The sequence below is a fragment of the Drosophila willistoni genome, unplaced genomic scaffold (genome assembly GCF_018902025.1).
Source record: "Drosophila willistoni isolate 14030-0811.24 unplaced genomic scaffold, UCI_dwil_1.1 Seg504, whole genome shotgun sequence".
Taxonomy (NCBI): Eukaryota; Metazoa; Arthropoda; class Insecta; order Diptera; family Drosophilidae; genus Drosophila; species Drosophila willistoni.
In genome coordinates, this window is record NW_025814435.1 from 132702 (window position 1) to 204790 (window position 72089).

At 39.6% G+C, this 72089-nt stretch overlaps 1 protein-coding gene across 1 annotated transcript; it reads right to left on the reverse strand.

Moving 5' to 3' along the window:
* Window positions 1-41018: 41018 nt before the first annotated feature.
* LOC124461499 (uncharacterized protein K02A2.6-like) lies at window positions 41019-42431 on the reverse strand. Its single transcript, XM_047013008.1, has one exon. It carries the CDS (start codon window positions 42429-42431, stop codon window positions 41019-41021), a length of 1413 nt encoding a protein of 470 aa, XP_046868964.1.
* Window positions 42432-72089: the final 29658 nt, after the last annotated feature.

Below are 72089 nucleotides of genomic sequence, written 5' to 3' on the forward strand. Positions count from 1 at the left end.
TAACTAATCAACATCGCTTAAAAGTATAAACTCATTGGTAAACCATGGCAACAAAAGACTTATCAAGTGGAATATATCATTGCAAGAAATGCATGCAGGAAGACAATGACCGCATGGTGCAATGCAATCGATGCTGTTCCTGGTATCATTTCGACTGCGTTGGAGTAATAGACGAGAAATCTGAGAACAGCTGGAACTGCGCCTGCGTCAACGTGTCATCGGAAGTCATCACAACCATATTGAGCAACGCCCTGCAGAACCTCGGAAATACCACACGAGCAGGCGAACCTCAGGCTACTTCGTCACCAGCAAAACCAACGGCGCCGCTACCAGAACCGGATCGGGACTTTGGACTATGCCCGCCAAAAATATTCCCGGACACAGCTACGACGGCTGTTCCTATTTTTACTTCTGCCAAACAAAAAGCGATGGTCACACACTCAGCTGTGCGTGACACGTGGCATTACGATCACGAGGCACCGCAGCTGCCGTTCCTAACCTCAAACAACACGCGTGCTACGACACGCGAACAACCGCACCTAAGTGCTACGCCGATGGCTCCCTGGAATTTCACAAATACTCAAACCAGGGCTGCATCGTACTATCCAGAAAGTAAAGTGCGAATGGACATAGACCTAAACACAGCCATACCAAGCGCGGCACAACTTGCAGCCCGTCAAGCGATACCGAAAGAGCTTCCAACATTTGATGGCAATCCTCAGAACTGGCCTCTATTCTACAGTAGTTTTCAGACAAGTACGGAAATCGCTGGGTATACGAATGCAGAAAATCTTATGCGGCTGCAAGCTAGCCTAAAGGGAAAAGCACGTGAGTTAGTTCAATCCAAACTCCTTTTACTTGCTGGTAAGCAATGGTCCCTGAAATCATACAAACATTACGTATGTGTTTCGGTCGGCCAGAGCATATTTTGCACAACTTACTGGAAAAAACGCGGCAACTACCCGCAATAAAAGATAAGCTTGAACCACTTATCGAATACGCACTGTGTGTACGAAACATCTACTCAACGATGGAAGCATGTGGACTCACAGGTTACATGCAAAACCCAATGCTCGTACAAGAGCTACTAGAGAAAACTCCCCACACAATTGAAGCTGCAGTGGGCAATGTTTCCCAAAGACACTAAGGTACCATCAATGGAATCTTTTAGCAAATGGATCTACGACATAGCTGAAGCAGCAAGCCAGGTAACATCGCCGCTTTACCATAAGAAGAGCGGAAGCCTAAATCATCACACAGAGGCACCTAAAGAGCAGGTCAAGGAAATTACGTGCGTCGTATGTAACGAACCTGGGCACAAAATACACAGCTGCCCATCGTTCAAAGCCACGCCACATCAACGAAAGATGTCTTTTCTGAAAAATCACAAGCTCTGCCAACAATGCCTAAACCGTCATCACCAAAAGTGCCAACGTGAAAAGGTTTGCGGCATACTAGGCTGCCGAAGCAAACATCACCCATTGATCCATGAGATGCAGCCGATGCCAGAGGCTGCGAAATCCAGCAGCCCAAACAGACCGGCTATGGTCACCAACGTGCATACGCCGGAGGGCAAGCACACCCAACGATCCAGAGAGTCTGGCTCAACATATTTCCGTGTCATTCCAATACAAATCATCAATAAAACGAAAGTCACTAACACTTTTGCATTTCTAGATGAGGGATCGGCACTAACGCTCATCGACAACAAGGTCTTTAAGCAACTCGGCTTAAAAGGCGTTCCAGATCCACTGTGCCTAAAATGGACCAACGATACAACACGCGAAGAAAATGCATCGGAACGTGTCACGCTTACGGTTGCCAATCCACATAATGGCAATCAATTCTACTTGGAAGAGGTTCACAGTGTAGATACCCTGGATCTACCTGTACAGTCTATCGACATAAGGGCTCTCGCCAAAGAATTCCCCCACCTAGCGGGACTACCGATAGCATCATACACCAACGCACGCCCAAGCATCCTAATCGGCACAAATAACTGGAACCTCGCCGTACCCCTTAAAATCAAAGAGAGGGCATGGCACCAACCAATAGCGTCAAAGACGCGACTGGGATGGGCCCTACAAAGCTCCACGCCATCAAGGGCCACTAGAGCTAATGTCAGCGTTCACATGTGTGGATGCCGAGACGCAGACGCCAAGCTGCATGAGATCATCAAACAAGCGTTCTCATTAGACGCTACCACAGCAAAACCGCTATCATCACCAGAAGAAACTCAAGCTCTAACCAGACTTGAATCTACTACCGCCTTGAAGAATGGCAGGTACGAGGTCGGTCTAATGTGGAAAGACCCTGAAGTTTTATTACCTGATAGCTACGCAAACGCACTAAAACGGCTTAAATGCCTACAAAAGCAATTTTCCCGACAACCACAGTTGAAGGAGCAAATCACCAAGCAAATCGAAAACCTCGTCGAAAAGGGCTATGCTCGCATGCTGACGCCGGAGGAAATAGCTGCACCAAACAGACGGACATGGTATCTACCAACCTTCATAACTAAAAATCCAAAAAACCAGAGAAGGTCCGGCTTGTATGGGATGCAGCCGCCCAATCCGGCGGCAAGGCCCTGAATGACTACATCTGGAGTGGTCCAGATCTCCTAAACTCCCTGTTTGACCTCTTACTCTCATTCCGAGTGGGACGAGTGGCGATCTGTGGCGATATCGCCGAGATGTTCCACCAGATCCGAGTGAGACCAGCAGACACCCATGCGCAAAGGTTTCTGTGGTTCGACAGCAAATCCGAGAGGCAAGAGCCTAACGTCTATGTTATGGAAGCGCTTACTTTCGGAATCAATTGCGCACCCTGCATTGCACACTTTATTCGTGACAAAAATGCAGATCGTGGATGATTTTATACGTGGATAATTTTATATACAGCGGCGACAACTACGTGGAAGTCGGAAACATCGCAACTCAAGTCAGAGACATCCATGCAGCAGGTGGTTTCCACATACGCAATTGGTCTTCGAACTCAAAGGAGGTCCTACGAATACTAAAGAGCGATTCGCTACTCCCCGAAGCTGTCGAAATTACCGCAACAGAAAAGGTACTCGGCTTATATTGGATGCCGAACTCCGACGTATTCACATTCATCTGCAAGTTCGCCAGGCTGAAGCGCAACGTTTTAGACAGTGACAAAACACCAACCAAACGCGAGCTCTTGCAAGTACTTATGTCAATGTACGACCCACTCGGCTTCATCTCATGCTTTACAATAGAGCTGAAAATCCTACTGCAAGAAGTCTGGAGAAGCGGCATTGGTTGGGATACTGGTTTGCCCGACGCATTGTTACCCAAATGGATACGATGGAAACGGATCCTTACAACAATCGCCGGATTGACCATCCCGAGATGTTATTTCAACAGCAGCGATCAAATCCATGATGTCCAGTTACACACGTTCGTTGACGCCAGCGAATTGGCATACGCAGCAGTCTGCTACCTTCGGATACGCCAGGGGGAGAGAACCTACCTCAGCTTCGTGGCCTCCAAGGCGAAAGTGGCACCGTTGAGTCCACTATCTATACCAAGGATGGAACTGCAGGCCGCAGTTATCGGAGCAAAGCTGAGTAACCGAATCCAACGCAATCCAAGTTTGTCAATTAACTCGAGTTGTTATTGGTCCGACTCAAAGACTGTTCTCAAATGGCTTCGTATGGATCCACGAAAGTTTCAGCAATTCGTCATGCACCGCTTGGGCAAAATACTGGAATTCACAAACGTTAGCCAATGGAACTGGGTTCCAACCAACCTTAACCCTGCAGATCTTGCTACTAAAACAAACAACGCCATTAAATATAAAACTTGGCTACACGGTCCAGACTATTTGCTGCAGGATCAACACGAGTGGCCAAAATGCGATGATTTGGGGCCACCAAACAATGCTGAAGTCAGGCATAACATACTCTTCATCGACAATTCGCCGATGGAGCTAAAACTTAACGCGGAATATTTTTCCGACTGGCGCAGGCTATATCGAGCTTTAGCGCGCTTCATTCTCTACATTGAGAAACTGAAAGCGAAACAAAAGAAGGCATCGCCACCTACAGAGGTGTCTTACGAGATGATTCAGCAGGCACGCACACTCCTACTGCGGCTTGCGCAGTCATCTGAATTCAACCCAGAAATTCGCAACTTAACGAGAGGTAAACCTTTAAAAACAAACCTTTACGTACCCGAGGGCGAGCAGAAAACCTAAACGGCCAAAACCAAATACTGCTCCCATATGGGCACCACATTACTCGGCTCATAGTGAACTGGTATCATCAGGAAATGCACCACACATCCCATGAGACGTGTATTAACAGGATTCGGGGCATGTTTTACATACCACGTCTACGAGTCTTATACAAAGGCATGCGGAAGTCTTGCCAACGCTGTAAAAATGAGAGCGCCATGCCTGTTCCACCGCAAATGGCTCCCTTGCCCATCGCCAGGCTGGCTGCCTACCAACGTCCCTTCACTTACGTCGGTATCGACTACTTCGGGCCCTTCTTGGTTGCTGTAGGACGGCGAAGCGAAAAAAGATGGGGCGTTATTTTCACCTGCTTAACCATACGGGCAGTGCATATAGAACTGGCGTGCTCTTTGGACACTGCATCGTGCATAATGTGCATTCGAAACTTCATCAATCGGCGCGGGACCCCGAGAGAAATTTACAGCGACAATGGCACTAACTTCAAAGCTGCTGAAAAGATTATCTGTGACAAAGCGCAGACGATCAACTTCAACGCCGTGCAACCGGCGTTCGATGACATCAAATGGAAATTTAATCCACCAGCCGCTCCTCATATGGGGGGAGCATGGGAGCGACTTGTTCGTTCCGTCAAGACTGTACTCTACGCAATCTGCCCAGCGAGAAAATTCACCAGCGAGGGCCTACAAAGCGCACTCTGGGAAGTGGAATTCATCCTAAATTCCAGACCGCTTACTTTTGTCTCTCTGGACAGCAAAGACGACGAGGCTATCACCCCTAACCATCTACTACTAGGATCAGCAAGCGGCTATAAACCAGTCTTCGAAACTACACATACCGTACAGCACATGTGGCAAGCTGTACAAGAATTCGCCGATCAATTCTGGCGACGATGGGTACGCGAATACGTTCCAGATTTAGCCAGGCGAGGAAAATGGTTTACGAAGAGACCACCAATAGCAGCTGGAGACGTCGTTGTAATATTGGACGAGACTCTGCCCCGAAATAGATGGCCAAAAGGTATAGTCGAGCAAACAATCCTGGCCAAAGACAACCAGGTGCGTCGAGTGATCATCAGAACTGCCAACGGGACTCTTCAACGGCCCGTGGCTAAAGTAGCTGTATTAGACGTCGGCTGTTTTGGAGCAAAGCAACCCCCTGAAGAGAGCAGCTTTACTGGGGGGGAATGTTGCCGCCGAAATTCGCTAACTGCCCAGCAGACCCGACGCAGCCACCAATGGGTTAACCCATATCACTCATTCTCTTTCATTTTCATACTTATTCTTAAGCGCCAGCCTACGTGCTTCGCATCAATTTGGTCAATATCGGCCACCGGTCTGGTTTCGTCGTACAAGCGAAGTAACTCACACTCAAGACAATATTTAAACAGCTCACCCAACTATAGTCGTCCTGCTCTATGGAACCACTCAATATCGCTGTAGTAACTCACTCAGATGTTCAGTTAGCTCTCTGTTGCCACTCGCTCTGCTGTCGCTACTCACTCGGCTGTTTTCCACTCGTTCTCTTGGTCTCTCTTTGTCTGCTTCCACACCAATTGTCTCAACTTTGTGTCTGCTGGCTTCTCGTTTGGACTTGTCGTCGTCGTCTGCTTCTTGTAACGATTTGTGTTGTCCGCTCTCTTTTGGTTTTCCGCTTCCACAGTGAACACCAGTTATCATCAACTTTGTGCTCTCTGTCTGCTCTCTCCGTCTGTCTGCTTGCACAGTGAACACTGGTTATCATCAACTTCGTGTCCGCTGTCTGCTTCCACAGTAAACACTGGTTATCATCAACTTCGTGTCTGCTGTCTGCTCTCTCTTTTCCTCTCAAGTCACCACCGTTCTCGTGCCACTCTCAACTTCAGTCGCCGACTTTTTGCCTAAACGGCGCCAAAATTCTTCGTGACGCTCTACTTGCGTCGTCCGACCGCTCACCGTCTCACCGTCCACTCGTCGCCTCTCGTACAGTCACACCAACTTCCACTATTTTTTGAACTTGTAGTGGTTGCTTCTTGTGAAATTCGTTTGCCACAACAACCTTGAGTTTGTATATGTATTACACGTTAATACATGCAATTTTAACAATTTTCTGTTCACTTGCGAACTTCACACACACACACACACAAATTTCACTAATTGTCTTGGGACAGAAATCTCGGTTGAGCCCCAGTTTGTGGAATTTTACTTTATCCCGGTTTATTTATTACAATATTATTAAAGGATGTGATTTCCTTATTTAGTCTTTTATTATTAATAATGTTTCTTTGTGTTAAGAATACATATATTTTATATTATTTAAATGGCCTTAGTGATAATTTGGGTGCGCGATGTGATCGAGGCGAGAGTACGATTGCGAGTGCTTTTTGAATCAACGCTTCTCTTTTTTTTCCAATGAGTGAGTCGACCAGATAGGTACGGCCGCTGCGTGTCGTTCTGTCTCGCTCACTAGCTACTGCCCGATTGCCATGATTATGCCCGCCTGACACTTCATTTCCTACAATCGGCTGTCCTGACAAGTCATTCGACCCAAATGATCCTAGCCAAGGCTTCATAAACTTAGCCACTGTTGAGGTCTTACAAGGTCCTTCACCATCGCCAACTTTCTCAACGTCGTATCGACCGTGCCTATTCACCTTCGTGACTTTATATGGTCCTAAGTATTTACCTCTCAACTTTAGACCTGTCCCATACTGCGTACGTTTAATCGCCACTAACTCGTTTAAATTGTATTTTTTTTCCCATTTCCTGTTCTTTTCAAACGTCCTTTTCATTTCCTGCTGTATTTCATTAATATTCTTTCGAGCCTCCGCTCTAATCTCATCACGACCACAGTCTAATTCTTCTATTAACGAATCGGTTATCAGCTTTCTTATTTCGGGATCATCAGGACTACGCATCTCTATTCCTGTCAAAATCTTAAAAGGTGTAACTCTTGTACTTCGTGGAGCAGTATTATTAACAAGTTGCTGCACACGGCCAACATACTTGTACCAGTTTCCCTCATTCTCTTGGCTTAACTTTGAAATCATTGGAACTATTATCTTATGCATCCTTTCTACTTGGCCGTTGCCGCGGGGTACACCTGTTGCTATCAGTAAATGCTGTATATCCTGTCTGATACAATATTCCTTAAGCGCATTGGATGTGAAAGCTGCTCCCCTGTCAGAAATTATTCTCACCGGGTTACCAAAAATTATCGCCTGCTTTTCAAGACAACTAAGTACTTCATCGACTCCTGTTCCACGAGTCGGATACAACCATACAAACTTAGAGAACCCATCAACTATAACAAGTATATGATTGTAACGTTTTGTTGTGACCTCCATCGGGCCAACGTGATCAATGTGATATGTCATCAATGGCTGATCTCCTTTGCTTATTGGCATCAAATATCCTTCCTTTTTACCGGTTTTGGCATTACACGGGCTACCTTTTCTTTTAATTTTGGAATATAATACGATTTTTCAACGATATCCTTAGTCTTTCTAGCTCCAAAATGTCCTTGTTTGTGTGCAATCTGTATTATTTTTTTTTTCCATCTGCGAGGGAACGACAATAAGTTCTTGATTGGGGTCCTTTAACAATATTTCATTTTCAATGTAAAAATCTTCATATCCCTTCTCCTGAAGCAGAAAACAAGATAAACGGCTCAAAGCATCCACATGCCGCATCTTTGAACCTGAACAATGTTCAATCTGATAATCGAAATCTTGTAGGTACATTGCCCAACGTGCTACACGTAACGGAACCTCTTTCTTTTTCATTGTCATCGTGAACGCATTACAATCTGTAACAATCTTCACTTTATTAATGCTCCAATAACTGCTAAAACCTCAAGTTCATACGAATCATACTTCTCTTCGCAAGGTTTAGTTTTCCGACTCATATATTGTACCGGATGAAATAAACCATCTTCTGAATCTTCTGTAAAAGCGCAGCTCCGAAACCGTGTTTCGAAGCATTAGTGTGAATTTCAGTCTCTAGCTTAGGATTGTATAACTTTAAATCGGGACCTTTGATCAATGCTAACTTCAATTGTTCGAACGCTACCATTTGCAATTCTTTAAACTCAAACTTGTTGTCTTTTCGCAAAATGTCAGTCAAGGGCTTAGCTGTTACTGCGTATCCTTCGATAAATCTACGGAAATGCGATGTTAACCCCAAAAATCGTTGAACTGACTTCTTGTCATGTGGGATCGGGAATCTTGAAACAGCATCAGTCTTCTCCTTACTTGGCTTAATACTTCCATTTTCAATTATATAGCCCAAAAAATTTACTTTACTCTGCAGTATCTGACATTTTTCCCAGTTTATTCTCAACCCATTTTCCGCAGCTATCTTTAACACTCTTTTAAGTTTAATTAGACCATCACTTTGAACGCACTTTGAAGTTTTTCTAATACGGTATCCATCTGTGGCATAGGAAAATTATCTAGGACCACTTTCTCATTTAGCTTTCTGTAATCGCAGCACAAACGCTTTTTCCCATTCTTCTTTGTTACAAGTACAACAGGCGAAGCATATTCGGAAAAACTTGGCCTTATTATCTTCTCCTCCAACCATTCTTGTACTGTATTATCAACAATTTTCTGATTAGACTCTGCTAGACGCCTTGGATGCTGATAAACTGGCAACTCATCTGTTAGTACAATCTTCATTTCGATAGGAGTGTTTGTATTTCTAATAGGTTTGTAACTTTTAATCAACTTCTTGACTTCACTAGCATTTTCTGCACTGATATGTGACAAGTCACTCTTGATTTCCACTTTATTCTGTTCTGCACTGTGCATACAAATACTTTCAAATTCCTTAAACAAGTCAGCACAAGATTTATTCGCGTTACACAGTGATTCTTTTCTCTTGGTACTCACAATCTTTGTACCTTTCTTTGTAACAACCAAATCGACGTCAATCAAATGCCATATCTTCATCAGTAACGATATGAAACTCGACTTCCATTTCAATGCCATCTATCTTGACAATTATGCTAAAACTACCAAAGGTCATCACATGACTTCCACCAATACCTGTAAGGCTCTTCGAATATCCTGTTAATGATTTAATTCCAAGTTCGACAAACACGCATTTACGTATGAGACTCAAATTTGCTCCTGTATCAATTAGACCGTTGAACTTAATCGACTTATAAGTTACTTCTTTCAACTCCAAACCCGAATCAGTAAATTTACCTGATGCTTTTACTAATTTATCATCTACTTTCAACTTTGGTGGTATATTTTCCCTTACAGTCTCTAATCATGTGTGAAGGATCACCACACTTAAAACATTGGCGATCACCTTTTGTTATCGAACTTTTCTCTCTATTATCTCTACCTTGCTTGTGAAAAGATGACTCCAATGTTGTTTTCTTTGACGACTTCCTAGGATCATAGGATTTTAAGTATGTCTCTATTTGAACTTTCAACGCATCCACTGTTCTGGCTTGATACAATAATGCCTTATTTGCTCTCAGGTCTGGTATACCTTCTACGAAATACTCGATTAAACTTTCGTCATCCAAATCGATCGGCTTTGCGATTTCCATTAACGAATACAAAAACTCATACAAATTCTCACCTCTCTTCAACTGACGATTGCTTAGTCTTCTATGAACTTCGGCTGATGAAACCTTCACTTTGAATTCGTTTTTCAAAGCTACTTTCAGGGACTCCCAACTACAAATATCTCTCTTACTACGTATAAACGACAATGCAGCTCCCTTTAACAATTGTTTTGCATACACGAAAAGCTGTAACTGACTCCACTGTACGGTTAAAGCGCATTCTTCTAGCTCCCTAGTCCATTGTACAACATCAATCGAACCTAAACCGCAAAACTCGGAAACGCTTCCCTCCACATCTTTTAGTGTGAACCATGACCTTTGCCCATCTGTGTTCGGGACTTCTCGAATTGTTCTAGCCGAGGCGAAATCTGCCTCCTGCCCGGCATTCTCAGTTTCTATTATATCGTAATGAGCGAGTAGACGCGATTGCAGCTCAGCTTTAAGGCCTGTAGTCTCTAGCCCTAACTCTCTCAATTTAATGCGCAACTCTTCAATACGCAAAGTTAGAATATCACCTCGATTTCACACAATTACAGGTATAATGCTTAACAAGTTTGCTATTTTAATGTGTATAGTTAGTATCAATCAATCAAATTTGTCACGACTTAGCAAAATTTACACACTATGTTAATGTAGGTCAAATTGTGGTAGGTTATGGTTAAATTCAGACGATTCTTAGAAATGTGCTCTCTGCAGCTCCCATCAATTTGGTCAATATTTCTGCCACCGGTCTGGTTTCGTCGTGCAAGCGAAGTAACTCACACTCAAGACAATATTTAAACAGCTCACCCAACTATAGTCGTCCTGCTCTATGGAACCACTCAATATCGCTGTAGTAACTCACTCAGATGTTCAGTTAGCTCTCTGTTGCCACTCGCTCTGCTGTCGCTACTCACTCGGCTGTTTTCCACTCGTTCTCTTGGTCTCTCTTTGTCTGCTTCCACACCAATTGTCTCAACTTTGTGTCTGCTGGCTTCTCGTTTGGACTTGTCGTCGTCGTCTGCTACTTGTAACGATTTGTGTTGTCCGCTCTCTTTTGGTTTTCCGCTTCCACAGTGAACACCAGTTATCATCAACTTTGTGCTCTCTGTCTGCTCTCTCCGTCAGTCTGCTTCCACAGTGAACACTGGTTATCATCAACTTCGTGTCCGCTGTCTGCTTCCACAGTAAACACTGGTTATCATCAACTTCGTGTCTGCTGTCTGCTCTCTCTTTTCCTCTCAAGTCACCACCGTTCTCGTGCCACTCTCAACTTCAGTCGCCGACTTTTTGCCTAAACGGCGCCAAAATTCTTCGTGACGCTCTACTTGCGTCGTCCGACCACTCACCGTCTCACCGTCCACTCGTCGCCTCTCGTACAGTCACACCAACTTCCACTATTTTTTGAACTTGTAGTGGTTGCTTCTTGTGAAATTCGTTTGTATATGTATTACACGTTAATACATGCAATTTTAACAATTTTCTGTTCACTTGCGAACTTCACACACACACACACACAAATTTCACTAATTGTCTTGGGACAGAAATCTCGGTTGAGCCCCCAGTTTGTGGAATTTTACTTTATCCCGGTTTATTTATTACAATATTATTAAAGGATGTGATTTCCTTATTTAGTCTTTTATTATTAATAATGTTTCTTTGTGTTAAGAATACATATATTTTATATTATTTAAATGGCCTTAGTGATAATTTGGGTGCGCGATGTGATCGAGGCGAGAGTACGATTGCGAGTGCTTTTTGAATCAACGCTTCTCTTTTTTTCCAATGAGTGAGTCGACCAGATAGGTACGGCCGCTGCGTGTCGTTCTGTCTCGCTCACTAGCTACTGCCCGATTGCCATGATTATGCCCGCCTGACACTTCATTTCCTACATTAATACTCTCCTGTTTTTCTTCAAAATGGCGGTAGGTATGGTGTCCTTCACTGCACAATGAACAGACCATTTTATTAGTGCATCCTTTATTGCTTGAATGGTTCAAGCATCTTGTACAAAGCTGTTCTTTTTTGGCCATTTCAAACCTTTCAATAGGTGTTAAACCTAGAAACTTTTAGCACTTATACGCTTTATGCCCGGCAATTTTGCAAATCGGACATTTAGCTTTGATTTCCGCATAATTTAAAACAGTTTGTAGCGGTTTCTTCTCTTCTTTGCTCATGGCACTTAACGAGCAATATCTTTGCTCCAAGTATTCCATGACATCAGATATCTTTTGAATTTCCCTTGTTTTTCTAATTTGGAAAATACCCTCCGATTATTTTCATATCGCTTGGTTAAGAGTTCCCAAGCGGCACTATAATTGTCAGCTGAAAATGACAGTAAATGAGCTACCATGCTCCTTGCTTCGCCCTTTAAGGCGGATTTTAAATAATTGAACTTAAGAGCAAGACTTAAATCCTCTCTATCCTCAATTAATTCTGCAAATAACTCTACAAACAGGTCCCATTCTCTAGGTTCTCCAGAAAATGTGGGTACCTGTATTTTTGGCAACACCGGTAAATCGCCTCTCACGGTTACATTCTCAATCTTACAATTTTTCTTATTGCTCATTTTCGTTCCTAGCATTGACAATGAGTTTTGGACATCGAATTCTAAATCCTCCATAGTATTAAATTTTGCATCCCTTGTTGTCACTGGGAATGCCCGTCCTTCTCCCATAAATAAATTTTTTTATTAATATATATTATCCATGTCCCATTGCCTGTTGACTTCAACTCTACTACCTCCAAATATTCCTGAAGCTGTCGGACTCTATCCATAAATATCTCCTGGTTAACCTTAGCGTTTTCATTACTGTAGGTCGCATTCCCGCGCCACTCTCCTATGCTATCATCAACTATCTCTGACATGTTTGCGTCTGCTTCAACGCACACCGACTTACTAGTGCCTTGTTTTTCTGACTCTCCTGTGGCTATAATTTTGGCAACTATCTTTAACACTTCTTCATGTATTTTATCTCTGAAATACTGATGATCGATCCCCTGCTGTAGCAATTCGTTATGGTTCGGTATCCACCGATTCCTTTTCTCTTTTACTTCCTCGATCACCTTGCTAGGTTTCTAGTTTCTAAGGCTTCTAACTGCTTTAACCTTGTATGCAACTCTAACTGCTTCCCTAACAATCTATGCATTCAAATTTAGCTTTCTAAAAATCCAAGTGCTTATCTGAGTGTTCATAATAAAAAACATTTTATTAGAAAAATTTATCTGTTTAAATTATGTTTTTGCAATAATTTAAATTTTAATTTTTCAATATTGGTGAGTACTCAATAAAAGTCCAGCAAAAGCCGGTCGGGTCTTCTGGTACTTATTACATAGTAGATCCAATAGTTTGTTTTCGGTGATCAGAATATAGATTGTGCATAATTTTCAGTTTCTTATTGTAATGGTTGAAGAAACAAACAGAGTACCTTTTATTTCGCAAAAGATAGCATTTTTCAAAAATCATAATTTTTATGATTATTTAATTTTAGTATACAACTGGACACATTTTCCTGGCTACAGGTATCGATTTCTAAAATATCACTCCATGACATGTTGCCTTTTTTCAGTATGCTATTATAGAAAAGCAGAAGGAGGTCTTGGACGTACCAGGATAGCATCTCTAAAAAATCATAATTGAAACGCTTTCAAAAAATTTATTCCCAACATTATCCTTTTCTGATGGATGGTAAGATGAATAACTTTATCGAAAAAAAATGTGTGTTATGTATGTTGCTAATAGCCTCACAAATTCCAATCTCTCTGGATATTTTTATCTATAAATGTCCATTGACAATATATTAAGGGCTAATGCTCACCCGAATGAATTCATTTAATCACATAAATTTATACAAAGAATTCAAGGAAAATTGGTTTTTGATACACTTACAGCTTGTAAATTTTTCCCAGAGATAAAGCATCTAGTTACATTGTAAATTTACATGCATACTCAAATTCTGAAAAATGAAAATTATTCACTAACGTAAAAACATACGCTGCAATTGAATTCCATTTTTTTTTAATTGAATCATTTAGCCAACAAACAAAAAAAAAAAGAAATTCAAAGTAAACTTAAACTAAAATTAATTCCAAACTACTTTTACATAAACTACTGTGCAGCCTTATGCTGATGTTGACAATTGTAAATGTCTCAGAGTATGTAAATGTCATTGCAGAGATCCCATACAGATTTGCAAATAGCTAGAAATGTAAAACTTGAGAGAACAGTTGATGAAATAGTTAAGGAGAAAAATTATAAGAATAGAAGAATCACGAAAGATTTGTTAAGGCGAAGAAATTCATAGAGAGATTGTAAGCGAAACAGAGAATATAGATATAAGCAAAATGGTTACGAAAAGTAGGAATGAAGCTGTTATTGAGTTCAATGAAAAAGTTAGATCTGATACAAAATGTGAAGAAAGAAAAGAAACTGATGATGTCCAATCTCTAAGCGAAGTAGAATTTGAATTATTAAAAATCGAGTGTTTAAACACTGGAGTTGATTGCAAAATAGGTGAAAGATTAGATTTTTGTTTGAAATCTCATATTTGGTAGCCAAAGGCCTGAATTGCCTTATGTGAATTGTGAAATGAAGCTCAACTTAAAGGTGTCGAAGGCATAGAAGGAAACATTCATTTTGAACAGTTATCAAAGATTTGAACTTGTGCCAAAGTTACTAGCAACAATACTTCGTTGCATGCTACTTTGAACACTTTTTTTGTTCTTACTCGCTGCTTTTATCAAGAATTTTTATTATTAGGAAAAATAGTTTTTTTTCTCTTGTTTAATCGTATTTTTAAAAGATATTAAGAAAAATCCAAATAATACAGTGTTCTGGATGTGATTATACAAAAGCCTTTTACCTTATGAATCTTTGATTCATAACGCTTGGAATACGAAAATAAAAAATTATAAGATCGTTCTAAAATTCAAGTTAAAAAACGAAGATTTTTTATTGCCTAAGGCATTTAATTGGTACACTTTTGCTTAAAATTTTTGACGTATATACGCCGACAATGCACAATTTTAGTGACAAAAATGGAAGCCAATGTACAATAAATAGATATGCTGACCAATTGAAGGAAGTCAGAAAATATACCTTAAGCTATGCAATAGATACTCAATCTGGTCCAAACGGAAAGTTTATTGTAACCAATGATAAGAAAGTCAATTGTGCTCTTTTTTCCGAAGCCGATTCAAAGACCTCATTGGTTTGCGATAAAGAATAGTGTCGAAGATATTGGCAGAAACACTAATTTTAAAGGACGAAATGTCCCGAGAATAAGAAAATTTAAACTTCTCCACCGCAATATTCGAGACATTAACTTTCTTCCGAATATAGGCTATTACATCATCAGATGTGACAACAGGGTCTAGCCTAGAAACAAATATATGTTTCTTTGGTGGTATGCCAACGAGAGGCCGCGGTCCCGAAGCGTCAGCCGCAGCAGTAACGTTGGACAAGTCACCCACTGCAGCAGTCAACTTATTTACGGGGCCCTCGATACTTTTAGAACTATCGGCAATTTCCATTGGAATGGGTAATTGCCCAGACACATCGGACATTACAATAGGCATCGTTTTTAAGAGATCATTCCCAGGTGATACCGGTAATTCATTACTAATAGCATTCACAACCGGGCTCTTAAACGATATCAATTACTGTACATTAGGAGTGGACGGTGCATGAGACCGGTCGGGGACGATAAGAGACGCTGGCGGATCTACAGATACAGAAACACCCCAAGGACTGGTCCTTTTACGTTTCGGAGACTCATTCATAAGCGATAAACTTCTGAACTGAGTCTCCACCGCAGTAAACTCCGCTTGGAGTTTATTAAAACCTGCCCTTAAAGTGTCAAAACTATCTCTAGTCCGCCTCATGAAAGAGCGCATCTCATTCTCGACCTCCCGGCAAGCATCACATCCATATTTTAAGCCACCACCTTTAGCAATAGACTCCTTGATTCTGCCTGTGTAACCTGTACACTTAACGTGCACCGCATTGTCACACAACCAACAAAGAATATAATCATGGGAGTCAACCGCATTAGTGGCAACTATGCAATTATTTTTTGAGCAGACAACCATTTTATCAAAAGTTTAATTTAATTACAACGGTAAAAAGGTCAAAAATCTGTGTATAAGAATATACTGACCAGTTCTGACACAAGGTTTAATGTGCAGAGTAAGCCTTCACAACTAAAGAATAAAAAGAAATGAAAACACAAAAACAAAAACACGTATCACAGAGTCGCGGGTAGGCAAAAGACGAGAGCGCAAATCAATCAAGAATAGGAAAGAGCGGGAGAGCGCGTCAAATTGAACACATGCAACAACAATTTGTACGCAAGAGCGCGAGAGTTAGTTAAAACGGTAAAGACACAAAAGCAAAAGAGATAAACAAAACAACAACACTGCTAATGCAAGTATTGTTGTAAGTTTTGATTTTATTTAAATTTAAACAAAAGCGACAGCAAGAATTCGCGAAATGAAAATAAAATTCGGATGTTGTAATTATTATTAATTAAACCGATAATTTAAGAGTTATGTAAAAGTATTTAATCGCGAGAAAAAATAAAAGTTGATAAGCGCAAAAAAAACACGTCCGTCCTCTGCAACGAGTGAAAGTTTTTTTTTGATGGATGATGGATGGATGGTAAGATGAATAACTTTATCGAAAAAAAAATGTGTGTTATGTATGTTGCTAATAGCCTCACAAATTCCAATCTCTCTGGATATTTTTATCTATAAATGTCCATTGACAATATATTAAAGGCTAATGCTCACCCGAATGAATTCATTTAATCACATAAATTTATACAAAGAATTCAAGGAAAATTGGTTTTTGATACACTTACAGCTTGTAAATTTTTCCCAGAGATAAAGCATCTAGTTACATTGTAAATTTACATGCATACTCAAATTCTGAAAAATGAAAATTATTAACTAAATGAAAATTTATACACTGCAATTGAAATTGAAATTTCATATTTGGTAGCCAAAGGCCTGAATTGCCTTATGTGAAATGTGAAATGAAGCTCAACTACTTTGAACACTTTTTTTGTTCTTACTCGCTGCTTTTATCAAAAATTTTTATTATTAGGAAAAATAGTTTTTTTTCTCTTGTTTAATCGTATTTTTAAAAGATATTAAGAAAAATCCAAATAATTCTGTGTTCTGGATGTGATTATACAAAAGCCTTTTACCTTATGAATCTTTGATTCATAACGCTTGGAATACGAAAATAAAAATTATAAGATCGTTCTAAAATTCAAGTTAAAAAACGAAGATTTTTTATTGCCTAAGGCATTTAATTGGTACACTTTTGCTTAAAATTTTTGACGTATATACGCCGACAATGCACAATTTTAGTGACAACCAGAGGGCCGGGGCTAACTTCGACCGCGTCAAAGTTTGTATACCCTTGCAATTATTTTGGTAACTCTTTCCTTACCTATAGCCATCAAAGTGGAAAAACGTTTAAGCTAAAAAGGCTAATGTTTCCGAAAGAACGGCCTACATAGGAAATAACGAAGATATTGATCAAAGTCACTGTTTTCCACCGATTGTTCCTATATGATATAGTTACCCGATCCTTATTAAATTTGGCACAGTCATTAACAGATATATTAAACTAACAAATGTTTAATTTGTAAGCAATCGCGGCAAAATTAACGAAGTTATTGACAAAAGTCACTGTTTTCAAAAGATCGTTCCTATGGGAGCTATATGATATAGTCATTCGATCTTGATCAAATTTGGCGCAGTCGTTTATATGTGAAATTAACTTACCAATATTAAATTTCACGACAATAGCTCAAAAAATAACGAAGTTATTAAGAAAAGTCACTGTTCGTGACTTTGCCATTTGTATGGGAGCTATATGATCTAGGGATCCGATCCGGCTGAATCCGAGATATACAACGCCTGCAGTATATACAAGCCTACATGCAAAATTTCAGCTCTGTAGCTCTTACGGTCTAGGAGGAGTTTGCGTTGATCCAGACGGACGGACGGACATGGCTATTTGAACTCGTCTCGTCGTGCTGATCAAGAATATATATACTTTATATGGTCGGAGATGCTTCCTTCTATGCGTTGCACACTTTTGACCAAAATTAATATACCCTTTTTGCAAGGGTATAAAAATGGAAGTCAATGTACAACAAATAGATATGCTGACCAATTGAAGGAAGTCAGAAAATATACCTTAAGCTATGCAATAGATACTCAATCTGGTCCAAACGGAAAGTTTATTGTAACCAAGGATAAGAAAGTCAACTCAAATGATCTTGTGGGTTTTACGGATTGTGCGCCGCCGTTCCGGGCGGACGGACATGGCTATTTGAACTCGTCTCGTTTTGCTGATCAAGAATATATATACTTTATATGGTCGGAAATGCTTCCTTCTATGCGTTGCACACTTCTGACCAAAATTAATATACCCTTGTTGCAAATAAATGACCAATGCTTACGCAAGGGATATGATTAAAAGATATCTTTACGGTAAGAAAACTGTACTGTATTTTCATAAGGAACAAGATTATCCCGTATTTCAACAAGCCTTTATTGAAATAATACGATCGAACGTAAACACAAAACCCTCGAAACAAAGCATTAAGTTAGAGGATCTTCAAACGTTTGCAAATTCAAGGAAATAATCCTAAAACAACACAGAATTATTACATCCAGGAATCGAAAAAACGATTAATTTGTTTAAAGAAAAATGTAGTATTTGTACTTGTAGAAGCAAAGTCCAGAGATGGTTAGAAGCCAAGAGAGTAATTATGAAAGTCTTCACTGAAATGGGCAAACCAATAGAAATAAAATCAGACAAAGATTTAGCATTGCTGTGTAGAAGAAGAATATGTAAAGTTAGAAATTACAACAAGTAAAAACGGCATTTCAGACGTAAAAAGATTCCATAAAACAGTAAATGAAAAACTCAGAATTATAAATAGTGAAAATGACATTGAAGATAAATTAATTAAATTTGAAAAAATTCTCTCATATACGAGACATAAAACAACTAACCGAACACCAGCATACATTTTTATCTATGCAGGATCACGCGACTATAATACCCAAACGAATAAAAGATACTAGATTTAAACAAGCAAAATTAGTAAAGTCACAAACAACAAATCCATTCAAAAAGACAGGAGAAATAAATCAAAAGAAAAAGAAAGCTAATAAAAGCAAATACGACAATTGATTAATGTCTTTGAGATACTTATCCAGATGAGAATAAAAATATTTTGACAGAAAATTCATACGATTGTAAACATTAGGAATATTTTAAATAAGCACGCTCCTCGTCTCACTGTATTTCCCGATAACCGAATGTGGTCACACTAAAAGGGTAGAATACACTAAGGCGGGGTACGGGCACACTCTCTCGAAATATAGTGAATAAGAACACATGTGCAGATTTTTTGAAAGGAAATAAAAATCCGAAAATATAAAGACAATCCCAAGGGATTAATAACTGAAAAATAGAGTTTACAAATCAGGTGTGGGGTTTGCCCTAAAGAAAGTAGAAATACACCGAGATCTTTAAATTAAACAAAACCGCATTGTTTGAGTTGCTAGCGGCCAAGGAAGTACCTTGCTATAGAGAAGCGTCAATTTACCAATTGCGAGCATTGGTAAAAGCAGTCATGGCACAGAATCAGTCTGGAGAGAGCAGGCAGTCAGCCCAGCAGTGTCTGCAAATGTGCTCGCCGGACAACTTGTGGATGTTGGTCCGGAGCCTCTTATTCAGTAGCGGGGCTTGGGAAACATTGAGCAGCCAATTACACCGGATCAAGTGGGTGCTAACCAGTTGCCGACGATGTCTCGTGAGACCTCTGTAGGGCCAGACGCGAACGTGCATGTTCGTAAAAGCGCACAAGCGAGCGAAACCGACGAATTGGCTTCGATTCTTAGTAGCATCGAATTGTGTACAGCACGTAAAAACCTAATGGAGCTAAAAACACGTGTTATGGAGCTGGAGGAGAACTTAAGCAGACCGGAATATAATTGCCCCATGAACTTGAAGGATGTCGAAACTTCCGTCCAAAAACTACGTTCCTTATGCTCGTCAGACTTCAGACCGTGCGCAGGCCATTACGCCTGCTGAAAAGGAGAAGAGATGTTTCAATTGCCGCCAGATTGGTCACTTAATGTTTGACTGTCCACGCCCGGAGAGGCCAAAAGGATGTTGCTATCGGGCCATCAGTACCGGAATTGATAATAAGTCATTTATTCAATTAGTAAGTTTAAGAATATCTTGTAAAGGGGGATGCACTGATGTTAATAATATTTTTGCCCTATTAGATTCCGGAAGCCCAGTAAGTTTTGCCAGTAGAGCGTTGATGCCGCATTTGCATTGCCAAAAATTAGTTAAAAGTTCTTTTCATGGGCTGAACGGTAGCTCTATTCTGACTTTTGGAACAGTCAAATCCTTCTGTGCATCCCTGTTTACTAAATATCCTAAGCATAATACCATTAGTAATAACACCACTGATCTAGATAATAATTGTAATAACCCTAATGTAAACACGAATGCATCCCCGTTTCGAGAATGGCTAACAGAGTTGCAAACCGTTTGTGCAACGCTGTCAGATACCGGGAATACTACTGTTGGCAGTGAATTTGATTTAGGCGCGATGCGTGAGTGCCGAGACATTGTGCATGAGCATTACATTGACCGGTTTTCAATTAAGTACTTCTTGCCTAAATATATGATGAGAATATGTCTGACAGATACAACACCATTTCATTGTAGTCCTAGAAGGTTATCATATTATGAAAGAGGAATCGTTTCTAAAACAGTTAGTGAGTTGTTAGCCAATATCCATCATCCTAGTGCGAAAAAAGGATGGCAATATAAGAATAATCTTAAGTCTAATTGTAAGTATTACAAAAAGTATAAAGTCAGGGTCTATCATCGGATCTTTCTCGTTACTTGGTTGCTAAATCGAAATTTATTGTTTTTAATTCTAAATGCTATAATAATTACTTACAACGTTGCAAGTTGCAATTCTCCGAAAATCCTAAAGAGTTCTATAGTTTCGTTAACTTAAAACGAATTCTTTGTATTTTTTAATAATGTTTCGGCCTCTTCTGATCAATCTATTTCTAATTTATTAGCTAACTTCTTCTAGACTACGTACATATCTACTAAGTACAACTCTAGTCAGATAGATCCATATCCTATAACGAAATCCAACTGCATTCTTAATTCTACTATAACGAAAAGTTTGGTAGCTAAGAAACTAATGGCGATTAAGCCGGTTATACTCAACGAGCCCAGACGGTATTCCCGCTTGTATCCTGAGTCCGTTACACTGTCCGAGCTTCGAACTGTATGAAAGGATTCGTTTAATTTACCTTTTTACAAATATGGCAATAAATCCGATGTCACTAATTACAGAGAAATTTCTAAATTGTCAGCGATACCTAAACTGTTTGAGAAAATTATGACATCTCAAATACAGCATTTATGTATTTACATAGAATAGATTTCTATTTTTTCACCATACCAGCATGGGTTTGTCAAGAATAGGTCTACTACAACGAACCTTTTACAGTTTACATACTTTGTAATCCAAGGTTTTAAGAAACAAAAGCAAACTGATGTTATATATACTGATTTCAGTAGGGCTTTCAATTCGGTAAACTATGCCATAAGCTGAATTTAGTTGGCATTCCGGATGCTTGCTTGGATTTCACAATATCTAAGCAATAGGTTTCAGAGGGTTCTTTTTAGGTCCTCTCTTTCTAAGATCATTTGTTGAATCGGGAGTCCCACAGGGCAGTCATTTTGGCCCATTACTATTCACCATTTTTTTTAATGATCTCCCCACCGTTCTTTTGTATTCCAGAGTTTTTATATACATATGCCCATGATGTAAAAATTGCTAATCGCATGCTGTTGTGGAATTGGCCGTGGTTTTTTTTATTATTATATATTTAGAGAGCTTTATTGTTTTATTCTTTTAGGCACGTTTTTCTTCGCCATCGTTTTTTATATAGAGTGACCATCTCTTTCTACAACAAAAATGATAATTGACTTATATACTAGATTCATGAACGGTAATGGTATTTTTCGGTAATATAGCTTAAATATAAATAAAGTAGTATTTTCTGCGGCATATTTCCGCCCCCTAGTGTTGAACCAAGTCTTCAGCACGATCCTTTATGTCGCGGGATTCCAGTCCTAATCTGCATAGGTTTCTAACTGGCCGAAGATAAGTGTTTTTGGTGGTTTTTATGTCTGCTACTCTCACAATTCCATCTTCTCCTGTGTGTGGGTGTGTTTTGAGTACTATTCCAATTGGCCATTCACCTCTTGGTGTCATGCATTTTACTACGACGAGTTCACCCTCTTTCAGGTTGTCGCAATTCTTTTCCCATTTCGATCGGTTAACTAAACTTGGGATATATTCCTTAATGAATCGTCTCCAGAATGCTTCCACTAACATTTGCGTCATCCTCCATGTCTTCTTTTCACTGGATCCGTTAATTTTGCATGGTGCTTCAATAGATCCACTTTGTTGTATGATTATATCATTGGGGCATAATCCTAAGCCGTCATCTGGATCATCCGATTCGAGAATATACGGTCGACTATTTACCAAATGTTCCGCTTCACAAAGAGAGTTTGCAGCACTTCGTCAGTGGGATTACTTTCGACGGATAGTACGGCCTCTAATGTTCTTTTAAAGCATCCAATTAGCCTTTCCCAGCAACCTCCAAAATTTGGTGAGTTTGCTGGTATAAATTTCCATTCGATTCCCTTTTGTGTTAGTTCTCCGCGCGCTGCTTGTATATCTATTTCCTCTAGAGCTTCTGTTAGTTCTCTTGAAGCGCCTCTAAGATTAGTACCATTATCGGACCATAATGTTTTAATTTCGCCTCGCCTTGCCATCATTCGACGGATTGCCAAAATGCACGAGTCTGTAGTCAAAGAGTGTGCGATTTCCGCATGTATTGCTCTAGATGTTAAGCATGTAAAGAGAACGCCATATCGCTTTCGCAGACATTTATTGTATCTGCCGCTGGAGCCCCGACCATCTTTCGTATAGAACGGGCCGAAATAATCCATGCCAACGGATGTGAATGGTTTTTGAAATGTAGAGAACCTCTCCTTGGGTAATATACCCATTTGCGCTTTAACCGGTTTGGCTTTGCGTCGTCTACACCACATACATTCGTTGATAATTCTTTTGATCTTGGTATTCATCTTCGGCATCCAATATTGCGACTTGAATTTATGTACGACGACTTGTATTCCGGTATGCTGCACTTCGTTGTGAAAATATTGTACCATCAACTTTGTGAATACTTGATCTCCATCCAACACAATAGGACTTGTCGCGACGACGCCTTCTGCACGTATTATTCGGCTGTTTATACGTAGAATTTCATCTTCACTCATAGAAAGACAATATTTAGTGAGGCGTAAACCCCCTGTGATCTTGCCAGTCTTAGCATAGATTATGTCATTGTGAAAGCATTCCGCTTGGACATGGAGATACCATTTTGATAGAGACCAATTATACTCCTCCACGACGATATCGCCCCGACGGAGTTCCATCTTACAACGTTTCGCTTTCACATTTTCTATAAATCTTTTGACCCATGCTGTGGCTCTTACTAGTTTTGTGAACTTCGAAATTCTATTTTCCAGTATTTTAAATGGGTGGTCATCTTGGTGAACCAGCATCATAAGCCCTGGTTCGGTTGGTGCCTTTAATTTTGGCTGTGGCCACATCTTTTTATCCAGACCAAGAAAGGCTGGACCTTGTTGCCATCTGTCTGTGGCAACTTTTATTGGCGAATCTCTTGTTATGATGTCAGCAATGTTTTCCATGGTTGGAACCCAGTTCCATTCTGCCCTCTTGGACTTTTCGCATATTTCGCTTATTCTGTTGGCTACGAAAACTTGCAGCCTTTCGTTACTGTTTATCCATGAAATCACTGTTAGGGAGTCTGTCCAGAAAAACCTTTTATCAAATTTTAGATGCATTTCGTTTTCAATAGTTTCCGCCAGTCTACATCCCATCACAGCTGCCAATGTTTCAAGTTTTGGAATGGTAACATGTTTCAAAGGTGAAACTCGAGCCCGAGAAGCATCTCGGCAATAAGCATGACGTCATATTTTGTTGCGGCTTCTGCATCCTTGTAACTTACTCGAATATATGCTGCTGCAGCGTATGCTTTACTGCTAGCGTCGCAAAAAACGTGTAGTTCGACTTTCGTAGCAATAGATAAATATTGGGAGTAACATCTTGGTATACTAACATCATGTAGTCTTTTCAGATCGTTTAACCACTCTTGCCACTTTTTGACAGGGTCGCCTTTAATCACATCATCCCATCCAATGCAAAGTTCCCAAATACTACGCATCAAGATCCGACCTTTTATTGTTACTGGAGTCACATTCCCAAGGGATCATATATTGAGTTGACTGCTGCAAGCACCTTTCTTTTTGTAGGCATCCTTGTTCCATTCAGTATATCCTCGCTTATGCTGTGCATTGTAGTTGTTGAGAAAATAAATATGTGTTTTTGTGCGTCCCAAATCATGCCGAGAACCTTTTGAGATATGTCTCCTTTTTCGCCCAATCGAATCCGTGTTAACGGACCACGTAGATCTTCGGGTATTCCCTGTAAGACATCATGATTGTTACAAATAAAATTTCGAATTTGAAAATGTCCCGCTGCGTGCATTTTAATTACTGCATGAATTATCTCAACAGCTTCGCGAACTGTTGCTTTTGAATCCAGATAGTCATCGACGTAATGGTTTTCAATGATGGCTTGAGCTGCTTCTGGTGCCTCATTTTTATGTATCGCTGCATTGTGGTTTTTTACAAATTGTGCTATAAATGGTGAGGAGGTTGCTCCGAATATCATTGACGTCATCTGGTAGACTGTTGGTGTTATTTGGGTATTCATATTTCTCCATAAAAAGCATTGTGAGACTGCATCTTCCTTGGCGATTTTTACCTGGTTGAACATTTCTTTAATATCTGCAGCAAAGGCTATTGTGTTTAATCTAAATCTTATTAGCACGCCTACGATTGATGAAAGCCAATCCGGCCCAGTTAGTAGATTTTCGTTTAAGGAAGTGCCATTACAAATAGCTGCTGCGTCGAACACTACTCGAACTTTTCCCGGTTTCTTGGGATTAATTACTGCAAAATGTGGCAGGAACCACAGTTTTGGGGACTTAACCAAGTTGACATTAGTGACTATTTTTGCATAACCATTCTTGAGTAGCTTCTCCACTTCCTTTTGGTATGCTCGCGCTAGTTCGCTGTTTCTGTTCAGCTTTCTTTCTAAACATTTTAGTCTTTGTTCTGCCATTTGGCGACTATCGGGGAGTTCCACCATGTCGCTTTTCCAGGGTAAGTTTACTTGATATTGTCCATTTACTCTTATTATAGATGAGGATATCTTGCTAATAGCCAATTTTTCTTCTGTTGATTTAGTTTTGTCCGTTGCTGGTTTACAGACACCAAATCCTTCTATGCTAAATTGGTTTTTAAGCATATCGCCCAGATGTTCATCCTCGATGTGGCAGCATACAAAGTCTGCTTCTCTTACTTTTGCTTTTATCGGACCGTGTATGACCCATCCGAGCTTGGTTTTTGCCATAATCGGACCCTTTGGATCTACATTTAGTATGGTTTGAGTTGTAAGGAGTGTTGCATGTCGTTGTATATGGAAATTCTTTCTGTATAGCTTCGTAATCGATTCGTTGAGTTGGTAAATTCAAATCCTTGATAAGACGTACATTTTGAAGCTTCTGAATTTTGCTATCGCCAGTAATAGCAATATCTGCGATTTCTGAAGTTTCATCATATCTAGAGATTCCTTCAGTCCATCCAAAGCAATACGGTTCAGGTTTCCCAATTATTCCGACCTCACGTGCTACATTAATATCCAACATTGTTGTTGTGCTCCCATCGTCGAGAAAAGCCAGAATTTCTTTTTCACCAGTTGGACCACGTAATATAACTGGTAACATTTTAAGAATTGCTGCTTCTTGGACTTCTTGAATGCATCCGCTAAAAGCATGCGGCAAGGATTGTAGATGAGGCTGTTTTGCCTTATGTAGTAAGCGATGATGATATCGTTCACAGTTGTCGATCTTGCATTGCTCACGATTATTGCATTGACCCTTATGAAATTTTAGACATGTGAAGCAGGCGTTACTTGTGCTTGCGTAATCCCACCGTTTCTTCACTTCTGCTTTTCTGAATTTACTACATTTATCAAGGGAATGCTTGTCCTCATCACAAATAAAACACTTGCTGGTTGAGCGAGTTTGTGTAACCTTTTGTGATTGAATTTGTGATCCGAACTTCTTTTGTGCTTCATTATCTACGTTATTGATTGTAATTATCTCGACTGCTCCTGCGTCCATTCAGCAAATATTTCAAAATTTCATCTAGCCGCTCAATTAGGGTTGCAAGCAACTTTTGTGTATCGATGAACTTGCATTGTACAAACTCCAGCGCTGAATTGATATTTTGAACAGAGCAGTTGAACTCGTGAAAATCTCCAATTTCCTTTACATATTTTATTTCCTATGCTTTTGCCATCAGTTCGAACGCCACATTTTCTGGAGCTCCGTATATGTTGTCCAAAATGGCTAGAATTTTCGATGGCTCCTTGGCCGACATTAACAAAATGTCAACCTTCTTACGCGCTGCCCCTTTCAGTGACTTATCGAGACGATATACATCCTCTTCTCCAGAATACTGACACCCGCTCCCCGATTTTATGAACTGCGTCTTAAAATGTCGCCAAGCCAAATGAGAGGAACCGTCAAATTCCAGATTTTTATTGCCTAAGCTTTGTCTGGCTAACATGGTGATTACAGTGCTTTGTATGTTGTTGTCGCCGTTGGAGATCGATAGCGATTCATTTGTCGGGTGGTCTCCATCAGACATGACAGATTTTTGGGAGGAGGTAGACGAACGAATCAGTGCTACAGTAGTGTTCAAAGTATGTTTTTTGCTCACCAAAGCTTCCGCGCGTGCATTCAGAACTTTCACCTCTAATGACAGCTGTTGTATTTCATATTCATGCTCTTCGATGACGTCAGCAGAAGCGCCCCCAGATTGGGCTTTGCTTAGCTGTCTTTTCACACCAAGCATCAATATTTCCTTTTTTGAGATTTCGTCTTGAAGTTCCACGTTTTCTACATCGATGGCTTCTATTCCCCTTAATACTTCCAACTGGTTCATGTTTTCAAACTGGTTCTCGGACTGGTTCGCGTTTGATGCTTGTATGACGTTCCCGCTTGATTTGCCAGAAGTTTCGTACGAAATGGCGTCATAAATTTTTGAGGCCATCTCGGTACAGTCTATCCCTTCTTGCGGCGAAATTTCTAGGAATTGGCATACTCGTTGCAAAGCGTTTGCGCCCAGCTCTTTCGAGATGCAGTCGATGTGTTCCAGCCTCTTTTTGGAATCGTAAGGCAAACCCTTGAATTTTCGTAGTTCGCGCTTTACGAAATTATCTCTAACAAATTTTGTATATATGGCGAAATGAACATCGCGCAATTCTTGCGACTTCAACGCCTCCAATTTCTTTTCTACCACTTTAGGCCAACTCCACATTTTTATTAACTATTGTGGACTGTATTATGCGCGTTAATGATCCGGCTCGAAGGACCAATTTTATGTTGTGGAATTGGCCGTGGTTTTTTTTATTATTATATATTTTTTAGAGAGCTTTATTGTTTTATTCTTTTAGGCACGTTTTTCTTCGCCATCGTTTTTTATATAGAGTGACCATCTCTTTTTACAACAAAAATGATAATTGACTTATATACTAGATTCATGAACGGTAATGGTATTTTTCGGTAATATAGCTTAAATATAAATAAAGTCGTATTTTCTGTGACACATGCCATACTCTATTTCATGCCATACCCTGCGGTCTGACCTGAATGCTTTTCAAAGGCGGTGTTGGGCTAACTTGTTATCGCTAAACTGTTCTAAGTGCCAAATTATGTCTTTTTATAGAGGTTCTGCCCAATTAACGAGTTAGTTTTTAAATAATTGCACGTTAGAAAGAATTAATAATACTTCCTTGGTTGTAAAAGATTTGGGGATCTTAATCGACCACAAACTTAGTTTTAATCAGCATATATCGACTACTGTTAGTAGGGCTAAGAGTGTTCTTGGCTATATAAAGCGCTGGTCGAAGGAGTTCATGAATCCATATACTACCAAAATACTTTATACTTCTTTAGTCCGCCCGTTATTGGAGTATGGATCTTGTGTTTGGTCTACTCAATATGAGTTTTATTAAACTAAATTAGAAACTATACAAAAACATTTTTTTTTTGTGCCGTTCGTGATTTGCGCTGGGATCCAACTGTACCACTTCCATCTTCTTCTAGTCGACTTCAGTTAATTAACCTTCCTTCTTTAACTAATCGTATTATTATGCTTAGTGTAACTTTTCGTTACAAACTTTTGAATGGTGAGATTGACTCTTCGGAGCTGTTGAGTTAAATTAACATTTCAGTTCTATACTATGTAGTGACTACAACAGACTTTAGCACGTTATCGTTTCCGAAACATCGCTTTCGGGTATAAAAACTGCGCTCTTGTCCTTCATGGCTCGTAACTAATCACCTTTGTTGTAACCTATACTGTTGTAAACATACAGAATATTTTAAATAAGCCCGCTCCTCGCCTCAGTGAACTTCCCCGATAACCGAAGTTGGTCAAACAAAAAGGGTATAATACACTAGGCGGGCTACGGGCACACTCTCTAGAAATATAGTCAATAAGACCGCATGTGCAATTAATTTGAAAATAAATAAAATCCGGAAATATATAGACAATCCCAAGGGATTAATTACTTTAAAAAGTAGAGAGTTTACAAATCAGGTGTGGAGTTTGCCCTAAAGAAAGTATTTTCATGAAATACACCGAAATTATTACATAAAATAAAACCGCATTGGTTGAGTTGGCAAAGGAGAGTTACTCTTGCAGTATTTCATCATTATGCGAAATATTGCTCAGCAGGGCAATTTTGAAGACACCGATGTGGTCAAATACATTGTTGACGGACTACAAGATCGAACCGGATTGTCCGCACCGTTGTACTGTTGTACTTCTCTGAACGAATCGCGCGAGAAGATATTGCGTTTTCAGGCAGTTCAGCCACCAGCCAAAAAGTACGTTCCTCAGGCTCGTCAGACTTCAGACCGTACGCCTGCTGCAAAGGAGAAGAGATGTTTCAATTGCCGCCAGATTGGTCACTTAATGTTTGACTGTCCACGCCCGGAGAGCCCAAATGGAAGTTGCTATCGGTGCTTCAAAGTGGGCCATCAGTACCGGAATTGTCCAATGCGAACCCAGATAGCCGCCATAAGTCATTTATTCAATTAGTAAGTTTAAGAATATCTTGTAAAGGGGGATGCACTGATGTTAATAATATTTTTGCCCTATTAGATTCCGGAAGCCCAGTAAGTTTTGCCAGTAGAGCGTTGATGCCGCATTTGCATTGCGATAAATTAGTTAAAAGTTCTTTTCATGGGCTGAACGGTGGCCGTATTCTGACTTTTGGAACAGTCAAATGTTTAGTTCTGTATTGCAAAAAATATTATGAAATTCAATTTTTAATTTTTCAATTTTAGTTATTCTCGATAAAATTCAGATACCTGGAATACTACTGTTGGCAGTGAATTTTGATTAGGCGCGATGCGTGAGTGCTGAGACATTGTGCATGAACATTACATTGACCGATTTTCAATTAATTACGGGTTGCCCAAATACATGATGAGTATATGTCTGAAAGATACAACACCATTTCATAGTAGTCCTAGAAGGTTATCATATTATGAAAGAGGAATCGTTTCTAAAACAGTTAGTGAGTTGTTAGTTAATAATCTAATCCGACCAAGCAATTTCCCCTATGCGTCCGCCATCTTCGTAGAGCGGAAAAAGAATGGCAATATACGAATGTGCGTTGATTATCGAGGTTTAAATAAGAAGACTGTAAGGGATAATTTTCCGTTGCCTTTGATAGAAGATTGCCTAGAATACCTAGAGGGCAAGACCGTTTTCTCCGTCATAGATTTGAAAAGTGGTTTTTACCATTTAGGTATGGAAGAGGATTCAATTAAATACACCGCATTCGTTACACCCGATGGGCAGTTCGAATATCTGAGAATGCCTTTTGGTTTAAAGAACGGACCAGCTGTATTACAGAGATTTATATCGAACATACTTAGTGATATGATTAGAGATCGAGAACTTGTAGTATATATGGACAATATTATTCTTGCCACCCGCACCCTAGATCAGCATCTTAAGTTGTTAGCAAAACTGTTAGATCGTCTTATTCAGTACAATTTAGAGCTCAATTTGAAAAAACACATTTTTCTACAGAAGAGAATAGATTATTTAGGATATGAACTCAGTGATAAGGGAATTTTACCAAATAATACACATTTAAAAGCTATTCAAGAATACCCAGAACCATTTAACAGCAAATCATTTCTTAGGCTTTTTCTCTTATTTTCGCAAATTTGTGCCGAATTTCTCCCGCATAGCCAAACCGTTAACTGAGCTTAAACAAGGTGGTCCATTCCCGATGAACAAAACCGCTAAAAAGGTATTTCTTACGTTAAGATCCGCATTATCCAGTCCGCCCGTATTGGCTATCTTTAACCCTAACTACGAAACTGAGTTGCATACTGACGCCAGATCAAATGGCTTTGGTGCCTCATTGATGCAAAGACAGACTGATGGCAAAATGCATGCAGTCTCTTATTACTCCCGAAAGGCGACAGCCGCCGAGTCCCGTTATCACAGTTTTGAACTTGACACTTTGGCCACAATATATATTATATATTATATATTACTTTTGAAGAAAGTTGCGTTAAACCATCTGAGTTCGTTTAACAGCCTAAGTTTGAAAGCGATTTGATACAACCATGTGTCCCCTCAGAGAAAAATGAGTGTAGAAGAGATTCGGTTGGACCGTGTGCAACTCTCGAACAGAGTTGTTCCGTGTGCTCCTTTAGGGAAGAATTATTTAAAGCCCTTTGGGATAAAACCGTGTGTTCCTTTATGGAAGATTTGTTCAAAACCTTTTGAGATAAAACCGTGTGAGATAGACCCGTTTGAGATAAAACCGTGTGAGATAAACCCGTGTGAGATAAACCCGTTTGAGAAAAAATCATGTGAGATAGACCCGTGTGAGATAAAACAGTGTGAAATAAAACCGTGTGAGAAAAACCCGTGTAAGATAGACCCGTGTGAGATAAACCCGAGTAAAATAAAACCATGTGCTCCATTAGGGAAGAATTATTTAGGACCGTTTGAGACAAACCCGTGTGTTCATTTAGCGAAGAGTTGTTTCAGGCCGTGTGAGCTATGTTTAGAAAGAAGTCGGTTAAGGCTGGTTAAGAATAAACCTTGCGTCTCTTTAGATGAAAGTTCTGTTGATCCCAGATTGAGTAGAATACGAAAGAAGTAACCAGCTCGATCGAAATGAGTCGGCAAACCTGGTTGGTGTAGTGGGTGCGTCTCCGCAAGATGTTGATTTATTATTGCAGTCAGAACAGATAAGAGACCCGGATATCCGTAAAATAAGAGAAAATTTAGAAAAATGCAATGATGTTGTATTTGAGTTAATTGATGGTATAGTGTAAGGTATAAATGCTAAGGAAAGACTGTGTTTGTATGCACCGACTCACATGTAGGATTAATAAGGTGTCACGAGAAACTAGGTCACTTAGGCGTTGAGAAATGTGTAAACAATTTGAAAGAAAAGTGCTGGTTCCCGTTAATGAATCCAAAGGTTGAGGCGTTTATAAAAGTTTGTCTGCCGTGTATTCTACATAGTGTTCCAAGAACGATACATAACAGAACCTTGTATAGTATTCCGAAGAGTCCGATTCCATTTGATACTATTCATGTTGACCACTTAGGTCCCTTACCGACTGTTACATCAAAAAGAAAGCACCTTTTGGTAGTGATTGACGCATTTACAAAGTTTGTCAAATTGTATCCCGTAAATTCCACTAGTACCAAAGAAGTTACCGCCGCTTTAGAAAAATATTTTGATTATTATAGCCGACCAAGAGGAGTTATATCTGACAGAGGTACGTGTTTTACGTCGTTTGAGTTTGCTGAATTTGTAGAAAACCAAAATATTGACCACATTAAAGTAGCGACTGCTGCCCCTCAAGCCAATGGGCAGGCGAAACGTGTGAACCGTGTGTTGACCCCAATTTTGGGAAACCTGTCAGAACCTTTAGCCCAAGCCGATTGGTATAAATTAGTTAATCGTGTGGAGTTCGCTATTAATTACTCAGTGCAGTGTAGTACAGCGTAGTTTTCATTCAGGACGATGTCTACCATAGCACACCATTACGTGGCGTTGGCGCCAACAGCGTCAGAGTTAAATTTCGGTAGAAGAATTTTAACATCTTGTCGAGACTCACTAGACGATGCATCAAAAATTTTTGCTACCTCCCAGAAGTTTCAATTTTGTTCTAATAAAATGCGAAGCTGCTTCTCATTTATTGTTGGTCTTGAGTTAGATCCCACTTCTGATATCGTGGAGTTGGGGGATTCAGGGATTTCTGAATCATTGTTTCCATTATTGGCTTCCGACATATGAGTGCTAATTGTTAGACCCTCTTTACTGTTAAATCGTATAGATATTGTAATTTCCCTTATTATTTATGTAGCGTTGATTTAATGATGGTTGTGTTTTTTTTGCGCTCTCGCTTAAGGGGTTACGCCACCCCTGAAAAAAAAGAAACAATTTTTTTTTTGCTTTAAAAATCTTTTATAGTTTTAAGAATCTTTTACGAGTTCTTTTTTCGGGTGATGTCTAGCCGAGAAATTTGACACCCCACCTGCAAGGATTTAGAAACGGCAGTGACTTCACTGACTTCAGACCTACTGACTTCAGCAAGGTCTTTGAGTCTGTTAGTCATACTCTGCTATTATATAAGTTAAACGCAGTTGGCATCCCCAGCCTTTTGCTAGATTGGATTTTTCAATATCTTTCTAAGCGTACACAAAAGGTCCTCTTTAACTCTTAATTTTATAAGACCATCCAAGTGACCTCTGGAGTACCGCGTTGATGATGTCAAGCTTTACCTCAGTTTTAAAGACAGATCTCAATTAAGATCTTTATGATCTTCAGAGTTTGTGTGTAACCAACTTATTAAACCACTAACCATAGAACACATAGATGGGACAAACTCATGATTTTTTGATTGCAAACGCTAGCCTAGTCATGGAACCCCAGAGAACTTCGGGAAAACCCGAACGCTCTCACTCTCAATGAGAGCGTAAAATGGGGAGAGGGCAAAGCAGCTACGAAAAAATTTCAGTCTAGCACAGACTACCGAACGACGAAGGCAGGCCTACGTCGCTTGTGATTTCGTTCTGTCTATGTATGTGTACACTCGTCGGTACATGCTCAGGCTTCGTAGTGTGTGTGTGACGTGAAGTTGTACAACATCGCATTTCAACAGCTCGCTCGACCAAAATTTTTAATTTTCGACAAAACAGCGACAATGTGAATAGGATGTGCCCCTGTGGAAAGAATATCAAGAAATATTGCCATCAGCTACGTATGTATCCCGGTGGCTGTGCCGATAGAGTGTTTGCTTGGCAATAGGAATGTCGCTGGTTCGAATCCCAACTCGATTATCGTTAACGAAGTTTTTTTTTGTCTATTTTTTTTATTTATATAAAAATAAAAAAATAAAAATAAAAATAAACAAAAGGAAAAAAAAACAAAATGAAAATAAATAAAAAAAAAACAAAATGAAAATAAATAAAAAAAATAGACAAAAAAAAACTTCGTTAACGATAATCGAGTTGGGATTCGAACCAGCGACATTCCTATTGCCAAGCAAACACTCTATCGGCACAGCCACCGGGATACATACGAAGCAGATGGCAATATTTCTTGATATTCTTTCCACAGGGGCACATCCTATTCACATTGTCGCTGTTTTGTCGAAAATTAAAAATTTTGGTCGAGCGAGCTGTTGAAATGCGATGTTGTACAACTTCACGTCACACACACACTACGAAGCCTGAGCATGTACCGACGAGTGTACACATACATAGACAGAACGAAATCACAAGCGACGTAGGCCTGCCTTCGTCGTTCGGTAGTCTGTGCTAGACTGAAATTTTTTCGTAGCTGCTTTGCCCTCTCCCCATTTTACGCTCTCATTGAGAGTGAGAGCGTTCGGGTTTTCCCGAAGTTCTCTGGGGTTCCATGACTAGGCTAGCGTTTGCAATCAAAAAATCATGAGTTTGTCCCATCTATGTGTTCTATGGTTAGTGATTAAACCTTAACGGCTCTAAATGTAAAGTTATGTCTTTATAGATGCACTCCATACTTAGCAACTTATTATCTTAACGACACTGCCTTAGAGCGGTTAGATATTATCAATGACTTAGGTGTTCTTATGGACCATAAATTAACTTTTAATCATCATATTTCTGCTACAGTTAGTAAAGCTATGAATGTTCTTGGGTTTGTGAAACGATGGTCAAAAGAGTTTGACGATCCGTACACAACCAAAATTCTGTATACTTCATTAATCCGTCCTAGCTTAGAGTACGGATCTTGCATATGGTCACCTCAATATGAGACGCACCAAAGTAAAATTGAATCTGTTCAACAGCAATTTCTGCTTTTTGCTCTTCGCGATCTAAATTGGAATCGCAATGTCACTTTGCCATCATACTCCAGTAGTCTTCTTTTAATCAATCTTCCTTCTTTAATTAATCGTAGAGTAATGCTTGGTGTGCTATCTTTATTCATAAACTTTTAATAGGTGAAATAGACTCTCCTGAGCTATTGAACTAGTTAAACCTATATGTACCCCGTAGACCTACTAGAAATTTTATTCCTCTATACATACTTAAAACACTGTAGTTCTAACTATTCTTTGCATGAACCTTTTCGAGTCCTATGTTCCGATTACAATCTTCTGTATCCCGTAATCAGATCAGAAGCCTCTCTTTCTCTTGTGAAATCCTCTATTTTAGCACATTTAGCTCGTAATTAGCTGTAGTTTGTCCGTTTTATTTGTATTTGTCCACGCGATCGTGCCGTCCGATATGCGGCTGCGCCCTACAGTCGGTCGGGCGGGAGGTGGACAGGCTAAGTCCTGGTGTCGTATGGGCCACTTGAACGTACTTCGCATCGTACGCGTCAACGTCCAGACAATATCACTTTGGATTGCTCTCTCTCTCTCAATGTCATTTCCCACATTTATTTCGATATTTTTTAAGAATGTGATCCCTTTTTTATTAACAATGTTTCTTTGTGTTTAGAATACATATATTTATTAATATTATTATAATGGCCTTAGTGATAAATTTGGGTGCGTAATGTGATCGAGGCGTGAGCACGGCTGCTTAACGGTTTTCTTTATTTGCCAATAAATGAGTCGACGAGATAGGTACGGCCGCTGCGTGTCTTTCTGTCTCGCTCAATAGCTACTACACGATTGTCCTGACATATCATTCGACCCGAATGATCGTCGTATCGACCGTGCCTATTCACCTTTGTGACTTTATATGGTCCTAAGTATTTACCTCACAGTCCTCAGTCCTCACTTAGTCCTCTCCCATACTGCGTAGGTTAAAATTATATTTTCTTTCCCATTTCATGTTTTTCACGAACGGTCCTTTTCATTTCCTGCTGTATTTCATCGATATTCTTTCGAGCCTCCGCTCTAATCTCTTTACGAACACAGTCTAATTCTTCTATTAACGAATCAGTTATCGGCTCTATCTCTATTCCTGTCATAATCTTAATAGGTGTAACTTTTGTACTTCTTATGGTACTGCCCCAATAATACTTTATTAATTAGTTGTTGCACACGACCTTTCAGTTTCCTTCATTCTCTTGGCTTAACTTTGAAATCATTGGAACTATTATTTTATGCATCGTTTCTACTTGTGCATGTGTACGTAAATGCTGTACATACAATATTCATTAAATGCTGCTCGTGCTGTCAAAAATTATTCTCACCGGGTGCGAATTTTTATATACTCGGTTCTCCTATCACAGCGACAATAAATCAATCGATAACCGAAAGAAGGAAGAAGGTAGGGGAATTGCAGCAGATTGAGAGGATCTCAATCTCCGTAGCTCTTGCGGGGTGGGGGGGTTGTTTGCTGAATCTCTACCTTTAATTATATACAATTTAATTTTATTAAGATCTCTACTGAAACTAACTTCAAATGAAAATCGAATGACTGGCAGAAAATACACCGTAAATGATTCATATTAATAAAACAAAACGAAAGAAATGAAGGTGTATTCTTTTGTTAACAAGCTAGCGGTTACTGAGGTCAAGATGTAGATGGACCTTGTCAGTTATATACCCTCCCAACCATGAATCTTTGTTGTTGTTTGTAAAGATTCCCAAAAAAAAACTGATCGATATCAACTCATGTACCCATGTCACTAGGAAAATTAATTATAAAGCTTAAGCAATCATATTTAATTTCATTATAATTTCAGATAGAAGCTATCTTGTTGTGAACAATAAATTTTGAAGAAATATATACAGACTAATTTTAAACAGCTGGTCTGTAAAAGTAAATTAAACTATTGAATAAGAGTGACTAAAACTAGTAGAAAAAAAGAGAGCTTACTATTTACACATTATCAATTATTGTAGAAATATAGAAGGAATATCAAATAAATCAAGTTAGTATTTTTTTTTTGCAATTATTCATCTTATTTCAAGTTCTTTCTTTTTTTTTTGTTTTTATACCCTTGCAGAGGGGTATTATAAAATTGGTCAGATGTTTGTAACGCACAGAAGAAGACGTTTCCGAACCCAAAAAGTATATATATTCTTGATCAGCAGAGAAGCTGAGTCGATATAGCCATGTCCGTCTGTCCGTCCGTCCGTCCGTCTGTGCGTATGCGTTTTACTCAGCCGTCTTAAGAGCTATCGGGCTGAAATTTTTTTTCAGGGTTTTTTATTACCCGGGAAAAATAAAGTATGAAAACCATAAGGATCGGACCACTACATCATATAGCTCTAGAAGAACTAGAAGAAACATTTTCATAAAAATCGGAGTATGCTATGAAATTTACATGTGATAATATTGGTTATAAAACCCCAGATCCCAAAATATGAATATGATCGGATAAATATAACACACACAGACGCAACGCTACATGAACTGTATGTGTATGCGTGCGTTGCTTTGCTTTGGGAATAAGGGAAGAAGAAGAACAAAATGTAAAATAGAGAGTAAAATTGTTTTGTTTGTATATTGATGAATTGAGTTGCAGAAAACAAATTTTGAACATGTAAAATTATTATTACCAAGGACTGCAAGGGTATATAAACTTCGGCATAGCCGATGTTAGCTTCTTTGATATTTGTTTTTTTTTAAATTCGTTAGTTATTTTAAATTTTCAAGTCGCACAAATTCACTCATTGCTTTTAATTTCTCTTCAAATCAAACATTATGTAAGGAAAACTTTTTTTTTTTTTTAATTTAATTATTTGGTTGCTCACAAAACGCTGAAACAAAAATTACATCAACAAATCAGAGTATCAATTGACTACCCCCATAGTTCGCCAAAACTTGGTTGCAAGTCGCCGAATTGATACCTCTTAATACACTAGGCACTTACCCCATAGTTTATTCGCTGATTAATTGATTCAATTATTTGACTTATTTACATTCTCTCTTTTTTTTTTCGTTTAACTTGATTAGGACTTGAAATTTAAAATAAGATCAGAAAGAAAAAATATCTGCACTTAAAGATTTCGTTCAAAACGATGTTAATTTAAAAAAAAAATTGTAGGAGCTTTCGAGGTGGTCACATGGAATGCGTTAAATCGGGCGACAGCAAGCAGTATCCAGAATTTTGCTAAAAGACAAGCTTTGTCTGGGTCAGTAGCGGCAGAAGGCTAGGTAGGCCACTGCCTTTAAAACCTTGCCGTATAAAAAATCCGGGTCACCGAAGGTTAGGACACCTTTCGGGAAATGTTACACTTTGGCCGCACCGTAAGCCTTCACTTGGAAACGTGTGGCACTGCTGCACTGGTTAGTTGGCGGTGTCTTTTGAATGTCCGAATGGCAATTCCAAAAGGCAACGACAACCAGAAATTCGGATGCACGTGCTCCGGCACCAGAAGTGGGTATTTGAAAACTCGCCTGTTTTCCAGAAAATAATCCTAGCAACAAAAGCTATCAGCAATATTGGCCAGAAAATATAAGGTTTCCAACCTAGGATATAGAGTAAGATGCAGATGGCGGCGGGGTAAAAATTCTAATTAACCTACATACCTGCTATAATTTATAACCAAAGATTTGGGCTACAGCTTTTTTTCCACAACTTTTCTCCTCAGAATTAAAAATGAAATGAAACCTAGCAAAAAAAATGAAACGCGTTGCCACATCAAGAAAAACGATAGATCATTTATCGCTATCCCCATATTATGCGTTTATCGTTTGATCGATATCAATATTTTTATTTATTGATTGATCGCTATTGGCAAAGTGGCGCGTAAAGTCGTTAAGTTTAAAAATTTGAAAGTTTAAACAAGCGCACGCTACACCACCCGATAATATACAACGTTAGGCAGCATATTAGTGGGAATTAGTTTCGTATATCCTTGGCGTGAAATGTTCCTACTTCTCTACCTTGCATATTTTCAAACAAATAAAAGCAGTTTCCGAGCTTCTTTTTGATTCGACATTTTATGAACTTAGGGGCTAATTTAGCATTAAAATTTTGAGTGAATTTGCTTAACGCGAAATTTCTGCGAAAAACTTCTTGGCCTTCGTTAGAAGAGACTTTGAAATATCTTAGAATGTTTATTGATTAGGTGATATTGAAATTACATATATATATATCGCAAGTTTATAACGCGTGTGCTTGCTGCGAACGACCGGCTGAACTGCCATTCGGGCGTCAAGCCGCAAGAGTTTCCAGATGGCTTACGTATGATAGGGCTGCATACACAACACCCCTTAACACCCAGATGACTCATAGAATTAAGTGGGTCGTCGCATGCGAGCAGAACGTCGTAGCATCGGTGAGGCATGCAATGACTGTGGATCATCTTGAATAGGACTCTCTGGCCTAGAGTGGTTACTGGAAGCAGGATCTTCCGTGTTGTCATCAGTTTCTGATGGTGCGGGATGTGATATGTTTACATCTGTTTGTTCACCTCGGCCTCGAATTTGGTTATAATGACGCTTTATGATGCGATTGTCTGTCAAACGAACTTTGTAAGACACTGGTCCTGTTTGCTCGGATATGTAGGCTTCTATCCATTTTGGACCCGGTGCATAGTTTCGTACCCAAACGGATTTGCCTTGTGGCTGTAGTTTATCAAAGTAGGACTTTAACTCCCGATTTAACAATAGCTGTGCTGGCGATCGATTTGTCGTTGCATGTGGAGTTATGTGTTGATTAAACAAAAATCGAGCAAGGCTTAGATCCATATTATTGTTCGGAGATAGTTTTTTTTAAGGTAGTTTTTGGTGGTCTGCACCATGCGCTCTGCTTGGCCGTTTGTTGCTGGGTGAAACGGTGCTGATCTAATGTGTCGAATTAGATTGTTGTGGAGGAATGCCTTGAACTCTTCGGAGGTAAATGCTGTGCGATTGTCTGACACTAACTGATCTGGTAACCCATGCGTAGCAAACAGTTGCCTGAGAACTTTAATTGTAGCCGCTGTAGAAGTGGAGCTAACAACCGCAACCTCTAGCCATTTTGAGTAAGAATCCACGACCAGAAGAAAGGTTTTTCCTTGAAAAGGTCCTGCAAAGTCGATGTGTAGACGGGACCACGGCCGCTTGGCTGACTCCCAATGATGCACCGGTGCCTCTGAATGATCGTTACGATTCTGCTGGCATGGAATACATTTCTTAACAATGAGCTCAATCTCAGCGTCAATGTTTGGCCACCAAACATATCTACGCGCTAACGCCTTCATTTTTACAATGCCTGGATGAGCGGCATGTAGAGCAGCTAAAATTGTTGCTCTGGATTTCGGTGGAACTACGGCGCGATTTCCCCAAATCAAAACTCCTTTATTTGTAGAGAGCTGTTCCCGACGGCAATAGTATGGATATGCTATATCTGATTGCTCCAATTTCATGTCAGGCCATCCCCTTAACACCCAGTTTGATACTTTCGCCAATAAGGGGTCCTTCGATGTTTGAGCGGCAATCGCCTCAGCACTTATGATTGGCGATTAGAAAATCCGCATTGCCCATTTTTAATCCGGAGCGGTGTACTAGCTCGAAAGTATATGCTGACAGGAACAAAGATCGACGTAGCATCTGATTTGAAATAATGTTTGGGATTGTTTCGATGTGGTAAATCGGTGATTAGTGTGAAAGTACGACCGTAGACGTAGTTGTGGAACTTCTTTACTCCTGCTACCAAGGCAATAGCTTCTCGTTCAATCTGAGCATAATTTCGCTCAGCTTTGGATAAGGTACGGGAGTAAAAAGCGATGGGTTTCTCCGATCCATTCGGCATTTTGTGACTTAAAACTGCACCGAGTCCATATGGTGACGCATCACAAGCTAGCACTAGTGGCAATGAACCATCATAATGCACTACTACGTCGTCTGACCCAATAAGTTCCTTAAGTGTAGAAAAAGCCTTCTCACACTGTTTGTCCCACCTCCAAGTTGCATTTTTATCCAAAAGACGATGTAAGGGTTCTGCCTAAGAAAGCCTGCAACTGCTTTTTATCCTTAGGTGCTGGTGCGTCTTTGATTGCCGAGACTTTATCGGCACATGGTCTTATACCAGTTGAGTCAATTTTGAAACCTAAAAACTCAACGAATGGTACTCCGAATTGGCATTTGTCCTTGCGTAGTCGCAGTCCGGCTTTGTCAAAACGTATAAACAGTTCCTGTAATCTAGTTGCCAATTCCGTTTCCGTTTTTCCAATTATTACAATGTCATCAAAATATGGTAAGACTCCGGAAATATTCTGTACCACATTCTCAATACAGCTTTGAAAAATGCCTGGTGCTGATAAAATGCCGAATTGCAATCGAGTAACTTTGAATGCACCCTTATGTGTACTGATTGTTTGCAGCAAAGATGAGTTCTCGTCGACTACTAACTGGTGATAAGCTTGAGCCAGATCAATTTTGGCAAAAATCGATCCACCTTCAATAGATGCCAGCAAAGTGTTGATCGCCGGTATTTGATGGCAGTGCGGCTTAACCGCTTTGTTTAAAGTTGATTTATAGTCGCCGCAAATATAATTGAACCGTCCTTCTTGATAACTGGTGCAATAGGAGTGGCCCAATCTGAATACTCCACAGGTTTAAGAATCCCTTGCTTGCATTGGCGATCCAGCTCCTCTTCGACTAGTCCCTTTAGAGCATATGGAATTCGGCGTGGAGGTAGTCGCACTGGTGGCACTGTAGCATCAATGTTTAATATGACTGGCGGACCAGTGTAACAACCAAGTTCTGTTGAGAATAAGTGTTCGAACTTATTCAGAATGCCTGCGATCTGTACGTCACTGCCCACTGAATGTATGCCCTTGATACTGATGCCTAGTGGGTCGAACCAGTTACAACCCAGAAGGTCGCTACAACCGCTTTTAGTGACGATGACTGGTAGATTATCAATATTACGACCGTTGTAATGAATTGATACATCAAAAACTCCTAGTATCTGGATTGGGTTGTGTTGGTAGTCACTAAACCCCGGATCGTAGTTGTAAACCTTAGGCTTGTTTGTTGGCCAGATACGATCATAAGTCCGCAACGTCATCATAGTTACGTCAGATCCAGAATCCACTTCAAAAGTACACGATTTTCCATTAATCTGTACCGTGATACGTTTCTTCAGGCACACCAGATTAGATATGAGGTTTACCGATTTCCCACGTGAATTTTTGCCCTTTACTGGATGAACATCGTTCGACGAGTCATTACTCCGGCAGACACGCTTAAGATGGCCCTTCCGGCCACAGCCGTGACATATTGCTTCACGATAAGGGCATTGCTGCCGGCCGTGTGGACCGGCACAACCCGCACATTGTTGTCCTTTTCCTTTATGTGGTTGTTGAGGGCGCTGTGATTTGATGCTGTGGATAGTCTCGTTAGGCTGTCTGATAGCCTTTGCACTCGCTGCTGCAGCTTCACTAGTAGTTGCTCTCTCCAAAACTTTCTGCACTGTCAATTCAGTGTCTGCAAGAAAACTTCTCTGTAAGCTTTCATCCCTCATGCCGCATACAAAACGATCACGCAGCATTCTGTCCAACGCTGCTCCAAAATTGCAACCCACTGCCAATGCCCGCAGCGCTGCGAGATAGTTTCCGACGGTCTCATCCGGATGTTGATCACGTTTGTGAAAATGATAAAATGCCGCGATTTCCGATGGACGTGGACAAAGATGATCAGTTAGAATCTTCTCAATTTGGTCTAACGGTAATGTACTGACCTGGTTTGGAAACGCCAATGATGTCAAAAGATCATAGACTGGTGCTCCGACCAATGTGAGGAAAGATGCTTTTTTGCGACCCTCGTCTTTGACATCATTGGCAAGCAGGAACAATTTAAATCGCTCCAAATATGAGCCCCATTTATTTGGCTGTCCCAAATCAAACGGTTCCAAACTTCCAACTGTCGTCATAATTGGGTTCCGTTGAGTATATTTAGCACATCGTAGAATCAATTACTTCCTTCTTTTCCTCAAAAACGCCGGCCAATCTAATCTCTCCAAATTCACCAGCAAGCGACTCTGCCATGCAAATGTGTGTGTAAACGTTTGCAAAATTTCACCACAGCATGTATATGTAAACGTATAAGTATGCTTTTGTGCGTGACAATTTTTTGATATTTTGCGTCAAGAATTCCAAGTTTATTTCGGATGATAATTAGCATCCCATCCTCGTCGCCAGTTTGAAATATCTTAGAATGTTTATTGATTAGGTGATATTGAAATTACATATATATATATCGCAAGTTTATAACGCGTGTGCTTGCTGCGAACGACCGGCTGAACTGCCATTCGGGCGTCAAGCCGCAAGAGTTGCCAGATGGCTTACGTATGATAGGGCTGCATACACAACAAGACAGACTTACTGCGAAGATTATACTGTGCTACATTTCGATCATATGCTTTCTTAATGTTTTCTCTTATATCCTGTCGCAAAAGGTCAGTCTGATTGAGCGGTGTTATGGGCTCTTGTAACAATTTTAATTCCTTTAAAAGTTTATAATCTGCACCAAGAATAACCATGTCCAGTCCGAACAAAGCTTTAAAGGGTGAGCAACCTAAAGATTGATGCGACGATGATCGCAATGTGCAAGATATACTTGTTAAATGTTGATCCCAAAGCGTTTGATCCTTATTTTTTAAATACGAACGGATCACAGCTAACAGAGAACGATTAACACGCTCAGCTGCGTTGCTTTGCTGAGAATATAAAGCGGTATACTGATGTTTTATGCCTAGTTCAGTAAGAAAAGAATCACTAACGAGCGTTTCTAAAAACCATTCGTTTTGGCGTTAGAAATTACTTTTGCTTGAGGGCTGAGCTCTTGTGTTAGATTTTCTTGCATCTCTACTAATCAAAACGTAGATTCCATTTCTGCATTACATTGCAATTTTTGCATTTTGAACAGTTGTAGGGCAGGGCGAACTGACCAGAGATCGGGTTTGGACCGTGTCTAATGGGACTTCTCGCTGGCCTAAATTCTTAGGTAACGACGACACTACACGAGAAACTGTTTGTTTCATCATATTTTGTATGACTGTATAATCGATCTCTCGATTAGGACGAGTAATATTACCACGATTGGGTCTTGCTCTTCGTTGATTAGGCATGGTTCTAGGTAATTGCGGCTCAGGTTGATAACTACTGTGACTGGCATCTAAGCATGATGCTGGTGCTTCGCTAACTGATATAGCTGGTTCGTTGAGCTGCACTGCTCTATTTATTGGACTTTACTTAGCTGTTTTGTAAAATTACGAGTCCATGCTTGAGAATGGCTGGGTGCCAATGACAAATGTTTGTCCTTCGCTTTTGGTGAACAGTTGCCTACTATGAGCTTTATACTAGACACATTTATGTCACTCTCACAAATTGGGCAATGCTTTTCCTTTCCTAGTAGAGCTTCCAAACAGGATTTATGAGAAATGTGTTGCTGAATCTCTACCTTTAATTATAAAATTTAATTTTATTAGGATCTCTACTGAAACTAACTTCAAATGAAAATCGAATGACTTGCAGAAAACACATACGAACACCGTAAAGAATTCATATTCATAATGTTCGTGGAGGGGCGGAAGGATCCAAATAAGACGCAAGTGGTTGGCGGGTGCCAATTTCTGCAGGGGTCTGGTGAGTGAGTAATGCAATTAAAACGCGCGAGAACTTCGTTTAAGATTAATTCTGGTTTATTTCTATTTATGTTACATGTTAGATGTCCCGACACACACGAGAATGTTTCGGGTTGAAAAAAGGTATATTATCGAAAGCAATGAAAGAACGGGTGTTCGGGTTAGATGCTCGTACTGGATTGAATATGGCGACTTACAGGAGAACCCTTCGTCACCCTCCTCAGTATGACCGAATTCGGTTTTGGAGAAAACCCTACCCCTCACTCTCTGAACATATCGCCCTCCTTGCAACAAGTTGCAATTGCCTCGCTGGACATGTCTAAGGATGGGGGATGGCAGCGTTCTGGATCGCCAAGACACGGGTGGAGATGGAGGGGGAACTTTGGATGCAGATGGAGTAGGAGGCACGATGGCTGATGACCTCTGGATAGAAGTCCGAATGAAAGGCGGGTGCCTTTCGGGTCTTTGCTCTTTGGGTTGGATGTAGGCGACTGAGCTGTCGATGTGCAAGAGCGTGTGGTGTTGCTTGCCACATCGATGGCATCCTGCTGTGCTCCTGCAGGAACCATTGGAATGCTCATGAGCCAAACAGTTCGGGCAGTATCCGTTGCTCAAGACTACCCGTAGCCTGTCGTCAGCTCGTAGTCCTCGAAACTGTCGGCACTGACGGAGCGCGTGTGCCCCTTGACAAACGCGGCACCTGAAGCAATTGGAACTGCGTTCTAAATCGGATGGTGCTGCTGTCCTTAGAGACATCTTCGGACTGCTGGAGGAGTTGGACCGAGACCTTCTGGATTTTCCAGTAACGGATCCACAGAGAACCCATCCGAACATCGTCTCGATCCCCACGAAGGAATCACCAACATTCTTGATGATTCGTTCCCCAAGGATAGTGGGAAGGAGCTCGGCTCCAAGCGCCAAATCCACAGGAGCTCTTTGGTGAAATTCCGGATCAGCGAGCGGAAGGTCAAGCGAATCCTGCTTCACCTTATTTGGTGCGGCGCGGGACGGAAGTGCTTCAGCTACACTAGGCAGCACCACGGCGACTGCTTGGAACCGTCGCAGCGGTTCGTCAGGAGGAGAAATCTGTAAGCGGCACACTTTGTCGCCGCTACCAGCATCGCATTGCCCAATGCCGCGAATGCTAGTTGATACTTTGCAGCTTGGAGGATTAATCAATTCAAACATTCTTTGGGAAATAAAGGACGCTTCGGATCCCATATCAATCAAAGCGCGGATTTGAAACCGCTGGCCACGATGATGAATAGTTACCCTCGCAGTACCCAGGAGGCCAGTGTTGCGAGTGGAGGCGAAGTAACTTCCCACGTTTACATGAGGGCTGCTGGAAGAATCGGAGGACGCAGGATTCGAAATTATACAAGCATCCGGTGCTGAGCTCTCTTGCACTTGAGCGGAAAAGGCCTGAGCTCGTGCCGTAGGTTTTCGGCTTACGGATGGAAAAGTCTGACCGCTAGAGCTTGGTTGAAGGACATCTGTGGCCTCTAGTACACGGTGGCGATCAGTTAGGAATCGATTAAGGTCGTCCCAGGATGAGACGACGGTCTTATTTGGAACGGACTGTTCCCACAACAGAAGGGTGGATTTGGGCATTTTGCTCGTACAGATTGCTATAAGAAGGATATCCATTTGTCTGTACGAGCTCCGGAAAGCTCAAGACCGGTTAAGCAACCTTGAATTGAGGTCTGCAGTTCTCTCAACGCTTTGCCAGACTCTTGTGTTACAGATGGGATCTGTAGAAGCTGCTTGGCTTGGCTCATTATCAATAATCGATTATTTTCGTATCGCGCAGTAAGGTTATCCCACGCGGATAACTGCTCGATTCGCTCTCCAAACAAAGTCCCGCCTCGCACATATACCATATAACAATAATCATGTTTAGCTTTAATTGTAGCTATGTGCTTCGGACTATCGTCGTTCTTTTGAGCCGTCAAGGCTTTATAGCATCGTGAAAACTCTGCCTCGACTTTTGCCCAAAGTGACTTAAGCTGGTCTAAGTGTATTTTAATAGAGTGTATTTTAATAGAGACGAGTGGCACATCGTCAGCTAAAGCCTGGGCCTCGCGAGCCTCGAACGCCGTTAATGCCTCGCACACGGCAACAAAGTCGGAAAGAGACATCGTAGAGTGTCTTCTGAGCTATTACGAATCGAATGGCAACAAATGCGCAAAGATCGCATAAATGAAATTAGAAGGATTTATAATTTTCCTCGCAGTTGTGGGAATAATAATAAGGATATATAATCACTTGGATATTAAAATTTATACAATGTGGAAAAATGTTAAAATTTATAAGAGTATTTAAAAATATGGAAAAATTGAGACCAGTAGGATTGGGAGTGCCGATAACTTTTCAACGAAGGAAAAAAAAAAAAAAACTTGGAATTAATTCATTAAACGGACAAGATCAATTTCATGGATCTGTTAGGAAAAGATCAAAAAGCACCAAGACAAGCCAAAATATTAATTCCATATAAATAAAAGGTTTTTATTTTTCTTTAGAAAATATTTTGCGAATTAAATTCAATCAGTCGATTGAAATATTTTTGCACAATACGAAAATCACGAAGGAAAATATGGATGTCGTGACCGAGTCACGGCTTGGCTCAAGTGTCAGCACTGATGAGACTTGAGTGTCAGCACTGATCGGGAGTCAGCTGTTCTGCCGTGTTTTATGTTTTGTGAATTTAATTAATTGTAAATTGTTTAACGAAAATCACGATTTCCTGCTTTAATTATGTAGGTTTCGAATTATTAAATTGCGGAAAGCCAATCGGAGTGGCTGCAATTAATTTTGTGTGGGTGAATTCAATATGTATGTATGTACGTATGAGTGTAATTACCGCGGCAAAAATTATTACATTTGTATGTATGTACATATGTATGTATGGATGTAAAATTATTTGACATGAATAATTTGTGCCGATGGACTAATGATCAGCCCGTGAAGTGTACTTTACACTTTAAGTAAAGGTAAGTGGTACTTTATAAATTCATTCTCGATTATTAAACACCTTTACTTGCAGGTTAGAAAACAGCTGTTTTTACATGTATGATGCAAGCTGGAAAGCGGAAGGATATCCGGCTCGAAGGACCAATGTTCGTGGAGGGGCGGAGGGATCCAAATAAGACGCAAATGGTTGGCGGGTGCCAATTTCTGCAGGGGTCTGGTGAGTGAGTAATGCAATTAAAACGCGCGAGAACTATGTTTAAGATTAATTCTGGTTTATTTCTATTTATGTTACATGTTAGATGTCCCGACACACACGAGAATGTTTCGGGTTGAAAAAAGGTATATTATCGAAAGCAATGAAAGAACGGGTGTTCGGGTTAGATGCTCGTACTGGATTGAATATGGCGACTTAGAGGAGAACCCTTCGTCACCCTCCTCAGTATGACCGAATTCGGTTTTGGAAAAAACCCTACCCCTCACTCTCTGCTGTTCACCCGGTGGCGTGAACACATAAAAATGAAGTAAGTAAGTCGTCTCGCCGTCTTAGGTATACCATACACCAGGTGAAACAAATATTAAAAATTTCGAAAACCAAATGTATGTCTATTAAATTGTTTTAACATGCGTCATACCATATGCTATCTTGCTCACTATTCAAACACACGAGCACTCTAGCGCCGCCAAACACAGTGGCTGTGGCGCCAATATCAGCAGACAAAGCATCATCAGTGCCGCCAAAAATTCGGCATCAGAAGCCGAAAGAGGAAAGATTAAGACAGACAGAAACAGCGACCGAAACAGCGCTTGACCTAATAAACAAAATTGAAACAGTGGAAACGGGCCAAGCGATGGCTAACGCCGTGGAAATGCAAAGTCAATTGCAACAGATGATGCAATTGCTGACGCTTAAAATACAAGTCGACGAACAGCGAGAAAGCCAAGTCCATATGGCATCGAATTGCCTTGAAAACATTGTTGGAGAATTTAATGGAACTGGCCCAAGGAAATGGTTTGAAGTTTTTGAGTACAATGCAGATGCATTTGAGCTTAACGAAAAGCAAATGTACGCACAAGCGAGAGGCAAGATGAAAGGTGCTGCCAAACTGTTTTTGGAATCAGTAAGTGTTAACAATTATGCCAATTTGAAAAGTTGTCTAATCGAAGAATTTGAGTGTGAATTAAATAGCGCTGAAGTCCACCAACTGTTGAGAGATCGGAAAAGCATAAACAGGAGTCGATTCAGGAATATATTCTCACTATGAGAAAGATCGCCTCTGATGGGGATGTAGAAGAGTCAGCTGTTTCTTAAGAACGAATTCAAAGTTGGTCTATATGCATGTAAAACCTTTAAGGAGCTAAAGGAAGCCTATGAAATCGTGGATAAACTGGCCAAGAACGATCCAAGGAGTGTTTTCAAACCACAACGGATGTAGCAAAGACGCAGCTTCCCAAAAGGCAGTTTTGTTTTAAATGCGGATCAGCTGATAAGATTGCTTGGACGAAACAAAATGTTTTAAGTGCAATGAGAACGGACATTTTGCTAGGAGTTGACCTCTTAATGGTGGAAACGATAAAAAGGATGCTCGTGGAGATTTCAAAGTCCGCAATTTAGTTAATCGTCGACGAGTTAAAAAGATGTCCGTAAATGGTGTTTTGCTTGGCTTGCTTGTAGACACAGGATCGGATGTGTCAATCTTCTCGGAAAGGACTGCGAAACACCCAGACTGGTCTGGGCAGAAAAGAAACAAAACCGACAGGCGCCTTTGTTGCCGATGTTGTTGTTGACGATCTGCATACAGCTCAGAAATTTATCATTGTGCCTGATGAGGCAGTTGAGTGCAATGCCTTAATTGGATTCGACTTCGTTGAAAAGTTCATCGTCACATACGCCGAGGGGGAATACACGTTTTCGGAGGGTGATACCGTTGGAGTCTCAAATAAGGAGCGCATCGCAGGTTCATACAACGTCTTTGAGGTCGTCAGTGTATATGAAGCACCAACAATCTATCAAAAAGCAGTTCGCGAATTAATAGAAAGCATAGATGAGCAGCCGAAACAAACCCAGGTGGAATGCCCAGTCAAACTTCAAATTATTCCGGATGCTACAACAATGAAGTCATTTCACCAGTCGCCATCAAGATTGTCTGCCTGCGAGGCAGAAGCAGTCAAAAATCAAGTAGACGTATGGCTGACCCAAGGGATAGTACGAAAATCAACATCGAGTGTGGCTAGTCGGGTGGTTGTTGTTCAAAAGAAAGATGGTACACCAAGGATTTGCATTGATTATCGAAAACTCAACAGTATGACCTTGTCTGACCGCTTTCCGGTCCCATTGATAGAAGAAGTTCTAGAAAAGCTTCAAGCGGCCACATTCTTTTCAGTTCTGGATTTGGAAAATGGTTTTTTCCACGTGCCGGTGGAGGAGTCCAGTGCAGCTGAACTACAATCTTTGCAGAAGTTAAAGGAGTTGCTAACGAGCAAACCACTGTTGCATCTGTACTCGAGAGATGCTCCCACCGAGTTGCACACAGACGCATCAAAGCATGGTTTTAGAGCGATGCTACTCCAAAGTTTTAACGATAAACTCTACCCGGTGTATTTTTGGAGTAAAAAAACGACCGAATCCGAAGCTCAACGTCACAGCTACATATTAGAAGCCAAAGCTATGTACCTGGCTCTACGAAAGTTCCGGCACTACCTGATTGGGATTCACTTTAAATTAGTGACGGACTGTTCAGCGTTCAAGCAGACGACAAAGAAGGAAGTCGTACCAAGAGAGGTGACATCGTATGTGCTATATTTGCAAGACTTCACCTGCGATATTATTCACAAACCAGGGAAAAGTATGCAGCACGTGGATCATCTGAGCCGCTATCCACAATCATATTATAAATTGATTGTGGATAGCGGAGTCGTACCAACGGAGTCGTACGAGAATTACAAGATCAAAGGCGGAGTACTGTACAAAGCAATAGATGGAATTGATTTAATCGTGGTGCCAAAACAGATGGAGAATGAAGCAGAACTACTTGTCAAGCTAAGAATAGTTCCCGATGGAGAAATAACTCCTTTTCGCCAGTCTCCAAGCCGATTGGCAATTGCTGAAGAAATCGATGTAGAGAAGCAGATCGATGAATGGTTAGCAGCCGTAATCATACGTCCGTCTTCATCGAACTACGCTAGTCGCCTGGTACTAGTAAACAAAAAGGATGGTACGCGGCGTATCTGCGTTGATTTTCGTAAGCTGAACCTAATGGTCTTAAAGGACTGTTTTCCTGTTCCGGTGATCGATGATGTGCTGGATAAATTGCAGAACGCCAAGTTGTTTACGGTAATGGATTTGGAGAACGGCTTCTTCCATGTCCCCATTGAAGAGGAGAGTAAAAAATACACGGCTTTTATCACGAAAACGGGTCTGTACGAATTCAACAGAGCCCCGTTCGGATTCCGCAATTCGCCAGCCGTTTTTATTCGCTATGTAAATCCTATATTTCAAGAGTTGGTAAACAATGATGTTCTCGATTTATATATGGACGACATAATTATTCACGCTGAGACTCCAAAAGAGTGCTTTGACAAAATGTCACGCGTTTTGAAGAAGGCTGGGTCATTTGGATTGAAGATTAAATGGCGGAAATGTCACTTTATGCAGACTAAGATATACTTCTTGGGTCACAACATAGAAAATGGAATTGTGTGGCCTGGACAAGAAAAAACGGCGGCTAAGTCGCAATCCATGTATAATGGTGGCTTCTCTGGAGATTACAGCACGTATAAAAGCAGCACAAGCTAAAGATAATACTATTAAAGCCATTGTGGAGATTTTAGGCAGCCGTCCATTTGAGGGATACAAGATGAAAGGTGGACTTCTTTACAAGGAAGAAAACGGTAACGATCTCCTTGTTGTTCCGAAGCAGATGGAAAAGGAGGTGATTATGGACGCTCATAATGTTGGTCACTTCGCTGTGCAAAAAACCCTTCATGCTGTGTATCAATCTTATTGGATTCCCCATCTCGAACAAAAGGTTCAGCAGATTGTAAATAACTGTGTGAAATGTATAATTTTTAACAAAAAACTGGGCAAGAAAGAGGGTTTCCTAAATTATGTTGATAAAGGAGACCAACCACGTATAAATGCAATCTTGGCGATGGTTGATGCTTTTACAAAGTTTATTTGGCTATTTCCGACAAAACTACAAGCTGCGAGGAAGCGCTAAAAAAAATAGATAAATGGTCACAAATCTTCGGAAATCCTGTGCGTATAGTTTCCGACAGAGGCTCAGCATTTACGGCCAACTTGTTTGCGGAGCATATGAAAACGAATGGCATAGAGCATGTATGGACCACAACGGGAGTTCCTCGTGGAAATGGACAGGTGGAGAGAGTAAATCAAACAATTTTATCGGTTATTGCAAAGATTTCCGAAAGCGATCCAACCAAGTGGTTTAAGGCAGTTCCAGAAGTACAGAGAGCGCTAAATTCTCAGACGCATACAACGACAAAAAACCGTTCGAGCTCATGTTTGGTGTGAAGATGAACAACAAACCAGCAGACCGTTTAATACAGCTACTTTAAGAAGAGATGTACCAACGCTTTGATGAAGAACGCCAACTAATGAGGCAGAACGCGAAAGCTGAAATTATACAAGCGCAGAAGTCTTATAAGAAGCACTTTGACAGAAAAGAAAGCCAGAGGCCGGATATCAGGTTGGGGACTTAGTCGCCATACGCAGGACGCAGTTTGTCGCAGGAAAAAAACTGTCCAGCGAATATTTAGGTCCTTATGAGGTGACGCAGGTAAAGAGGAATGGTAGATACGACGTAAGGAAAGCAGCGGATGTGACAAATACTTCTACCAGTTGCGACTATATGAAAATGTGGCGCTATATTAAGGACAACGATGAATGATCAGGAATGGCCGAATGTAAGGTACGATGGAGAGTTACAGAGGCTTAACAGCAGCAAGCGGACAGATGATCTTTAACAGCAGAGTTTAGCAGGAGAGCAACAGAGAGTACAGCAGACAGCAGAAGAGAATAACACGAGAGAGAGACAGTTGAAGTTGCAGGGTACAGCAGACAGCAGTCAGAGAAAAAGCAAGCGAACCGAAGCAGCCGATTAAGACTTAAATATTTGTAACTTTTCAAAACTACATTAAATTAAATTAATAAATAAACTTAGTTGAGTAAGCCCACTCAACTCACATATATTGTAGCAATTAGTTACAAAATTTATGTGCGCAACATTCTAGTGCATTTCCCTCTTAAGCAACATGACCACCCATGAGTGCATGGTGCTGGACAATTGCTGTGTCGGCAAATATAACACGCGCGGCCACTCTGGCCCAATATGCAATATACATCCTCACTCTCCCGCTGCGGTGACATATATATGTCGGGGCGCCAAGACTTTTGTTTGTTCCACTCAGGTTTCTTTTGTAGTTTCCACTTTAGACTTTTCACTAGAATTTGTTTTGGCTAGTTCCCAGGGGATTTGTGAACTGAGCTCTCTAGCCGAGGCCCCCTTTATATAGGACCTGACCTGAAGACAGATTTGTTTATAAACATGTTACTAAAGATGCTTGTCAACATTCCCAGCAACATTCCAGGTGTCAGACTGTAAACTAACTAGTAGGCTTTGACTTATTAGTCACTTAACCAACACTATCCGACACGGCCATACTGACAAGTTACACGTCCTCGTGTAAAAGAATATGAAGATCCTTTCTGTTCATTATTCTACATTGAATAAACCAGATACATGTCATCCATATTGGCAAACCATTATAATCTTTGTTTTATTTGTATTATCCCGACAAGGGCAACCACAAACTATTTCGCTCCAACATACCAATATACTATTTGCTATATTCTTAATAAGGATCAACCATCGAGTCGATCTAGCCATGTCCGTCCGTCCGTATGAACACCTAGATCTCGGAGACTATAAGAGCTAGAGCCGCCAAATTTACTATGTAGAGTCGTGTGGTATGTACAGTTATCGAGTTTGTTTCAAATTTTTGCCATTTAGAGACATCAAATTTGGTTTATATACTCGCTTAGTTAGCGCGCAGAAAATAGTTGTTCCAACTTTGTGCCATGCCCCTTTGCCCCCGCAATTCACATAAAACTGAGTTTCTTAAAAACTATGTAAGCTACCGACATTAAATTTGGTATGTAAGCTAGCCTAATAGACGCGCAAATATTGACTTTAAAAATTTTGCCACGCCCATTTCCGCCCACGCAAATTAAACAACTGATTTTCTCGAAGACTAACAAAGCTAAAGTCACCAAATTTAGTTTGTATACTGGCTTAGTATGCGCGCAGAATATATATATTTTAGTAAGTTGCCACGCCCACTTCCGTCTCCATAATTTAGAAAAAACCGATTGGCTCTTGCAATTTTTAACCATCGCGATCAAATTTGGCAGATTAATTAATCTTATTATTTCTACCAAACTACCAAATTTGATGGAAATCGGACTAGAAACATGCAAAATATACGTATGAACGTATTTTGCTACGCGATCGATAAGGGCAGAATTGGCCGTTGGCTAGTGGCGGCGCTAAAATGCCCGTGTGTTTGTAGAGTGAGCGATTAAAACAATTTAATAGAATACATTTGGTTTTCGAAATTTTAAATATTTGTTTCACCTGGTGTATGGTATACCCAAGTCGGCGAGACGACTTACTTACTTCATTTTATTAAATTAGATGTAAACTAATTATAGTACAACACTGTCCATCACACGTCCTCGTGTGTTACATTAATAACGTTACGACATGCATTGCTCAGTCTGAAATGACAATTTGATTCAATCTTATTATAAAGGATGTTAAAATAAAGCTTAGTTTTTATTGTTCTATGGGTTGTACCAGTGGCAGAATACAGGATATAGATCTGGCTATTACTCTATGCACCCGGCGTTCAGTGATCTCCCACTAATTTTTGACTCTCTCGTGAAGTAACATATGTCGCGGACACTAACCATATTGGGCTCCTATCACCTCACCCTCCATACGGATACTGAACACGAAAACACAATAACTCATGCTCTTACCAGCACCCGCAGAGTAGTGCTTCAGGTAACCTTCAGGAATGGAGTCTGACATTCTTCATTGAAAACCATCAATGCCTTTCACCACATTGGACCAATGTCTCTCACTCGTTAGAATCCACTAACGCATCACCAGAGTCTCTTTCAACTCTGTTCTTCTTGACGTCTCTTTCAACGCCGTCTTTCTTGACGTCTCTTTCAACGCCGTTTTACTTGACGTCTCTTTCAACGTCGTGACCCGTTTGTTTCTGAGCAATACATAATCGCCTACTTTGAATTTTACAATTTTGTTTTCTTTCTATCTTTCTTACAAGACTTACATCGACTTTATTCTGATTCTCAAAAACATGTAACATTTAAAGGTCGAACTTCTTCACCAATCAGCAATTCCAAAGGACTATTTTTAGTGGTTCTATTTGTTGTGCAATTTATGGCCAGCTGTATTTCGCCTAAAGCATCCTGCCAGGATCGCTTACTGGTCTCTATAGCAGTTAACATTCGTTTTAACACGCTCATAACGCGCTCTACCTGACCGTTTGCGCGACTAGCACCCATTTCAATCAAGTGTAAACCTATCCTTTGCATGGTGCAGAACTTGCTAAATCCTTTCCAGAAAACATCTGCCCTGGTCAGCAATGATTCTATTCGGTACGCCGAAAAGTGATATCGATGACTTTAAAGCATTGACGCAACAGTATGATACAAATAAACAACTTGGTAAACGCATCGATTTGTACTATAAGGTACCCCTTTTTATCGCTTTTCCCACTCAGCTTCCCAGTTATATCTATGTGCACCGTGTGCCATGGTATATCTACTTTAGGAATGGGATGGAGCTCTACTTGTATTTTGCACGACGGCGGTTTAGTGAGTCTGCAGGTAATACAATTATCTACAACAGAACTCGAGATGTACAATTGCCTCATGAACGATCGACCACCTAAATGGTCTGGGTATAACAGGAAGGCATCTAGATTTACCACTCCGTTGGATTTTTCGGAAGAGCATTTTTGAACGAAGTTCGTACGTCTTTGCCAAACCCTCCTAAAACTCGTCATTTTGAAGTCTAGAAATGATCGAAGAAGTCTCAGAATCTCTTTATTGCTCAGCAAGAAGCCAATTGTCTGATATCTCAGTTAAATGCATACGTTTAATGGGAGCCTGAGCAGACAATTTAATAGGTAATGGATTACGAGAAAAGAAATCCACATGGGTCATCTTTACACCAGGTCTATACTGAATTTCAAAGTCAAATGACTGCATTAAGCCCACCATCGATGCACTCTCGGCGTCAGGTAGACTTTACTGCGTGAAGCCTTTAACGAATTACAGTCGGTGTAAACAACAAAATGTAGGCCCTGCAGGTAGTGACGAAAATGCTTCATGGAATTAAACAATGCCAGCGTCTCTAGTTCGTATGAATGATAACGAGATTCTGAAGGTGAGGTCCGTTTGCTGTAATATTCAACAACATTAGGTTTTTTTTTATCGATTTTATGTAATAAGATCGCTCCGTAGTCATCCATACTAGCATCTGTATGTAATTCGATGGGGTGCTTAGGATCAAATATAGTGAGCACAGGCTCGTCTGTTAATGTTTTTATTACACTCTGGCGAATTTGCTCGTGTTCCAATTTCCACTCGAATGTCTTATTCTTGCATGTGAGACAATGCAACGGCTTCATTGTTTGTGAAAATCGTGGCATAAACTGCCTAAAATATGACGCCAGGCCAATGAACTGTCTAACTTGAGTAACAGACTGTGGCGGTAAGTCTATCAAAGCTTGTTTCTTGCGAGGATTAGGTCGAATTTCTCCTTCTCTGACCTCAAAACCTAGGTATTCTACAATCGACTTCAGAAAAGAGCACTTTGATACATTAAAGGAGAACTTGGATCGTGACAAAACCTTCCAAACAGTTTCTAGTCTTTGAAACGCCTCTTCCTTTGTTTGAGAAACAATCATTATGTCATCCATGTAAACTATGATGCCAATGCCTTCATTACAGCGCGCTGGAACACAGACGGCGCATTTTTAAGACCGATTTTTAAGAACAAAATCTGTACGCTTAATTGAATTTGGGTGAATAGGAATCTGATGGAAACCACTTGCCATGTCCAGACAGGAAAAATATCTTGCCCCACCCAGTCTAGAGATTTGATCATTAATTAAAGGCAACGGATACTTGTCGGCCACAGTATTTAAATTCAACGCGCGATAGTCAACGCAAAGCCGGTCAGAGCCGTTTTTCTTTTTGACAAGCAGTATAGGGCTGGCAAATGGCGAACAGCTAGGCCGAATAATTTTTGACTCTATTAACTCCTCAATCCTACCCCTTACTATTTCTTTTTCATCTAAACTGAGCCGGTATGGTTGTCTCTGAACAGTTTTGTTTGGATCAATCAAACGAATTTCCAATTGGCCGGTTGTAACTCGACTCTTTGGAATTCCGTCAATAAAAAAACTTGAATATTCACCTAGAATGTTCAGTAAACGAGACTTATCAACGCCACCCAACTCAGTATCGATATTAGCCGGATTTGAAGAGGTTTCAGAGACAGCCACAGCACATACAGATATTGTTTTCAGAAATTCGACCTTATCACATGATAATATGACCTTAAAATTATGGTAAAGAATTTCACGACCTATTACAATCTATCTAAGCTATCGCTTAGAACAACATGAAACAGAACTTCAAGGAACTCCGCATTTGAAACAAATAATTGGTCCTCTCTTCATCTCTGGTGGACGGGCAGTGTGCTGAGAAAATCTCTGGTTTCCTTGTCTTCTTAAACGGCAATCCACGATTTTGTGTCCATTTTTTCCGAAAAAGTGACATTTCACGGCAGGTTGTAGTTGTAGTCGCATTCGCTTGTTTTCAGCGTCTACTGGAACGGAATGGTCTTTCCTTTTACCAACAGCAAAGACTTTTAACTCATTTAGCATCTCGTTGCGCGTCTTGGTGTTGGTTGTAAAAATTGTTCGTTGCAGCTTCGGCTCGACCTGAGCAGTGTGTGCTAAAATTACTGACATAGCAGCTTGCTCTATAGTCATCCCTTTCCAATTTGACAGCAGTGACGTAAGTAGTCGGCTTCCTTACAATGACAAACACTCTCCTTCGTTTGGACGGCCATTGAGAATGTTGAAAATTGTGGCAGCAGGGGTGTCAGTGCATTCAAAGTGCTGCAGAAACAATTCCTTGAATTGCTTCCACGCCATACCAGCAAAAGAAATTTGGGGTAGCTAATTGGACGCACTCCCTTCCAGCGATTTGCTTAGGGCCATGAGAAGTGCGCTGCCCTCCAACGAATTCTCCGCCAGTATTAGGTCCACAGTCGAGCACCATGCAGCAGCACTTTGCGCGACTAGCACCCATTGCAATCAAGTGTAAACCTATCCTTTGCATGGTGCAGAACTTGCTAAAATCCTTTCCAGAAAATATCTGCCCTGGTCAGCAATGATTCTATTCGGTACGCCGAAAAGTGATATCGATGACTTTAAAGCATTGACGCAACAGTATGATACAAATAAACGAACTTGGTAAACGCATCGATTTGTACTATAAGGTACTCCTTTTTATCGCTTTTCCCACTCAGCTTGCCAGTTATATCTATGTGCACCGTGTGCCATGGTATATCTACTTTAGGAATGGGATGGAGCTCTACTTGTATTTGGCCCGACGGCGGTTTAGTGAGTCTGCAGGTAATACAATTATCTACAACCAGCAGAACTCGAGATGTACAATTGCCTCATGAACGATCGACCACCTAAATGGTCTGGGTATAACAGGAAGGCATCTAGATTTACCACTCCGTTGGATTTTTCGGAAGAGCATTTTTAAACGAAGTTCGTACGTCTTTGCCAAACCCTCCTAAAACTCGTCATTTTGAAGTCTAGAAATGATCGAAGAAGTCTCAGAATCTCTTTATTGCTCAGCAAGAAGCCAATTGTCTGATATCTCAGTTAAATGCATACGTTTAATGGGAGCCTGAGCAGACAATTTAGTCTTTACACCAGGTCTAGACTTTACTGCGTGAAGCCTTTAACGAATTACAGTCGGTGTAAACAACAAAATGTAGGCCCTGCAGGTAGTGACGAAAATGCTTCATGGAATTAAACAATGCCAGCGTCTCTAGTTCGTATGAATGATAACGAGATTCTAAAGGTGAGGTCCGTTTGCTTTAATATTCAACAACATTAGGTTTTTTTTTATCGATTTTATGTAATAAGATCGCTCCGTAGTCATCCATACTAGCATCTGTATGAAATTCGATGGGGTGCTTAGGATCAAATATAGTGAGCACAGGCTCGTCTGTTAATGTTTTTATTACACTCTGGCGAATTTGCTCGTGTTCCAATTTCCACCCGAATGTCTTATTCTTGCATGTGAGACAATACAACGGCTTCATTGTTTGTGAAAATCCTGGCATAAACTGCCTAAAATATGACGCCAGGCCAATGAACTGTCTAACTTGAGTAACAGACTGTGGCGGTAAGTCTATCAAAGCTTGTTTCTTGCGAGGATTAGGTCGAATTTCTCCTTCTCTGATACATTATACATTAAAGGAGAACTTGGATCGTGACAAAACCTTCAAAACAGTTTCTAGTCTTTGAAACGCCTCTTCCTTTGTTTGAGAAACAATCATTATGTCATCCATGTAAACTATGACAAACGAGTAGGCAAGGTCACCCAATGCCTTCATTACAGCGCGCTGGAACACAGACGGCGCATTTTTAAGACCGATTTTTAAGAACGAAATCTGTACGCTTAATTGAATTTGGGTGAATAGGAATCTGATGGAAACCACTTGCCATGTCCAGACAGAAAAAATATCTTGCCCCACCCAGTCTATAGATTTGATCATTAATTAAAGGCAACGGATACTTGTCGGCCACAGTATTTAAATTCAACGCGCGATAGTCAACGCAAAGCCGGTCAGAGCCGTTTTTCTTTTTGACAAGCAGTATAGGGCTGGCAAATGGCGAACAGCTAGGCCGAATAATTTTTGACTCTATTAACTCCTCAATCCTACCCCTTACTATTTCTTTTTCATCTAAACTGAGCCGGTATGGTTGTCTCTGAACAGTTTTGTTTGGATCAATCAAACGAATTTCCAATTGGCCGGTTGTAACTCGACTCTTTGGAATTCCGTCAATAAAAAATCTTGAATATTCACCTAGAATGTTCAGTAAACGGGACTTATCAACGCCACACAACTCAGTATCGATATTAGCCTGATTTGAAGAGGTTTCAGAGACAGCCACAGCACATACAGATATTGTTTTCAGAAATTCGACCTTATCACATGATAATATGACCTTAAAATTATGGTAAAGAATTTCACGACCTATTACAATCTATCTAAGCTATCGCTTAGAACAACATGAAACAGAACTTCAAGGAACTCCGCATTTGAAACAAATAATTGGTCCTCTCTTCATCTCTGGTGGACGGGCAGTGTGCTGAGAAAATCTCTGGTTTCCTTGTCTTCTTAAACGGCAATCCGCCATTTTGTGTCCATTTTTTCCGCAAAAGTGACATTTCACGGCAGGTTGTAGTTGTAGTCGCATTCGCTTGTTTTCAGCGTCTACTGGAACGGAATGGTCTTTCCTTTTACCAACAGCAAAGGCTTTTAACTCATTTAGCATCTCGTTGCGCGTCTTGGTGTTGGTTGTAAAAATTGTTCGTTGCAGCTTCGGCTCGACCTGAGCAGTGTGTGCTAAAATTACTGACATAGCAGCTTGCTCTATAGTCATCCCTTTCCAATTTGACAGCAGTGAAGTAAGTAGTCGGCTTCCGTACAATGACAAACACTCTCCTTCGTTTGGACGGCCATTGAGAATGTTGAAAATTGTGGCAGCAGGGGTGTCAGTGCATTCAAAGTGCTGCAGAAACAATTCCTTGAATTGGTTCCACGTCATACCAGCAAAAGAAATTTGGGGTAGCCAATTGGACGCACTCCCTTCCAGCGATTTGCTTAGGGCCATGAGAAGTGCGCTGCCCTCCAACGAATTCTCCGCCAGTATTAGGTCCACAGTCGAGCACCATGCAGCAGCACTTGATCCCAAAGAGTCAGGGTCAAACTTTGGCAAGCCAACTGATTTTGTACGACCTTGCTCCAGTGGTCCACTTAGCTGCACTGATCACCTCGATTAAACTACGGTGTTGCGCTTCCAAAATCATGCACAAGCGGTCGTCAGGATTTATTTGCGGTGGAGAAAATCCCACTTCTGATGTCGGGGCGCCAAGACTTTTGTTTGTTCCACTCAGGTTTCTTTTGTAGTTTCCACTTTAGACTACTATTTGCTCTAGTTGGCCACACGGTCTCTTATCCTGACTCAATTAACCGTGTCTGGCTTAATCAGTCAACTTCCATCCATTAATAAATCACCAAACTCATATTTGCAGTAACATACAACGTTCTTATTATAGCATACACCCATAGGGTGAAATGGTATATTAAAGTCGCCAAAATGTACGTAACAGGCAGAAGGAAGCATCTCCGACCCCACAAAGTATATAGTCATATATCCAACTCCAATACCCAATAACATATAAATATTTCGCCCCCTAAAATTCATAACGTTAAAGTAAACATCCGTTTTTATAAACAATTGTCGCCCTCAAACCAAAGCGTATAAACGCTAATTCATAAAATTAACATAAACAATTAAACACTTAAAACAATAATTGTCCACCTAACAACCAAAATAATGAGAACGCTAACTCAGCAATTAAATTCGGACCAATCAAATCATCCAAATATCAATCACGCCACCAAAGGGCTCCCATAAGACATTTTTGTAACCAGTTCTAAGTTTTCATTCAAACAATAAAGTACGTTGCTTTTAACTCACAAAACATATCTTTTTTTCCTTATTGGGAAAATTGGATATTTAATTGGCGCAGTCGGTAGGATTGGAAAAGTTATTCCATCCGTGTTACATATAGAATTGTTATCCGTGTGTTACATAGAATTTGTGAATAATCACTGTAGTGAACTGTTATTCTATCCGTGCGACGCGTAGAATTGTTATCCGTGCGTTACATAGAATTAGTGAATAATCACTATAAAATTCCGATCCGACATCAAGAACTTACGGGTAGTGCTCAAAAGTCTACAACAGTGAAAAATATTTTCTGCCAACTGTGCGCGGAAATATCAACTGTGTGTTGCAACCAACAAGAAAAAAAAAAAAAATTGTTTACGCCAACTGTGCGCGAAAATATTTACTATGTGTTACAACCATTAAATCCAATTGAGAAACAAAAACGCCAACTTGTGTGCGAACAAAAAACCAAAATCCAAAATAAAACATAACCAAAACCCAGAAAATTAACGAAAGAAAACACCACAAAAAGCCCAGAAGATCAACAAAACAAAACATCACTAAAACCCAGAAAAAAAAAAAAAAAAACAAAACAAAACATCACTAAAACCCAGACAATCAAAAAAAAAATAAAACACCACTAAAACAAAAAATAGAAGAAATAAAATGGCACAAGGGACTCACAAATTGGACAAGCCAACACCTGGCCGGAACTAAGGACACTCCTCATCAATGAATTAAAGACGCAGACCCCCTGTGAGGAACTTCTTCGACGCCTCTACAAGACCAACTATATAGGGAACCTTCGTAAGTTTGTAACAGAATTAGAAGATAAATCCTATATTTTCACAAACAACCTTAGTCTTGAAAACGATGCAAATAACACTACCCTTTATACAAATGCACGATAAAAGATGTAAACAACAAAAAATTACCCGATAGATTATTTATGACGTTAGCTAGATATGATATAACCACAGATAGCAAGCTGAAACAAAAAGCTCAAAGAGAAGGGTTATACGAGGATAGTATAACAGAAATTAGAAAATCAAATCAAAGCCAAAATCAAAACCAAAAAAGTGGAAAATCTTTTGTACCCAATAGTACAACTCCGTCTCAAACAAAACAAACAGATACAATACAAAACCAAAAACTATTCCAAGAATTTCAACAAAAATTAAATATTGACAGGGCTCAAAATCCAATGAATAGTCAACAGCAAAACAACTATTCAAAGAATAATGTAGCAAACCAGCCTACAAAAAGGCAAAGAGAAAGTAATAGTGGAATTAGCAAAATGGACACATCCGAAAATTTTCATCAGAAAAAGAAAAAGCACAAATAAATTATGAAGAAGAATACGCAAAATTAGGAAACTATACATTTTATTTTAGAGATGTTGAATAAATAGAAGAAGAACAAAACATAGAAGTTTTGGACCCACCCACAGAAAGGGACCCGGAAACAAATTTTGCGATTGAAAACGAAATAATAGAAAGCAATGAGTATAGACTCGACCATTTAGACAACGAAGAAACTCAAAAACTAAAAAAGGGCTTGTACGAATTCAGTGACATTCAGTACCGCGAAGGTGAAAATTTGACTTTCACGAGTACAAATAAAGCACTCTATTCATACAAAACATGAGGACCCAATCTATAAACGACCATACAAATATCCCCAAACATTTGATATGGAAGTCAACAAACAAATAAATCAAATGATTGAACAGGGTCTCATTCGAAAATCGAATTCCCCCTACTGTTCACCCATTTGGATGGTTCCAAAAAAAGGAGATGCTTCCAAGAAACAAAAATTCAGATTAGTCATTGACTATCGAAATCTAAATGAAGTCACAATAGGTGACAAATTTCCAATTCCAGTCATGGACGAAATTCTCGACAAACTGGGAAAATGCCAATACTTTACCACCATTGATTTAGCTAAGGGATTTCATCAAATTCAAATGGATCCTGAATCTAGTGCAAAAACAGCTTTCTCAACTAAACATGGCCATTACGAATACACACTTGGTCTTCAAAATGTCCGGCAACATTCCAAAGATGCATGAATAACCTTTTGGAAGACCTTATTTATAAGGATTGCCTTGTTTATCTGGATGACATCATTGTGTACTCCACTTCATTGGAGGAACACATACTATCACTCAGAAAGGTATTTAACAAACTAAGAGAAGCTAATCTTAAACTCCAACTCGACAAATGCGAATTTATGAAAAAGGAAACAGCATTCCTTGGTCATATAATAACAACAGAAGGTATAAAACCTAACCCAGATAAAGTCAAAGCAATTCAAAAATTTCCGATACCCAAAACTCCAAAAGAAATTAAATCATTCTTAGTATTATGCGGATTCTTCCGGAAATTTATACCCAACTTTGCACATATTTTTTATATTGCAAAACCTTTAACTCTAGGATTAAAGAAAGGAGCTAAAATAAATATAAACGACCCAAATTATATTTCATCCTTCGAAAAATTAAAATATCTCCTTATGAATGATCCTATACTTGCATATCCCGATTTCAAAAAACCATTTTTCCTAACCACAGATGCTAGCAACATAGCTTTAGGTGCGTTCCTCTCACAGGACCATAGACCTATTTCTTATGGTAGTAGACCACTTAACGAACACGAACTTAATTATTCAGTCATAGAAAAGGAATTACTATCTATTGTATGGGCAACCAAATATTTTAGGCCATACCTTTTCGGTAGAAAGTTCGAGATTCTAAGCGACAATATAAATTTATAAACAATATAAAAGAACCAAATATGAAACTTCAAAGATGGAAAATAAGACTAAATGAGTTTGATTACAAAATTAAATATTTACCTGGCAAAGAAATCATGTAGCAGATGCCCTTTCCAGAGTTAAAATAGATGAAAACTTTTTAGGATCAACAGAAAGCACAGCAGCTACAATACATAGTGCTCACGAGGATAATGAAAACTACATTCCAATAGTAGAAAGACCCATTAATTATTACAACAGACAAACAGAATTCATTAGAGGTTCAGAAGACAGAGCAGAAACAACAACTTTTACAAAACAAATACCCTTGCAACTTTTTTGGTAACTCTTTCTTACCTATAGCCATCAAAGTGGAAAAACGTTTTATCTAAAAAGCTGTTTCCGAAATAACGGCCTACAATCTTAGCATAGGAAATAACGAAGTTATTGACAAAAGTTCTTGTTTTCCACCGATCGTTCCTATGGGAGCTATATGATATAGTTACCCAATCTTTATCAAATTCGGCACGGACATTAATAGATATATTAAACTAACAAATATTCAATCATATGCAATCACGTCACCAATATCAAATTTCACGACAATAGCTCAGAAAATAACGAAGTTATTGAGAAAGTCCCTGAGGAGTTTGCGTTGATCCAGATGGACGGACGGACATTGCTATATGAACTCGTCTCGTCATGCTGATCAAGAATATATATACTTTATATGGACGGAGATGCTTCCTTCTATGCGTTGCACACTTCTGACCAAAATTAATATACCCTTTTTGCAAGGGTATAATAACATAGAAAGAATGTAAGCATACGCAAGGGATATAATCATAAGATATCTTTGCAGTAAGAACACTGTACTATATTTTCATAATGAACAAGATTTTCCCATATTCCAACAAGCTTTTATCGAAATAATACAACCAAACGCAAATACAAAAACCTCGAAATCTAGCATTAAGTTAGAGGACCTTCAAACGTTTGTACAATTTAAAGAAATAATCCTAAAACAACATAAAGAATTATTACATCCAGGAATTGAAAAAACGATTAATTTGTTTAAAGAAAAATATTATTTTCCCGATTTTCAAAACCTAATTCAAAACATTATTAATGAATGCTCAGTATGCAATATCGCAAAGACAGAAAATAGAAATACAAAACTAACTTTTGAAATAACACCAGAACTTTTTAATATCAGAGAAAAATACGTCATGGACTTTTACATGATCGACAATCAATTCCTTTCATGCATTGACATTTACTCGAAATTTGCAACACTTGTAGAAGTAAAGTCTAGAGATTGGTTAGAAGCCAAGAGAGCAATTTTGAAAGTATTCACTGAAATGGGCAAACCAATAGAAATAAAATCAGACAAAGATTCAGCATTAGATTTAAACAAGCACCATTAGTAAAGTCAAAAAGGACAAATCCATTCAAAAAGACAGGAGAAATAAATCAGTTAGACGAGAAACATTTTGAAGAAAGAAATAGAGGACAAAAAGTTACACACTACAAATCAAAATTCAAGAAGAAAAAGAAAGTTAATAAAAGCAAATACGACAATTAATTAATTACAGGTTAACAACTCAAGATGACTTTTTTATGCATCATGCTATTCTTAACATTAAAATCAACATGCAGTCAATCCATTGACATAAACCCAGTAAAAGCACCAAACGGTTACTTAATATTTAAAACAGGAACCATGGACTTACCGACAAACTTTGAATATCATTATTTAAAAGTGAATTTAACTCTAATAGACATTACATATAATAATTTAATGCAACAAGCACAAGAATTTAAAAACCTAATCCATATTCAATACTTAACAGAAAAACTAAGTAGGGAAATTAATGGAATACACATTGTAAAACGTAATAAACGAGGACTAATTAACGGAATTGGTTCAATATACACATATCTTTTTGGTACTCTTGATCAGGAAGATAAAGATGAATTAGAAGAAAAAATAAATAATCTTGAAAGCAATAGCGTACAAGCAAACGAACTAAATTACGTAATAGACACTGTTAATAAAGGTTTAGAAGTAATAAACAACCTCAGGGAAGAAAAAGAAAAATCAGTAAGATTAGAAGTTCTAATCTTTAATTTTGAGCATTTCACAGAATACATTGAAGACATAGAAATGGGCATGCAGCTCACTAGATTAGGAATTTTCAACCCAAAACTTTTAAAAACATAATCACTTAAGTCATGTTAATTCGGAAAAACTATTGAATACAAAAACTTCCACCTGGCTTAAACCAAGTTCAAACGAGATATTTATCATTTCAAACATTCCTCAAGAAATAATAAAAACCCCTATCTTTGAGATACTTCCTTATCCAGACGAGAATAAAAATATTTTGACAGAAAATTCACACGATAAATACTATTTTAATAACAACACTTTGTTCAATAAAAACACAAAACAAATAGAAACTAACGAATGTATAATAGGCATTTTAAATCAAATCCCAACCACTTGTAAATACACTAAGACATATAAGAAGTTACAAACTAATTACATTGAACCAAACATAATTGTAACATGGAATCTACCAAAAACTAAACTTAATCAAAATTGCGTAAACAACGAATTAATAATAGAAGGCAATAACATAATAAAAATTTACGATTGTGCCTTACAACTAAACGAAATATCAATAATAAATTCATTGCTTGACTATAGCCAAAGCATTTATGTAACAAACAATATCACCAGGCTAGAACCTATTTCCTTTATCCAAACAAAAGAGATAATTAACGAACATACGAAATATTATACTGCATTTCAAACTATTACATTAACCACTTTCATACTTACTATAATAAGTTTGATTACATACTTATTACATTTAATTACATACTTAATCTATAAGTTTAAGGCAATGCCACAAAAATTAATAATTAAGCATTTTCGATCAAATACAATCGTGGTCCCACAGACATAATCAAAACCCCAATTGTTGAAAAAATTGAGTCCCAAATTATAAACAAAATTGATACTCCAATATTTACAGCTGAGAAAAACCCCTCGCTATATCCCAATGTATCCGCCTGAGGACAGGCAATTTTCTTTAGGATGGGGGAGTCATATATCGAACTCCAATAACCAATAACATATAAATATTTCGCCCCCTAAAATTCATAACGTTAAAGTAAACATCCGCTTTTATAAACAATTGTCCTCCAAACCAAAGCGTATAAACGCTAATCCATAAAATTAACATAAACAATTAAACACTTGAAATAATAATTGTCCCCCTAACAACCAAAAGCGTGAGAACGCTAACTCAGCAATTAAAATAGGACCAATCAAATCATCGAAATATCAATCACGCCACCAAAGGGCTCCCAAATTTAGCTTATAAATATAACCATAAGACATTTTTGTAACCAGTTCTAAGTTTTCATTCAAACAATAAAGTACGTTGCTTTTAACTCACAAAACATATCTTTTTTTCCTTATTGGGAAAATTGGATATTTAATTATACAGTGAAACCTCGATATAACGAATCTGAGGGGGATCGCAAAATTATTCGTTATATCTATTGATTCGCTATAGGTACTGAAATGTAAAACCTTAGTCCTTTCAAGGGACTTAACAAAAAATTCGTTATATTGGGTTTTTCGTTATAACGAAGTTCGTTATATCGAGGTTTCACTGTATATTCTTGATCAGGATCAACAACCGAGTCGATCTAGCCATGTCCGTCTGTCCGTCCGTCCGTCCGTCCGTATGAACACCTAGATCTCGGAGACTATAAGAGCTAGAGTCACCAAATTTAGTATATAGAGAACAATTGCAACAGAATTAAGAATTATTCAATAAACCTTGTTGTCTTTTCGCAAAATGTATGTCAAGGGCTTAGCTGTTACTGCGTATCCTTCGATAAATCTACGGAAATACGATGTTAACCCCAAAAATCGTTGAAATGACTTCTTGTCATGTGGGATCGGGAATCTTGAAACGGCATCAGTCTTTTCCTTACTTGGCTTAATGCTTCCATTTTCAACTATATAGTCCAAAAAATTTACTTTACTTTAAATTTGTTGTCTTTTCGCAAAATGTACGTCAAGGACTTAGCTGTTACTGTGTATCCTTCGATAAATCTACGGAAATACGATGTTAACCCCAAAAATAGTTGAACTGACTTCTTGTCATGTGGGATCGGGAATCTTGAAACGGCATCAGTCTTCTCCTTACTTGGCTTAATGCTTCCATTTTCAACTATATAGTCCAAAAAATTTACTTTACTCTGCAGGATCTGACATTTCTCCTAGTTTATTTTCAACCCATTTTCCGCAGCTATCTTCAACACCCTTTTAAGTTTAATGAGACCATCATTAACCTTAACACGTGGTATAATTATATCGTTCATATACACCACTGCATCTCCATTCTTCACTGATTCTCTCATTACTGCCATTGTAGATCTTGTAAAAACTGATGGAGAGTTGGAAATTCCGAATGGTACGTATAGGAATTCATACTGACCATACGAAGTTACGAATGCTGTGTACTTTGTTAGATCTACAGTAGTATAAACTAGCTCACCTTGAAGTTCTTCTAGTACGCTATCCATCGGAGCACTGACGCTTTTTCCCATCCTTTGTTACAAGTACAACAGGCAAATCTTTTCTCTTGTTGCTCAAAAACTTTGTACCTTTCTTTGTAACAACCAAATCGACTAAAATGGTTCTACCTAAAACTCATTTGCCATGTCCTCATCAGCAACGATATGAAACTCGATTTTCATCTCAATGTCATCTATCTTGACACTTATGCTAAAACTACCAAAGGTCATCACATGACCACATGGCAACCAATGCCTGTAGGGTTCTTCGAATATCCTGTTAATGACTTAATTCCAAGTTTGACAAACACGCTCTTACGTATGAGCAGTAAATTTACCAGAGTAGCAGGAGAGACGGTCACCCACGCTCTTTTTCTACTCTTCGATCCCGGTAGTTTTATTCACTCTCTCAGAGAGAGTTAAGTTTACCGCGGCTGACGTGTGAGTCAGTCGTTGCTGAGCGTTGAAGAGAGTTGGAGAAATATCGAGAGCATTAATAATAACTAGTAAATAATAATAAGTACAGTTAAGGAATAAAATGTAGTTTATTTTTTAAATAATTAATTAAAAGTTAATCTAAAGCAACTAAAACCCGAATCTCCTAAACATTCTGACATCGGTTAAGGGGTTAGGCCGCCACTGAAAAAAATAAAAAACGATTTTTTTTTTTGGGTCTAAAAATCCTCTATAGTTTTAAGAATCTTTTACGCTTTACATCATATCAGTATTCGAATTAGTTCCGAAGTTACAGCGTTTAGAAGTGAGCGCGGACGAGTCGGCCCCGACGCGGTACATTTTTTATACCATACACCCATAGGGGTATACAAAATGAATGTAACAGGCAGAAGGAAGCATCTCCGACCCCACAAAGTATATATATTCTTGATCAGGATCCACAACCAAGTCGATCTAGCCATGTCCGTCCGTCCGTCCGTCCGTCCGTCCGTCCGTATAAACACCTAGATCTCGGAGACTATAAGAGCTAGAGCCACCAAATTTAGTATGTAGACTCGTGTAGTATGTACAGTTATAGAGTTTGTTTCAACTTTTTGCCACGCCCCCTTCCGCCCCCGGAATTTACAAAAAACAGATTTTCTTAAAAACTATGTAAGCTACCGACATTAAATTTGGTATGTAAGCTAGCTTAATAGACGCGCAGATATTGACTATTTAAAAATTTTGCCACGCCCATTTCCGCCCCCCAAAAATTAAACAAAACTGATTTTCTCGAAAGCTAACAAAGCTAAAGTCACAAAAATTAGTATGTATATTGGCTTAGTATGCGCGCAGAATACATATATTTTAATATGTTGCCACGCCCACTTCCGCCTCCATAATTTAGAAAAAACCGATTGGCTCTTGCAATTTTTTGACCATCGCGGTCAAATTTGGCAGATTAATAAATATGATCTATTTCTATGAAACTACCAAATTTGATAAATATCGGACTAGAAACATACAAAATATACGTATGAACGTATTTTGCTACGCGATCCATAAGGGCAGAATTAGCCGTTGGCTAGCGGCGGCGCTAGAGTGCTCGTGTGTTTGTAGAGTGAGCGAGATACCATATGGTATGAGGCATGTTTAAACAATTTAATAGACATACATTTGGTTTTCGAAATTTAAAATATTTCTTTCACTTGGTGTATGGTATACCCAAGTCGGCGAGACGACTTACTTACTTCATTTCTTTTGCGTTTTTCTCGAAACTACTTTTTTTTTCGGGGTGTCAAATATCGCCAAATTTACTGGACCGATTTGTCTCAAATTTTTACCACAGATTTACAGTGTTGGGTATCCGCCCACGTAGGATTTGTTGTTTGGAAGTTATGAATTTTTTTAGCCAAAAATGTTCTCCGAAAAAGAGCGTTTTTTTTTCAAACAGCCGCCATTTTGCCAAAAAAAATTTAAAAAAAAAATCCTACGTGGGCGGATAGCCATAGCCTTCCTGAATAACAAGATTTATTTTTTGGATTTTTCGGGTGATGTCTAGCCGAGAAATTTGACACCCCACCTGCAAGGATTTAGAAATCATGGTGGCACTTGACGGCCCATATCTCCGCCATTTAGTTTCCAAAAAAAATTTTTTTTTTCAAAAAATATTTTTTTAAGTACCCTCAATCTGTATATAATAAAAGTTTTTTCCTAAATTGTATACTGGCCGCACAGCAATCATTATTTTTTTCACCTGTTTTTTGGACCTCAGGGGTGGCGTAACCCCTTAATTCATCTACCGCCCACAATATCAGAAGTGGTGAACTTTAACGCAATGGACATCAACATTGAGGCTCACAATTTGCCAACTTTAAAGAAGTGGCTGGAGCTGTTGACTTCTCTACTACAGGGTCAAAAGCCGTACTTGTGGCGCGCTTGAACGATGTTAGAACTGAGACTGTCGAGAAAAGTACAGAAGACGAAAGTAACTGTCAGAGATCACAAATGAGAAAGAGGAAGACAACAACACAGATGTCTCGCTGAAAAATTGTGCGATTTTCTGCGACCAAAATTGTTTGACATAGTGGCGCCTCAACGCCAGACAGAAAACGAAACGCACGATTCACTGCCGACAAGCAACGACTGTTGCGCGGGGCATGACAGCGGCGCGGAAAATAACTAATTGGCGCGCTAAACCAGCGTCGTGAACCAGTACCAATTGGCGCGCAAAACCAGCGTCGTGAACCGGTGTTGGTAAACCAACGCTCGGAGAAAATGTTGGAATGCGGTTTTCGGTCGGCTGCAAAATTCAAATTATCAAAGGAAGCGTTGTTGGAATTTAAAGGGAACTCGTGTGGAAAGAAATGGGTCACGCAGCTGACAAACATAAGCGGTGTATATGGAATCAAATGTGTACAAATGCACATGCTTCTACTCTCCAAGCTTAAAGGACGGGCTCATGAGTGGCTACATTCCAATGGTATGCGCATTTTGGAACCCGTGGGCAACATCTGTGAGCAGCTTATCGAGTCGTTCGGGAAAACTGTGTCTCAAGCAGATACCAGGCGCATATTCGAGTCTCGAATTTGGAGTGCCATAAGTTACATCGATGAGAAGGCCAGGATATCAGATGCTATCTGCATCAGCAAAGAGGAGCGAGTAGACAAAGCCATTGAAGAGATTCCTGTGGAGAAACTCCGAATTCAAGCGCAGATTCAAGAATTGCAGAATTACGCCGTGCATTTTCAGGCATTCAGCTAACGGTACTGGGAGCAGCAGCAGGTCCTGCTTCGGATGCGGTGCCTTGTATCACTGCGTGGTTAAATGTTCACTTAATAAAGAGAAGCTAGCTTAAGGGTGCTACAACGTAAGATATGTTAAGATATATTTCAAAAACACCAACTAATCCTTACTTAATTACAGCCTACTTCATAGATTCAGGCAGTTTCACTTTTAAAATCTACCAGAAAAGATAAATTTAATTTCTGTTAAAATAGTACTGTACAAGAGCTTTCCAGAGCAATGCACACATGTATTCTATCTGCGTATGTATTTGAACACTTACATTTATATATCTCTTTTGTATTTGAATATTGCTTTTGTCTAACTGAATTAATGGCACGCGCATTATGTTAGTCTCTAATAAACTTCTGAGTTGTACGGACGTGTTACTATTCTTTTTGTTCTGCCTGCGTTATTCGGATTGTGCGTCCCATCCCCTCTCAATAGGTTATGGGCCCAGGGCACGGTTTTGAATAGTAAAGTAATGAAGTGATATTTTTAACGGTTTAT

Coding starts and splice junctions, on each gene's coding strand:
- LOC124461499 (XM_047013008.1), bottom strand. CDS start 42,431: ATGACGACAGTTGGAAGTTTGGAACCGTTTGATTTGGGACAGCCAAAT.